The 71,413-nt window shown below is 43.5% G+C and overlaps 3 protein-coding genes and 1 pseudogene across 3 annotated transcripts; all 4 read left to right on the forward strand.

Moving 5' to 3' along the window:
• The first annotated feature begins 2,296 nt into the window (after nucleotides 1-2,296).
• Nucleotides 2,297-4,614, forward strand: LOC139198881 (neoverrucotoxin subunit alpha-like; annotated as a pseudogene).
• Nucleotides 4,615-6,599: 1,985 nt separating this feature from the next.
• Nucleotides 6,600-18,676, forward strand: LOC139225624 (protein NLRC3-like). Its single transcript, XM_070856415.1, has 7 exons — nucleotides 6,600-6,628; nucleotides 9,539-9,859; nucleotides 13,561-15,415; nucleotides 15,839-16,012; nucleotides 16,438-16,611; nucleotides 17,618-17,664; nucleotides 17,961-18,676. The coding sequence occupies exons 2-7, from the start codon at nucleotides 9,586-9,588 to the stop codon at nucleotides 18,518-18,520; spliced, it is 3,084 nt and encodes a 1,027-aa protein (XP_070712516.1). The 5' UTR covers nucleotides 6,600-6,628; nucleotides 9,539-9,585; the 3' UTR covers nucleotides 18,521-18,676.
• Nucleotides 18,677-26,973: 8,297 nt separating this feature from the next.
• On the forward strand, nucleotides 26,974-43,155 carry LOC139198883 (protein NLRC3-like). Its single transcript, XM_070827861.1, has 8 exons — nucleotides 26,974-27,022; nucleotides 28,725-29,016; nucleotides 34,818-34,875; nucleotides 37,992-39,853; nucleotides 40,281-40,454; nucleotides 40,882-41,055; nucleotides 42,243-42,289; nucleotides 42,587-43,155. The coding sequence occupies exons 2-8, from the start codon at nucleotides 28,772-28,774 to the stop codon at nucleotides 43,153-43,155; spliced, it is 3,129 nt and encodes a 1,042-aa protein (XP_070683962.1). The 5' UTR covers nucleotides 26,974-27,022; nucleotides 28,725-28,771.
• Nucleotides 43,156-48,383: 5,228 nt separating this feature from the next.
• On the forward strand, nucleotides 48,384-65,487 carry LOC139225626 (NACHT, LRR and PYD domains-containing protein 3-like). The gene is made up of 9 exons (XM_070856416.1): nucleotides 48,384-48,432; nucleotides 50,203-50,523; nucleotides 52,648-54,511; nucleotides 54,931-55,104; nucleotides 55,857-56,030; nucleotides 56,275-56,448; nucleotides 57,287-57,460; nucleotides 63,897-63,943; nucleotides 64,225-65,487. Exons 2-9 carry the CDS (start codon nucleotides 50,250-50,252, stop codon nucleotides 64,773-64,775), a joined length of 3,432 nt encoding a protein of 1,143 aa, XP_070712517.1. The 5' UTR covers nucleotides 48,384-48,432; nucleotides 50,203-50,249; the 3' UTR covers nucleotides 64,776-65,487.
• Nucleotides 65,488-71,413: the final 5,926 nt, after the last annotated feature.

Genomic DNA, 71,413 nt, shown 5'->3' on the forward strand with positions numbered 1-71,413 from the left:
TCTGGAGCTCTGCACTGACACACTCATCATGAATCAGTCTTCAGTCTTCATAAGCTGCTGATATTTACAGGACCGCACAAGAAAAAGAGAGAAGTTGAACTTCCTCCTCCTCAAACAGACACAACCGGACTGCGTTTCTTCATCTGTCATTTCCTTTAAACTCACAGCAATCGCCAAAAGCATCACAATGATCGTCACCGGCTCAGAGTGAGGAAGGACTCCGGTGTTTTCGGCCTCAGATCAGCATGTGCTCAACTTTGTAGGTACGTTTTTATTGCTGTCACATCGCTGTGAGCTGCTCTCTTTGCTGTCGTTTGGCGTGAGGCTTTATTCAAGAGCCGAAAGCTGGTGGAGCAGAAGCAGGAGAAGTGAAGATGGGGCAGGACTTCAGCTCTTTATGTGTGTGGTGTTTGTACTGAATGAGGGAACACTAAAGAAACACAAGACCCTCACTGTGTCTGCTCATTTTCTACCGTCTGGTACTGTTTTATTTAGTCCAGTCTTGTTTCATCAACTCATCATCTCGTCCATCAATGCTTTAAAATGATGAATTTGGCTGGGTCAATATCACTATAAAGTGCCTTTGGTGTCCTCATCAGTCATCATGAAAATGTAGCAGAATAATTAAACTCTGAGGTCTTATTATAAGTGACCAAAGATCTGCACACATATCAGTACAATAATATGTCTCTTAAAATGTGTTTCCTTCATTTTATACCATTTTTTTTCTTTGGATGTACGTGATTTTGGCATGTCCCACACACTGTTCTGCTAACTTCAGTGTGTGTAATAAGTGGTTAAATGATAATGAATCAAATTTTTTTTGACATGGTTTTATTGTCACAACAAGTTATTTGATAAAACAAGTCATTTTGATGATGTATATTCTATTTTCATAATAGTATTGAACATTTTGCATGTGTCCCTGAAATTGCTGTCCATTCATTTTGGGCTAAATGCCCCTTTAAGAAACCCGCTGATGTTTTCAGTGACATCACAACCAGCATTTCGTCTTTCTTCAGTGGAGACTGAAACAGTGGCTAGTTGCAGAATAAGTATTTACACTTATGTTTGGTCATTTTCATCATATTAGGTGTGTAGTTAGATGTTGTCAAGCTTAACATGTCCACTCTGTCATAGTGAAATATCAATTCATATAAAAACCTTTCATAAATTCTAAATATATGTGTTAAACAGTACACAGTCCACTTGCTAACTGAATCATGTTGCTAAGTGAAGGTCCACCATGTGCTCATTAAATGCTAACATTAGCCAAAAATGTCCACCCTGTCAGCAAGCCTTCCATGACAGGGGCGACATGGTTGCCCTAATTTCATTACTATCCAAATACTTTTCCCATTAAATAAACACAGTGTTGAGAAAGGGACTAAATAGCTTTCTGAAAATATACATTTTATAATCACTATGTAATTACAATGTATTTATTCTACTTTGAACTTGTCCATGACAGGGTTGACATATTTTGCTGTTTGCGTGTACATTGTCTGCTTGCAGTTAATTTATAAAAAGTGTGGGAGCTTGACCAACATGCATTTCTAACAGCATAACATCTACTTAATACAATAAATGTGAAGTTAAATGGAAAATCTCAGCTTTTTGGGGGGGAAATTGGGAAGTCTCAAAGGCACCTTATGGTGATATTGACCCGGCTGCTGAACTCTAAACTCCCGCGGATTGAGGGGTGATGGCGCCAACCCACTGAAGGTCTGCTCACTTCACCAACAGACTTGATCTGAACTCTGATCCTGAAGCATTTTATTAAATGAAATTCTATCTATCTATCTATCTATCTATCTATCTATCTATCTATCTATCTATCTATCTGTCTATCTGTCTATCTATCTATCTATCTATCTGTCTGTCTATCTATCTATCTATCTATCTATCTATCTATCTATCTATCTATCTATCTATCTATCTATCTATCTATAATAGTGTACAAATCCGTGTCAAAATGCCCTTCTCCTGTCAGCAGACGGGCTAAATATCTTCTGGCTAATAGAGCTTGCACACTTCAGAACTGCTGCTGGAAAAAGTCTTAGTGGAAACGCTGCACTAGCGTTGTGCTTTAACATTTTCAGTTTCCATTTAGAGGTGCTTTAACTCAAAGACTGTCCGAATCACTCCAACACAGCTGCTGTGTCGGCCAATCACAGCTCCTGTTTCTGCTCTGATCCATCAGGTTTCCTGCTGCTTGAAAACACCGTCTGATCTCAGCAGGCAGCCACGATGACTCCAGAGGACCTGTTGAACACTCTGGACGGTTTAAAAGACGATGAATTCAGGAGCTTCATTTTCGTCATATTTGACGTGAAGTTGGATGGAATCTGTCTGTTGCATGTTTTATAAAAGCAGCTGTTTTGTCTGGATGGTGGATCTGAGTGAGGAAGCTTCTGAAGGTTCATCCTGACTCTGTTTCTTCCTGCAGGCTGGACCATGGTGGAGAGCAGAGGCTGAAGCCTGGTCTGAGGAAGTGTGAGTGTGTTCACTTTGATTCATGAAAACAAAGCAGCAGCTGTTGAAGTCATTCTAAATGTGTCATCTAATAAGTTAGTAAGGAGTCATAGACTCTTTGGTCAGGATGCCATAACTCCACCATATCTTTACCTGATAATACTTGTTTGTTGTTATATTGATGGTCTTAGTATCATATACAGGACCTTTAAATCAAAGCTTGTGAATCTGCATCCAACTCTCAGTTTGAAAGAAGTTAATAAAGCAACAAATAAACCCATCAGGTGATAAACTGCTGCTGTATTCTGTCGTCTTCAGACTCCTGTGAACTCACAGTGGACACAAACACAGTCAACAGATTCCTCAAACTGTCCGACAACAACAGGAAGGTGACACTGGTGACGAAGGAGCAGCAGCCATATCCTGATCATCCAGAGAGGTTTGACTGGTGTCCTCAGCTGCTGTGTACAGACGGTCTGACTGGTCGCTGCTACTGGGAGGTGGAGTGGAGGGGGAGATATTTATATCTCAGTGAGCTACAGAGGAATCAACAGGAAAGGAGACAGAGCTGACAGCAGGTTTGGAGGAAACAATCAGTCCTGGAGTCTGAAGTGCTTTGATGGTAAAAGGTTTTCATTCAGTCATGATAATAAAAGAACAGACCTTCCCTCCTCCTCCTCCTCCTCCTCCTCCTCCACTAACAGAGTAGCAGTGTACTTGGACTGGCCTGCCGGCTCTCTGTCCTTCTACAGAGTCTCCTCTGACTCCCTGATCCACCTCCACACCTTCAGGACCACCTTCACTGAGCCTCTGTATCCTGGGTTCAGGTTCTGGTTATGGTCAGTTGGTCCCTGGGTGTCTCTGTGTTCACTGTAGGAGGGAGAGAAACTCTCACTGCTGACAAACACACAATGTGTTTGTACGTAAATCAGCTCAGAATGATGAGAAAGCATCTAATTCCTTTATTCTAGTTTTTGGTGAATGTGCAGCTCGTCCGTGGTTTAAAAACCCTTTAAATTTGTTTTGATTCAGGTTTTTGGGACAAACGTTAAGATTTTAGTTTGTCATTTTCAGTTTGAGTTCTTTGAGATCTAATCTCTCCACCTGGTCCTGGGTCTACCCCGTGGTCTCCTCCCAGTTGAACACCTCCCTCCTTACTAGATGCCCAAACCACCTCAACTGGCTCCTTTCCACACAAAGGAGCTCTGAGCTTCTCTCGGATGACTGAGCTTCTCACCCAATCTCTAAGGGAAAACCCATTTCAGCCGTAGATTGAGAGCTTTGCCTTCTGGCTCAGCTCCCTTTTCGTCACAACGGTGCTGTATGCAAAACTGGACTAGACTGGATGGACATACTCCCAAGCCCCCTCAAGGATCCTTGCAAGAGGAAAGATCTGGTCCATTGTTCCACGACCACGACGGAATCTGCATTGTTCCTCTTCAATCCAAGGTTCGACTATCGGCCGAACCCTCCTTTCCAGCACCTTGGAGTTGACTTTACCAGACCTGAGTGATACCCCTATAATTGGCACACACTCCGCCCCAGTTTGCCACTCCCTCGGTACTGCACCCAACTTCCACACAATGTTAAAGAGGCGTGTCAGCCTCAACACCCAAAGCCTTCAGCATTTCTGGGCAGATCTCATCAATCCTCAGGGCTTTGCCACTGCGGAGTTGGTTAACTGCGTCGGTGACCTCCCTCTGGGAAATTGAAGATGATTCTCCATCAGCCTCCAGCTCTGCCTCTGCAATAAAGGGTACATCAGTAGGGTTTAGGAGTTCCTCAAAGTGCTCCTTTCACAGTCCTATTACATCCTCAGTTGAGGCCAGCGGCGTTCCATCCTTACTGCTTCCCCTCCTAAGGTGTCGGACGGTTTTCCAGAAGCACCTTGGTGCCGTCCAAAAGTCCTTCTCCATGTCCTCTCCAAACTTCCCCCACACCCTCTGCTTTGATTCAGCCATGGCAGAGGCTGCAGTCCTTCATGCCTGTCAGTACCTTGCAACCGCCTCCATATCCCAGGATTCCTTCTTTAGTCGGACAGCTTCCCTGACCACCGATGTCCACCACAGTGTTCGAGGGTTGAGGTTGCCCTTCAGTCACCCAGGACCTTGTGACCACAGCTCTCCACCAAAGCTTTAACAATAGAGGCTTTGAACATCACCCACTCAGGCGACAGTCTAGTTCTCAAGTTAAGTCAGACTTCTCAGAATAGTCAGTATTTACAAAACCAGAAATCTGATCTGTCTCCAACAACTAAATCACCTAATCAAGCCCTCTGTGTAGCTGTACATTTATACATGAGTCCAACAGGGCAAAATCACATCAAACACAATTTAGAAGGTTTATCTATCTATGTAACTTCAGTCTCCTGGTTTTGAATGTTCTAACTTCATCACTGTGGAAGGTATTTGTTATTGAGATCCCGCTCATTTAGTGATTTTCCAACATTTCCTCAGAAAACTGTTTTTGTGTATCATCCCTGAAAAAAACCAAACCTTGAACGTTTAGAAGACTAAGTTGTTCCAATCCATACACAAGTTAGAGCAGGTCATGCATTCATGTGTGTGATTGTTTCTGAGCGCTAGGACCCTGTGGGTGTTTTTACCTGACAGTGTGACACCTGAGCCATTAGCTGAGCCGTGCTTCTGTCACAATAATGCTCCTCCTCCGTGTGCAGCACTGTCTGTCTGTCTGCAGGTGAAGGTAGTGTAGTCCAATGAAAAGATATTCAAACACATCTGTTTCATAAAGAGGTTAAGAGTCGCTAAAAATACCAATCTGTTGTTAAAATACAGAGTTCATGTAAAGTTATTGTGTTTAAAAATGTGTAAATGTATATGTAATGTATCTTCTTCATTGGTTGAAACACTCATGGAGATGTTCTTGGAGGAGTTACCTGGACTTTAGGTGAGTTCACTGGATCACGTGATGTGAAAAACACTTTTATGAGATTTTATGAGAGTTGTACACAAAGACTGTGTATTAACTTTAGATTATTTTCAAGATAATCTGCTGAAGAACACGTGTCGTGATTGAGAACTGTAGTTAGATCAGATACTTGTAGAATAAGAGAAGAGGAACATGGACAGACTGCAACTGCTGCTCGTTAATCCAGCTCAGCCGAGCAGTTTCGCCGGGACCGTTTGTGCTTCTTTTGGACTGTTTTTGGCCTGCAAACAAAGAGAAACCAACCAGGTTCTGAAAGCTACTCTGGACGCACAGAGCTTCTCTGGCACTGGATATCCACTGGATTTTCGCTGGATTTCATCTTGGTCGTCTGTTCCTGCTGTAACCATCTCTGTGGAGGTACTGCCCTGATTCTCTCATTCATTTTATTTTGCTCTTTTGAGAGAAATGACCTCTAAGCTTTTGGTCACATCGCACACAAGCTGAGAAACAGACCTGAAACTTTTTTTTTTTTTAAATATATTCAAATATTTACATATTGTATTTGGCTGGCTTAGTGTGTTTGAGTGTTAAAGAAACTGAAGGTATAAAAACAGTATTTGAAGGAACTGAAAGAAATAAGGGAAACTTTCAGCTTCCCTGCTGATCAGCACATAGACTTGATAGCAGAAAGGTTACGGTTCGATTTCAGCCGGTGACCTTTGGTGTGTCAAATGCTACGTTGTCAAGAAACTTTGGCTGTTTGATTGATCTTGTTTCCTCTAAACATATTCAGTCAACCAATTCTGACCTGTTAAATATTATAATGATAATATATATAGTTTATATATATAATATTCACTCTTTTAAAGCTGAAGGATGTTGTGGCTTCTAGTGGTGAGACTGAACTGCAGATTGTGGTGGGTTTCCATTAAGGTGATCATACACTAATGAACACATGATTATGAAGACTTTATTCTGCTAATAGGTCCCCTGACATCTAACACACTGCACCTTTGAAATCAGGTTTCTTCTGACTGACACACCTGCAGCAGCACTGACACCTGCTGCTGAGCGGCAGCACTGCAGCTCACACTGGCCTCCTGCTCTCACATCACGCTGACGTCTCTGGGTGTGGGTTTGAAGGTATGAGGATGTGACTGTCTGTCAGATGAACTCCAGCAGCGTCCGTCGGCGTCCGCAGACGAAGGCACAGAGTCTCTCTGAGGTCACCTGGACGGGACTTTAACAGGTGAGGAGCTGACAGGTAACATTACACAGCTGTGATGAAGAAACTCTGCTGTCCCTCGTTATATCTGAACACACCTGGAGATGAGAGCAGTGATTCGTTGTTTCAGCTCTGGTCTTTACTGTCTGCAGCTCTGAATGTTCATCAGTGAACTCACTAATTATTCTGTTTGGTTCAGTCAGTTTTAATCAGCTCCAGCAGACAAGTCAGAGCTGAATGTGAGCTGACTGCATTAAGAAAAAGAACTGGAGTTATCAGGAACCTGCAGTCAGAGAGACGACAGCCTGTCAGAACTTGTCTGACAGGCTGAAACCTGATCAGCTGTTTAGTCTCTGACTGTACAAACTGCACACCCACCAGCGAATCAAAGAACAGCAGGACACTCGTCCTGAGCAGCAGCAGAGTGAACTTTAAATCATAAATAAAGAAAAACACTTTCTGAGTGGACAGTTTGAAACCTGCAGTTTGGGTTTGGCCCTCGTCACCGTCTGTCGGTTACTGCAGCCAGGAAATCCTAATATGACCGGAGAGGGCGTGGCCTGGTGGAGCTGAGCTGTGATTGGCTGGAACAGATTGTGTCGTACTGGTAGGACAGGATGACCACACCAAGATGAAACACCAGATAAATTCAGCCATGAGCAGTCAGTCTGCTTCAGTCTGATTGGCTGCTGGTTACTGATAACTCCAGTTCTTTTTCTTCATGCTTTCAAATGCTGATTGTTGGATTCTTTCCTCCACACGACATCTCTTCTTCACACTGTCACCATTTTGTGTTGTTCTGTTCTGATGGAGGAAACAAATTCACATTTTGTACCAAATACGCCCACAAGTGATAATAATAATAATATAATAACAATAATGATAATAATGATAATGAGGGAGCCACAGGCAGTAAAATCAAGAACTAAATTACAAAATTAAAGCTGCAAGCAGCGTTGGAGGGCCCTCGCACCTTCCTGCACGTTGGGGTGTGCGGCGGCTTCGTCCTGTTGCTGGACTCCGACTCTTCCACGCGTCTCAGAATTTTCATGTATTTTGGACAGTGCATGAAGCAGTTACATGTCACTTCCTGCGTCCCCTATGTGGCGCTAGAGAACAGTCACTAATCACATCCTGTATTCCAGTATATGAAGTGTTGACTACACTGTGAAAATTTCATGCAAATCAAATGATTATTGGCACGGAGGTCTTACTTCCTGTTTCCACCAGGTGGCACAATGAGTGTAGTTCTACATGTACGTGTTGAGCAGACCCTCTTCTCTCCACTGATCAAATTTGAAATATCTGTGATTAATCTCCTGAGAGAGAGAGACGTTCGAGAAAAAAACATGCACTTCCTCCCGCCACTAGGTGGCGCTATGACTATTATTAAAAATTGGCATGCACATGTCTTCAGAGCTGGACAGTCATCAAACGGTATAAATTTGGTGAAGATAGGATCTTGTACAGTGGAGTTACAGCACTTTTAATGCTCATGGCAAAGGAAAATGCATTATCGAAAATGGCCGCGTCGTCACGGCAACAGCTTTTGACGGAGGCACACAGTTTTCACTACAGACCAACATCAACGTCTTGAGTCTTTCCTGACCAAATTTGAAGTGGATCTGATCAACTGGCTGGTTTTGAGCCACCATCATGTAAAACATAGCATTTCCTGTCGCCACCAGGTGGCGCTGTGACTGTGAATGAATATTGACATGTAGACGTCTTCAGGGCGGGACTCTCATCAGACATGTCAAGTTTGGTGCTGATTGGATCATGTACAGTCAAGTTATTAACAACTTCCTGTTTGATGGCGAGTCATGGCGAGACACTGACCTTTGACAGCTCGCCACGCCCAAACTGTTCCAAATCTGTAGAGACCTTTAATAACTTTTCATCGTTGATGCCTTCTCTACCAGCTGACCAAGTTTGAAGTCGATCGATTGAACCCCCTCGGACTAGTTCGTTCATTTACGTCCACTGTAAATCGCCAAAAATGCGTGAAAATTCCAATATGGCCGACTTCCTGTTTGGTTGAGGTCATCCCTCCAAGAGACTTTTTTGTACGTCTTGAAGAGATACATGAACCCACCAAATTTCGTACACGTACATAAAATGCAGTTCCGGGGCTTGACATTAGGGGGCGCTACAGAGCCATTTTGCCACGCCCATTTACGAAACCTTTAAAATACGTAATTTTTCACCACGACTGATGTGTGTGCAAATTTTCGTGAGTTTTCGTGCATGTTCAGGCCCCCAGAAAAACAAGGAAAAGAAGAATAATTCCTTGCATTTCAACTATGTTTTTGGCCCCCTGGTCGCCTGTTTTTTTCCGTATTTTTTCATCCTCTTCGTGCTCGGGGCCTATGGGGTCCCTACACCTCTTGGTTCTGGGGTACTGGCCCGTTTCCTCCCTTGCATGTTTTTCCCCCATGCAGTTTCAATAGGGTCCTCGGACCGCTTGGTGCTCGGGCCCTAATAAAACCTTCCTGCTTGTCTCTTCAGTCACTGAGCTTTTGTAAATATCTGATAAATTAGATTGATAATGGATTAAAAAATGATGCTGTTGTTATTGATGTAGTTTCCACACGATGAATCAGCAACAGAATTGTGTTGTTTTTGTATTTTCTGATGCTGATGTGAAGTTTGAATGGCTGAAGACAACTGCACAGCCTTCAGTTAAGAGAATTAAAGCTGGTGCAAATGTGACAGAACTTCAGTTCTTTATTCTTATTATTTATCATTATTTATGACAGTTCATTAACATCCTGCTTTAAAATATGCAGTTTCAGTGGTGCTTTAACTCAGAGACAAGTTTCTGTACTTGAAAGAAGCTGAAGCAGCGTGCCACTTAAAAATAACATGAAATCCAGTCACTGGAGCACAAACAGGACAGAAATCACACAAATCACAATCACAGCTCCTGTTTCTGCTCTGATCCATCAGGTTTCCTGCTGCTTGAAAACACCGTCTGATCTCAGCAGGCAGCCACGATGACTCCAGAGGACCTGTTGAACACTCTGGACGGTTTAAAAGATCATGAATTTGAGCGCTTCAAATGGTTTCTGCAGCAGCTCGACAGCCTGGAAGGCTGCGGACCCATCAAAGTGTCCCAGCTGGAGGGGGCAGAGAGGAGGGACACAGTGGATCTGATGGTGAACACCTACAAACCTGATGGAGCTCTGAAGGTGACCAAGAAGGTTTTAAAGAAGATAAACAGGAACGATCTGGTGCAGAAGCTGTCAGACACCAGATCACCACCACAAGGTCAGTCACACTTTCTTAGTTTGTTATAAAAGGAGTGGGATGGCCCACAGTATCTGTAAAGAAAAGAAAATGGAGGTCTGATCTGATCATGAGGAAACATTTAAGCTGTCAATCATTGTTCAGCGGAGACATGACATTACTGTTATTTAGTCTTTTATCGACTTCTTGAAAACATGAGATACACAGTACTGTGCAGAAGTCTTTTCCTATTTTCAGTATCATTAACCTCATAGCATAATTGCCTATGTTATATTTTAAGGTGGGCAGCATGGTGGTGCTGTTGTTAGCACTGTTGCCTCACAGCAAGAAGGTCCCGGGTCTTTCTGTGTGGAGTTTGCATGTTCTCCCCATGCTAGCGTGGGTTCTCTCCGGGTACTCCGGCTTCCTCCCACAATCCAAAGACATGCACATTAGGTTAATTGGTAACTCTAAATTGCCCGTAGGTGTGAGTGTGAGTGTGAAAGGTTGTCTGTCTCTATATGTGGCCCTGCAATTGGCTGGCGACCAGTCCAGGGTGACCCTGCCTCTCGCCCAATGTCAGCTGGGATAGGCTCTAACTCCCCTGCGACCCTGACGGATAAGCAGTATAGAAAACGAGATGAGATAAGATATTTTAAGGTTGTAGTGTAATACACACTGTGTATAATACACACTGTATAATACACACAGTGTAACACACAATAGCTTAAGTGCTGCTGTTTAATATCTTAATATATCAGTGGGAGTTGAAATTAAGTTACATACATAATAACTCATGTGAATGATCTAATTTGGTCTCTCTCTGTCTCAGTGGATGTCGGTGATGATGAGGAGCCTCCAGAGAACAGAGAACCGTCCTCCTCTCAGAGTGAAGTCAAAGCTGCTGCATCCTCTGGTATGTCTGGAAACCCTGAAACATTAAGTGCAGTTTTCAAGTATGAAGGTGAGGAGAAGGATTTTAAACTCTATTCTAGATTTTACTGGAAGCCAGTGAAGAGAAGCCAGTACAGGAGAAATGTGGTCTCTTCTTTTAGTTCTGGTCAGAACAGGAGCAGCAGCGTTCTGGACCAGCTGGAGAGTCTTTAACGACGCAGCCTGATAATAATGAGTTACAATAGTCAATGTACTAATTTTTCTGCATCATCAGTGGATATGATGGACCTGATTTTAGCAATATTATGTAGATGGAAAAAGGCAGTTCTAGAAATCTGTTTAATGTGGGAGTTAAAGGACAAATCCTGATCAATAAGACTCCCAGATTCCTCACAGTGGAGCTGGAGGCCAGAGTGATCCATCCAGAGCAGTTATGGTCGTAGAAAGCTGTCTCTGAAGTGTTTAGAGCAGAATAACTTCAGTTTTATCTGAGTTTAGCAGCAGAAAGTTGCTGCTCATCCAGGACTTTATGTCCTTAAGGCAGATTTGAAGTTTAATCAACTGATAGGGTTCATCTGGCTTTATTGATAAATAGAATTGTGTATCATCTGCATAACAGTGGAAATTAATGGAGTGCTTCCTGATAATATTACCCAGAGGAAGCATATATATGGTAAATAGTAATTGGTCCAAGCACTGAACCTTGTGGAACTCCATGTCTAACCTTAGTGTGTACAGAGGATTCATTGTTAACGTGAACAAACTGAAATCGATCTGATCAATAGGACTTAAACCAGCTTAATGTACTATACTGTACTGTAGATCTGTATTAGGAAGGACAACAAACCAGTTCAATACAACCTTCCTTGTTCTGTAGGTCAAGAAAAGTCCAGTAAATACTGTCTGCTCAATTTAAATCTGAATGCTCATTACTCCATTGTCTCACATTGATACCAAGCTTTATTTGTTCTTTTGCATAATCGGCTCTAAAACAGAATCTCTCTCATACACAGTTCAGGTGTTGATGGAAGGAAGGCGAGTTGTGGTTCCTGGTTCCTGATTATTTTGTCTGTTCTCAATTAGCTGAAACTCAGAGAGCAGCAGGAGGCGCCACAGCCACGGCCCAGTGTGGAAGCGTCGTCAGCGCACCTCAGTTTAGCCATATTCATACTCAAGGGGATGCTCATATAAATGTCACCGTCAACAACACGAATGGTAAATGTTTTCAAATGTATACCTTATTATTTGTAGTCATTTATTTGCCTGAAAGGTAAGAACTGAAATGCCTTTAATGATTCTTCTATGTTGCATGTTTCTGCTTCAGTCCAACCTCCTGCCAGGACAGAAGACACCAACGATGTCTCTCCACAAACTGAAGGTACGGTGCTGTTTAAAGGAAAATCATTTCACTTTTATATCTCCCATCCTCTTGGGTTCGTTAAAGAATTCTAGTTGCACCGACAGATTTCTGTCTGTAGAAAGTAAAAGAGAGTTTGATGAATTAAATAATATCAATGAATCAATCTTTATTTATATAGTCTAAATTCAAACAATCAAATCACATGTGAAGGATCAGTGTCTGTGTAAATAACCACACAGGAGATAGGCTTAAACCAGCTTAATGCAGTTCCTTTTATACCAGTGAACTGTTCCAGTCTCTGTAACAGGATGTGATGGTCAATGGTGTCGAAAGCAGCACTCAGGTCTAACCAGACCAGGACAGAGAGAAGTCCTCTGTCTGATGCCATAAGGAGGTCTGTAACCTTCACCAGTGTCTCTGTGCTGTGGTTCGCTCTAAAACCTGACTGAAAATCCTCAAATAGACTATTAGAGTTTAGAAAGTCACACAACTGATTAGCTACGACTTTCTCCAGGATCTTGGAGAGAAAGAGAAGGTTGGATAAAGGTCTATAGTTGCTAACACACCTGAATCAAGAGTAGGCTTTTTCAGGAGAGGTTTAATTACTGCTACTTTAAAGGACTGCGGTACATAGCCTGTTAGTAAAGACTGAATTGTCATATCCAGTAAGGACGTGTTAATTAGGGGCAGGACCTCCTTAAGTAGTCCAGTAGGAATGGGGTCTAGGAGACATGTTGACAGTCTAGATGAGGAGATTCTTGAGGCCAGTTCAGGAAGATCAATTGGAGAAAAACAGTCCAGATGCACATTAAGTCCAACAGCTGTTTCCATGGTTCCTGAGTCTGAAGTTGGATCAGAGCCTGTTGAGGGCAGGAGGTGATGAATTTAGTCTCTAATAGTCAGAATTTTATCATTAAAGAAGCTCATGAAGTCGTTGCTGCTGAGCTCTAAAGGATCACAAGGATCAGTGGAGTTCAGGCTCTTTGTCAGCCTGGCTAACGTGCTGAACAGAAATCTAGGGCTGTTTTTATTCTCTTCTATCACTGAGGAGTAGTAGGATGCTCTGGCACCACAGAGGGCCTTTCTAGAGGTTTTCAGACTGTCTTGCCAGATCAAGCGGGAGTTATACCAGGGAGCTTGTCTCTTTTCTTTAATTATCTTCTTTTTTAGAGGGGTGATGGAGTCGAGTGTCATTCGCAGGGAGACTGAAGCTCTATCATTATATCATCATCATCATCATCGACGTCCACATGAATATTAAAGTCACCTACTAGAATTACTTTGTCTGCACTAAGGACCAAATCTGATAGAAACTCTGAGAACTCAGTTATGAATTCAGAGTCCGGACCAGCAGGGCAGTACACTGTGACAAAGTGGCCCTGCTGGACTCCAAGACAAAGGTGGAGCAACACAGCTTCCTCCACCTGTAACTGTGAAATTCTGCTTGACTTGAGTTTAGTTGTTTCTTGTCTCTATTCATGTCCCACAGATCAGATTGTTCCAGTACCAGAGCCTCATCCCATCTCGTATTACCAACAGAAGCTTCAGTCAAACCTCCAGGATAAGTTTATGTGTGCACAGGAGGGATGGTCACAGAAGAGGGACGAGCAACCTCTGGATGATATCTACACAGAGCTGTACGTCACAGCTGGGGGTGACGTACACATCAACAAACAGCATGAGGTCAGGCAGATTGAGGCGGTGGTGAAGCCATCAGGAACAGAGACATCAATAAAACCCAGTGACATGTTCAAACCCCCCTCTGGAAGATATAAACCCATAAGAACTGTGCTGACCAATGGAATTGCAGGAATTGGCAAAACTTTTCTTGTACGAAAGTTTGTGCTGGACTGGACTGAAGGAAGAGCCAATCAAGATGTGCATCTGATATTCACCTTCACCTTCCGCCAGCTGAATTTATGGAAGGGAGAAAAGTTTAGTTTGGCAGAACTAATTCATGAATGTATCACAGAGACCAGAGGCATCAAGAAAGAAGCTCTGAATTACATCTTTACATCTCTGCAGTCGTCAGGAAACACCAACTATGACAAGAGTGAATTCAAACTCCTGTTTGTTTTGGATGGACTGGACGAGAGCCGCCTTCAGCTGGACTGTTCAACCAATAAAACTCAGGCATTTAAGTTTGACGTGACAAAGCCGACCTCAGTGGATGAGCTGCTGTCAAACCTCATCAAGAGAAGACTGCTTCCTTCTGCTCGTCTCTGGATAACCACACGACCTGCAGCGGCCAGTCAGATCCATTCTGACTTTGTTGACGTGATGACAGAGGTCAGAGGGTTCACGGGCCCTCAGAAGGAGGAGTACTTCAGGAAGAGATTCACAGATGAGGAGAAAGCCGACAGAATCATCTCCCACATCAAAACATCACGAAGCCTCCACATCATGTGCCACATCCCGGTCTTCTGCTGGATCACTGCTACGGTTCTGGAGGATTTGTTGAAGACCAGAGAGGGAGGAGAGCTGCCCAAGACCCTGACTGAGATGTACGCAGAATTCCTGGTGTTTCAGATTGATCAGACAAAAGATAAGTACGGCCCAGAAAAGTGCTTTCAGTACATTAAGTCATTAGCAAAACTGTCTTTCCACCAGCTGGAAAAGGGCAACCTGATCTTCTATGAGAAAGATCTAAAAGAGAGTGGCATTGATGTCAGTGGAGCCTCAGTGTGCTCAGGAGTCTTCACTGAGATCTTTAAAGAGGAACGTGGGAGGAAGAAAGATGAAGACAAGATGTTCAGCTTTGTCCATCTGAGTGTTCAGGAGTTTCTGGCGGCTCTCTATGTGGAGATGTCACTGACTAACAGAAACAAGAATGTGATGGCTGAACCAGGACAAACCTGTGTGCTAACGCTCTTCAATAAAACATCTGTGACAAAGGTCCACAGGTTTGCTATTGACAAGGCCTTACAGAGTCCAAATGGACACCTGGACTTGTTCCTGCGCTTCCTCATGGGTCTTTCTGTGCAGACCAATCAGGATCACCTTCAAGACCTACTGAAAAAGGAAAGAACCTCAAGAACCAATCAGAAAACTGTCAAATACATCAAGAAGAAGATCAGTGAGGATCTGTCCCCAGAGAGAAGCATCAACCTGCTCCACTGTCTGAATGAACTGAATGATTGTTCTCTGATGGAGGAGATCCAACAGCACCTGACATCAGGAAGTCTCTCCACAGATAAACTGTCTCCTGCTCAGTGGTCAGCTCTGGTCTTCATCTTACTGTCATCAGAAGAAGATCTGGACGAGTTTGACCTGAAGAAATATTCTGCTTCAGAGGAGGCTCTTCTGAGGCTGCTGCCAGTGGTCAGAGCCTCCAGCAAAGCTCTGTAAGTGCACAGATACTAACTGTATGACATTAGATTAGATTAGATTAGATTAGATTAGATATTACAGAGTACAGGTGGTGAGACAACAAAACAACAACAAATATAAATGCAGAATGTACAATGTTGATACATAAATAAATAAGATGTATGCAGATGATGTGTTTGCTTGTTTAGAGTCTGAACTAGTTTAAATTGGAGTAAAGTGATAAGATCTAGTTGTTTCAATATCTCCAAACGTGAATGAAGTCATGCAAGATAAAAAAAAAACTGTTCCTTTAGAGATAAAATTAACTTCTGTAGATTATTGTAACCTCTATAATAAGATCGAGAGCTGTTTAATTGTTCAGTTTATCACCTCAGTAAAGGCAACCATAGACATGTGATTAAACAGTATCAGTGTCTTCATCACTAACTCCTCTTCAGGCTGAGTGGCTGTAATCTGTCAGAGAGAAGCTGTGCAGCTCTGTCCTCAGCTCTCAGCTCCAAGTCCTGTAATCTGAAAGAGCTGGACCTGAGTAACAACGACCTGAACAATTCAGGAGTGAAGCTGCTCTCCTCTGGACTGGAGAGTCCACGCTGCACACTGGAGACTCTCAGGTCAGGATTCAGCTTTTGTTCAACAGATAAACATTTAAATATTGCATAACATGCAAGTTGATGATCATAAGTAAGATACCAAGGACATATATGATCAAACTATGTTGATTATGATTAAAAACAATAAAGTACCAATTTTCTCTGAACTTCAGCGGCAATGGCTCAAATCAATATCTGTAGTATGAAAGCTCTTGTTCATAATGACAAACCCACAGACAATTAGTACATGACTTCTTCAGCTCCATGGACTGTTTGTGTCTTCCACTCATTATTATGTTGTTTTATGATGGCAAGAGGCAGCTGTTTTATTAAACAGACCCTGATAAACCCACTGTACTCTACCTGTCCAGCAGCAGTCAAGTGGATAAAGAAAATGTGTTGTTTTTGATTCCATTGAGGACAGCTGTGTGTGTGTGTGTCTCCAGGCTGTCAGGCTGTCTGGTCACTGAGGAAGGCTGTGCTGCTCTGGCCTCAGCCCTGAGCTCCAACCCCTCCCATCTGAGAGAGCTGGACCTGAGCTACAACCATCCAGGAGCCTCAGGAAAGAGGCTGCTGTCTGCTGGACTGGAGGATCCACGCTGGAGACTGGAGACTCTCAGGTAGGACCAGACAACAAGAGCTCACACACACTCTGTTTCTCTGTCACACTGACAAGCTGAGGACTGTTGGCTCTCAGTCTGCAGCAGCAGCACTGCTGATAACAGTGAGGACAGTAGCTGATGTGCTGAGAGTCCCTGCCCCCCTCAGACTGACCTCTTTCAGTCACACTACAAGATGATCACCAGCAGTTACCAAGAAATTTTAGATGTTCACATTTCTATTTTCTCTGATAACCTTGACAATGTTTTGTTCATGTTGCTGAAACATTGAGTTTCACAGTTCTTTCTTGGCAGTAAGTGAAGCAGATACGCTTCCCTTTGGGGGATTAATTAATTGCTCTAGTCTGGATTGGGGAACCGAAATTTTCAAATCAAATTAAACAATAAACCAATCTAACCAATCTCACAATCAGAAGTAGTAAATTCTCCAGACAGCTGACTTCTCCAACTTAAACTTTACGTTATGTAGATGTAGCAGCCAGTGTCTCCTTTATATTTTCAGGTTTATTGCAGAAACGCAAGAAAAGCAGAAAAAACAGATGTGGCTAATACATCACTAAACACTTCCTTAATGAAAAAATGGCCATATACAGAGACTTACTATTATTATTATTATTACCCCCACCACCACCACCACCATAACCCTCAGTAGCATTTCAGTCCCTGTCAGCACCAGTAACGTTTGCCTGAGGCAGTCAGAGGTCACTGGAGAAAGATCCGTCTGTCCAGAAGGATCCCTCCTCTGTTTCTTCTCCTGAACCTTTTGACTTTGTTTAAAATGGTATTTTTGGGGAGAGTTTTTCCTTATCGAGGGCAGAGGGTGTTGTACAGATTGTAAAGCTCCTTGACGTCACGTCACGTATCATCATTTTCTCCTGAGTATTTGACGTGGAGTCGGATGGAATCTGTCTGTTGCTTGTTTTATAAAAGCAGCTGTTTTGTCTGGATGGTGGATCTGAGTGAGGAAGCTTCTGAAGGTTCATCCTGACTCTGTTTCTTCCTGCAGGCTGGACCATGGTGGAGAGCAGAGGCTGAAGCCTGGTCTGAGGAAGTGTGAGTGTGTTCACTTTGATTCATGAAAACAAAGCAGCAGCTGTTAAAGTCATTCTAAATGTGTCATTTAATAAGTTAGTAATGAGTCATAGACTCTTTGGTCAGGATGCCATAACTCCACCATATCTTTACCTGATAATACTATTTGTTGTTATATTGATGGTCTTAGTATCACATACAGGACCTTTAAATCAAAGCTTGTGTATCTGCATCCAACTCTCAGTTTGAAAGAAGTTAATAAAGCAGCAAATAAACCCATCAGGTGATAAACTGCTGCTGTATTCTGTCGTCTTCAGACTCCTGTGAACTCACAGTGGACACAAAGACAGTCAACAGATTCCTCAAACTGTCCGACAACAACAGGAAGGTGACACTGGTGACGAAGAAGCAGCAGCCATATCCTGATCATCCAGAGAGGTTTGACTGGTGTCCTCAGCTGCTGTGTACAGACGGTCTGACTGGTCGCTGCTACTGGGAGGTGGAGTGGGGGGGAGATATTTATATCTCAGTGAGCTACAGAGGAATCAACAGGAAAGGAGACAGAGCTGACAGCAGGTTTGGAGGAAACAATCAGTCCTGGAGTCTGAAGTGCTCTAATGGTGAAAAGTTTTCAGTCAGTCATGATGATAAAAGAACAGTCCTCCCCTCCTCCTCCTCCTCCTCCTCCTCCTCCTCCACTAAGAGAGTAGCAGTGTACTTGGACTGGCCTGCCGGCTCTCTGTCCTTCTACAGAGTCTCTTCTGACTCACTGATCCACCTCCACACCTTCAGGACCACCTTCACTGAGCCTCTGTATCCTGGGTTCTGGTTTGGGTTCTGGTCACATAGTCCCTGGTTGTCTCTGTGTTCACTGTAGGAGAGAGAGAAACTCTCACTGCTGACAAACTCCACAATCAGAGCCGGCTCTTGGCATAGGCCATATAGGCGGTATAGAGCACCACCTGCTGGAGGGGCGCTGCTGCAAGCCCTCAAAAAAAACAAAAAACAATTAAAACAATAAATAAATTAAGATAAATTACAGTATAATTTGCATCCCTGACTGGCGCCCTTTCCTCGTGCTCTGTCTGTCTGTTCCTCTGTGGAAGAGGGGGCGGGACGCGCATCTCAGGTAGCGGTTCCTTTTGACAGATGTCAACAAGTCATATTTGTCATCATGAAAAGGCCGTCCAAGCCCTCAGGTGCGAAAAAGAGGTCCCATTGTAGTGGTGTGTCTAACATTAAAAAATGCTGTTTGACTTTTCATCTGTACAGCTAACGGCTAGCTAAGTTGAAATAAAGCAAAGGTGTCTAATAATGCTGCTGTAGCTACTGCAGCCCACTGTGGAACTATTTAATTCTAGTGCAACCTTTTTTATTTTAGTCATCACAGCTAAATAATGATTCACGTTATGTTGAACACATCAGTAGTCTGTCTGCTGCAGCTCCATGTTTTACTTGTACTGTACATTCTAGTTTTATGTTGTCTTGTTTTCACATTCTGCTTCTATAAGGCCCGTTGTTACCAAGTATTCACTGACCATAGCACCATCTCCATTTATGCTGGTGAAAACAGATTTGCTGTCACTGGGACTGACTTTGAGTTAAACCTACACTGCAACTTTTGTATTCTGTTTTTATATTATATTGCACTGTTTTGTATTGTTTGAACGTAGCACTTTTTTATTGTTCACATTGTGGGAGCTGTCAGGACTTTCTAAATATTTGCACAAAACCTGAACATGAACTTTGGGTTTATTTCATTATGTTTTATTGTTATTTTAGTGTGTTTGTTTGTGTGTTGGTGTGTTAACAATTAAACCTTTAAGGTCTGTCATACGGCTGTTGTCCATTAATGACTGGGGTGATATGTGCACGCGGAGGGGTGGGGGCGCCAAACCATAATCTTGCCTTGGGCACCAAAATGGCTAGAGCCGGCTCTGGGCACAATGTGTTTGTGCTCAAATCAGCTCAGAATTATGAGAAAGCATCTCATTCCTTTATTCTAGTTTTTTGGTGAATGTGCAGCTCGTCAGTGGTTTAACAACCCTTTAAGGTTGTTTTGATTCAGGTTAAGATTTTAGTTTGTCATTGTTGCCTCACAGCAAGAAGGTCCTGGGTTCAAATCCGGTTTGAACCCGAGGTCTTTCTGTGTGGAGTTTGCATGTTCTCCCCATGCTAGCGTGTGTTCTCTCTGGGTACTCCGGCTTCTTCCCACAATCCAAAGACATGCACATTAGGTTAATTGGTAACTGTAAATTGCCCGTAGGTGTGAGTGTGAGAGTCTGTCTCTATATGTGGCCCTGCGATTGGCTGGCGACCAATTGGCTGGCGAGACCCTGCCTCTCGCCCAAAGTCAGCAGGAATAGGCTCCAGCCCCCCCACGATATATCTGTATAGAAAATGAGATGAGATTTTCAGTTTGATTTCTTTTGTCATACAAATACAGATGAATCTAAAAAAAAATATGTTCCACACAAAGAAATGCACCAAGGGCCTTTCACCATGTGACCTTTCTTGAATTATCCTTTAAACTGTCATCTTGTCATCATGTGTGGATCTAAAAGTGTTTTGTCTCTCACCGCTGACGACCACACACTTGTTTTCTGAAATAAGGTCCCTCGGGGCCCACCGGAGAGGACGGACTTTGTCTCTGAAGTGGAGACAAACACAACTTAAAAGGAGCTTGACACAGTCCAGTTTCCTGTCCCTCCACTGAAGTTCAGCAGGGATTATAAACCTCAGATTAACTCCCGATAACTTCCCTCAGGTAGCAGAATGAGGACTGTGGCTTTTGCTCTTCAGCACCTACAGTGAGAGCATGTTGGGAGATGTCCTCACTTTGATCCAGGCTCCTTTAGGGCTGCTAATGTACAGCATTAGAAGTTAGATTAGCCTGTAAAACTCAGGTTGAACCACTGGATTATTTCACTGGAGCACAATCCTCTCTGCCGCAGGGCAAATGTTTCACTGAGTTTGAATAGAAGCAAAGAGGAGAATAATCTTTTTTATTTTATTTTACTTTTTACTTGTGTATTTTTGGACCTGTTCACTTTATTTAGCTATTTTGCCGCAATAATGTTTTGCCAGTTATATTTGCCAGTTATACTATAATTCTATTCTAGTGCTGCTGGACCTCAAAGCGGCCTTTCACACTGTGGACCATACAGTCCTCCTGTCTCGTCTGAACCAATATGTTGGAATCAGCTGCACCACACTTAGGTGGTTCACCTCCTACCTTACCGATCGGCGCTTTTCAGTGATGATCTCTTGTGGTGTGCCGCAAGGTTCGATTCTTGGCCCTACCCTGTTCTTCATAAGCATAATCTGTCTTTCCAGTGTTATGGGGATGACATTCAGATTTACCTACCAGTGCAACCAACAGAAAGTGAGGCTCTGAGTAGTGTAACCAGTTGTGTTAATCAACTGTCAAAAATCTTGGGGTGACGTTTGACAGAGGCCTGAAATTTGACAAACAAATCAACGTAGTGGTTCGGACAAGCTTCTTTCAGTTGCTTCTCTTGGCCACAGTCAAGCCATTTCTTAATCGTGCCAACCTTGAAAAAGCTATTCATGCTTTTATCAGTTCAAGACTGGACTACTGCAACGCACTTTACGTTGGCGTCTCCACACGTCCGTCACTTCCATCAGCCGCCTGGAACCCGTGTGACATGCTGCAGCAATGTTCAGGCTCCATCATATCTTAAAGAACTCATAGTACCGTACTACCCCACAAGAGCACTGTGTTATTGTGTTTTTACAATAATACCATACTGCTAATTTTTTAGTCACATTCCTATTGTTAGTGCTATAGTCACTGTTAGTATGTTGGTTGCTGTTTCACAATCAATCAATCAATCTTTATTTATAAAGCGCCAATTCATAACAGCGTTATCTCAAGACGCTTTACATAAAGAGCAGGTCAGACCAAACTCTTTAATTAGAGAGAGACCCAACGATTCAGGAATTCAACATGAAGGATTCAAGAATCCCCACATGAGCAGCATCAGATATTATATTGAGCAACAGTGGAGGAAGAACTCCCCTTTAACAGGAAGAAACCTGGAACAGACCCAGACTCAATGTGGGCGGCTTCTGTAGGGGTCCACGTTGGGTGGAGGTTGGACAGAGAGAGAGAGAGACAGAGAGAGAGAGAGAGAGAGAGAGAGAGACAACACAAACAGCAACCAACGTAGTAACAGTGTCTACAGCACTAACAGAATGTGACTAACAGATTAGCAGTATGATATTATTGAAAAACACGATGAGTGGCCAACGATCCGCAGCAGTGATTCATGAACCAGAGAACCACATCAGCAGGACCAGGATCCACAGGATCCACAGGAACCTGAGACATGAGAAAGCACAGAAAGGCTCCGGGGAAGATAACAAGTTAGAGGCAGACATTTGGCTGACATGAGACATAATGATGGAGAGGAAGAGGAGGAGAGAGAATAGAGGAGCTCAGTGCATCATAGGAGTCCCCCGGCAGTCTGAGCCTATAGCAGCATAACTAGGGGCTGGTCTAAGGCCTGAGCCAGCCCTTAAATATATGCCTTGTCAAAAAGGAAGGTTTTTAGTCTACTGTTAAATGTAGAGAGGGTGTCGGCCCCCCGAACCCAGACTGGAAGGTTCCAGGTTCCACAGGAGAGGAGCCTGATAGCTGAAAGCTCTGCCTCCTGAACTACTTTAGAGGACTTTAGGAACCACCAGTAGACCTGCATTCTGGGAGAACAGTGCTCTAGTAGGGTAGTACGGTACTATGAGATCTTTAAGATATGATGGGGCCTGACCCTTAAGAGCCTTGTAGGTGAGGAGAAGGATTTTAAACTCTATTCTAGATTTTACTGGAAGCCAATGAAGAGAAGCCAGTACAGGAGAAAGATGGTCTCTTCTTTTAGTTCAGGTCAGAACAGGAGCAGCAGCGTTCTGGACCAGCTGGAGAGTCTTTAAGGACTTATTGGGGCAGCCTGATAATAATGAGTTACAATAGTCCAACCTAGAAGTGACAAATGCATGGACCAATGTTTCTGCATCATCAGTGGATATGATGGACCTGATTTTAACAACATTAGTAGATGGAAAAAGGCAGTTCTAGAAATCTGTTTAATGTGGGAGTTAAAGGACAAATCCTGATCAAATAAGACTCCAGATTCCTCACAGTGGAGCTGGAGGCCAGAGTGATGCCATCCAGAGCAGTTATGTTAGTAGAAAAGGTGTCTCTAAGGTGTCTGGGGCCGAGCAAAATAACTTCAGTTTAGTCTGAATTTAGCAGCAGAAAGTTGCTGCTCATCCAGGACTTTATGTCCTTAAGGCAGATTTGATGCAGATCAGATGCTTCCTGATAATATTATGTAGAGGAAGCATATATAAGATAAAGAGTATTGGTTCAAGCACTGAACCTTGTGGAACTCCATGTCTAACCTTAGTGTGGACAGAGGATTTGTTGTTAACGTGAACAAACTGAAATCGATCTAATAAATAGGACTTAAACCAGCTTAATGTGGTTCCTTTTATACCAATGAACTGTTCCAGTCTCTGTAACAGGATGTGATGGTCAATGGTGTCAATGGTGCTAAAGATGATGAATTACATTAGTTGGATCAAGTTTCTTAAGATAATTTGTCTGTATTCCCATCATATGTTCACTTTAGTGTTCTCTCGCAAAAGTAAGCTTATTTCTGACACAGGAGGTGAGTTGTGTTTATAGGGCCTGCTGCTGCAGGTGTGTCAGTGCTGCTGCAGGTGTGTCAGTCAGAAGAAACCTGATTTTAAAGGTGCAGTGTGTTAGATGTCAGGGGACCTATTAGCAGAATAAAGTCTTCATAATCATGTGTTCATTAGTGTATGATCACCTTAATGGAAACCCACCACAATCTGCAGTTCAGTCTCACCACTAGAAGCCACAACATCCTTCAGCTTTAAAAGAGTGAATATTATATGTATAAACTATATATATTATCACTATAATATTTAACAGGTCAGAATTGGTTGACTGAATATGTTTAAAGGAAACAAGATCAATCAAACAGCCAAAGTTTCTTGACAACGTAGCATTTGACACACCAAAGGTCACCGGCTGAAATCGAACCGTAACCTTTCTGCTATCAAGTCTATGTGCTGATCAGCAGAGAAGCTGAAAGTTTCCCTTATTTCTTTCAGTTCCTTCAAATACTGTTTTTATACCTTCAGTTTCTTTAACACTCAAACACACTAAGCCAGCCAAATACAATATGTAAATATTTGAATATATTTAAAAAAATAAAAAAGTTTCAGGTCTGTTTCTCAGCTTGTGTGCGATGTGACCAAAAGCTTAGTGGTCATTTCTCTCAAAAGAGCAAAATAAAATGGATGAGAGAATCAGGGCAGTACCTCTTTAACAACTTGTGTTCTCTCTCTCTCTCATTGATCCTGGGTCTGTTCCAGGTTTCTTCCTGTTAAAGGGGAGTTCTTCCTCCACTGTTGCTCAATATAATATCTGATGCTGCTCATGTGGGGATTCTTGAATCCTTCATGTTGAATTCCTGAATCGTTGGGTCTCTCTCTAATTAAAGAGTTTGGTCTGACCTGCTCTTTATGGAAAGAGTCTGGAGATAACACTGTTGTGAATTGGCAGTTTATAAATAAAGATTGATTTATTGATTTACCATGTTGTAAGAACAACAAAGTACAGCTAAGTACAACAACACTGGCGATGGAGGGTTTTCCACTGTGCTGTTGCTATGGTTACTGTAGTGAGGGACTTGATTGGCTGCTGTGATGAGGTCACGCTGAGCCTCAGTTTATACAGTGGACACGTGGAAACGGCCCCACCTGGTGGCCGACGGCAGCACTGCAGCCTTCTGGGTATTAACAGCAAGCAAGTGAATAAAGGAGTAGTGTCAGTAGTAGAAGTACTGCAGTATTCTCAGCTTCATTAAAGTATCAGTAGTAGAAGTACTGCAGTATTCTCAGCTTCATTATCAGTATCAGTAGTAGAAGTACTGCAGTATTCTCAGCTTCATTAAAGTATCAGTAGTAGAAGTACTGCAGTATTCTCAGCTTCATTAAAGTATCAGTAGTAGAAGTACTGCAGTATTCTCAGCTTCATTAAAGTATCAGTAGTAGAAGTACACAGGGATAATAAAACACCTCCCTCTGTTCTCTGGGATCAAACCTCAGAAACACTGAACCCTGTTCATCAGACGGGACACTCTGAAGCTGAGGTCACTAACTGGACCATTAGCAATAAATCATGAGGGGACTTTAAATGTGACGAGACGCTTCTATTTCAACCAGCTTTTCTAGTGTTTCCTGGTTGATCACGTGGGTTTGACACTACGTGGTGTCAGATCTGGGTCTAAAACCGCCGTACGTCCGTTATAAGCCTCAGTGCACTAACGGGGTGGCCTGTTTAGTGATTCACCTATTGGCTGTTTAAGCTGTAGATGCGTCTAGCTTATCTAACTACCTTCTTCCAAACACCTGCCCTACTTCCACTGATGAAGCACCCGGTAGAATAGTCTGTACCAGATACTAGCACCAGTCACGCCCGTTAACGGTAGCTCTCCTCTAAATGATCCGGGCTCTTGATGTATTAGCTAGGATAAAATTTATTGACCTTGTTAGGTCCCAAGGGCCTGTTGCTTTGCTGGGACTAGGGAAACCTGTTATGAGTCTTGATGTTAAACAATCTAACCTTTACTTCATATCCTAAGAAGATTTAGAATATTCAATGTCCACAATTGATCTTTAAATGCAGGTATTCTAACATTATTGCATAATATGGTAAACAGCGTACAATTTATTGTCAAAACTCTCATAAATTGATTTCTAATTGATTAACTAAACCTGATCTTGACTGATGCCTCCTTATGGGTTGCAGTCCAAATTGTAGAAGGAGAACAGGGAGAATCCACCCGGTACTTCCCTGCAGAGTTCAGGGAATCTGGATGAAAATGTCCAACTTTGTACAAAGTCTGGTGATTCACTCGTCGATCCTCAGCTGCAGGTTGACCAGGGGGCTCCCCGGCCAAAGCGGAAGTGGTCAGTCCCTTGTCCGCTGTCGATTCCTGTCTCAGCTTGGCGTTTTTAAAGCTGCTCAATTCTCACTTCTTGAAATTTTGTTTTTCTGAGTCTGCCGAAGTCCAACGAAGGTCTCAGCGTCAGGAATCTGTGTAGAACTGACCAAGGGATTCCTCTTTTCTTGACCTTTGTATACCTTCAATTCAACTTCCTACGTGCAGTTTGTCCCGTTCGCTAAGGCTGATGTTGGTTTGGCGTTCTAGTTCTATCAAAAAAAAGGAACTAAGTTATGGAGTTCCCATCAGTCTATTACACGTATAAAACATCGGTTGCTGATTACGCTTAATCATCGTTAAATGTCACGTTCACACCTCGTGATTTACCATTATAACACTTGGTCCTCATCTAACCTCTTTGACCTGACAAATCATGTTATAACCTTGATTCATTGTCATTATAAATCATCATTACATTTCTAAATCATTCAACATCATTCTTAAATCATATCATTTGTACAATACTCTTTCATTAATACATCTTTATGAATTACTCATTAATCAATACCACTGTAAAATAATAATCACTCACGCATACTTCATGTATTCTTCTTTTACTCATTTCAACACTGATTCAGCCTTCACACATTGCTGTTGTTCACACTCAGTCCACAGGGCTAAAAGGCCTCAAGAACAGTTTAAGGCAGTGAGGGGATTCAACCTTACTTGACAGTGCGTTTGAGATGGTTCAGACCAGATGTGACAGTTAAAGAAAAAGGGAAAAGCTGCTGCTGAACTTTATTTCTCTCAAGTTATGAACTTTGTTTTAAGACACAGTTATTCAGGAACTCTTTTATTGATTTTCTCTTCTTTTACTGAATGGGACTAGAGCGTTGTGCCTCTCTACAGTATTATGTGTCTGTTTACTGAAACGTTAAGTGACAATAGATGTTTTTGAATCACACTGAATTGATTTGACTTGACAGTCAGTTATTGATCACACGCAGACGCTGATACAACTACGAGGCTCCATCAACATAAATCACACTAACTCCAGTTAGACATGATGATGTTCCTTTGCTTTAATACATTTTCTAAATACTTCATCACGTACATGTTGACATGTACCAGAACATCTGGAGCTCTGCACTGACACACTCATCATGAATCAGTCTTCAGTCTTCATAAGCTGCTGATATTTACAGGACCGCACAAGAAAAAGAGAGAAGTTGAACTTCCTCCTCCTCAAACAGACACAACCGGACTGTGTTTCTTCATCTGTCATTTCCTTTAAACTCACAGCAATCGCCAAAAGCATCACAATGATCGTCACCGGCTCAGAGTGAGGAAGGACTCCGGTGTTTTCGGCCTCAGATCAGCATGTGCTCAACTTTGTAGGTACGTTTTTATTGCTGTCACATCGCTGTGAGCTGCTCTCTTTGCTGTCGTTTGGCGTGAGGCTTTATTCAAGAGCCGAAAGCTGGTGGAGCAGAAGCAAGAGAAGTGAAGATGGGGCAGGACTTCAGCTCTTTATGTGTGTGGTGTTTGTACTGAATGAGGGAACACTAAAGAAACACAAGACCCTCACTGTGTCTGCTCATTTTCTACCGTCTGGTACTGTTTTATTTAGTCCAGTCTTGTCTCCTGACTTCCTGTTTTAGCTTTGTGGTTTTTTTCTCTCTTGGTTGTTGGCTTCACTTCCCTGTTTACTTTAGTTTAGTTTAGTTCATGTGTATTTGAACCTTTATTTTCCCTTGTACTTTGTGTTTTGGATTCTTGTCTTTTTTGTGTGTTTTCTCTCAGTTAGAGCGACTTTCGGTTGTATTTTCCCAAAGAGAACTTTCATCAAAGACCATTTCAGCCAAGAATTAAACATTAAACATTAAACAGTCTCAGTTCTAAATGTGTAAGTTCTCAGTGGCATTGATCCTCTTAGACCTTGTTATGAAGAAATATCCAGGCAGCGAAGTGGCGTTAATACACCTTTTTATTATATACACTAATGACTATAAAGGCGGATGAGACAGAAATGACACTAGACAGACAACAATCAGGACAGAAGACTAACATTGCTGATAAACCCTTGGATTAGTGATAGTGAAATGAAAGTGAATACAGATTGTACCGGAGGACGAGGGGAACCCGTCTGACTTTAAGAACGTTGTAGTTAGAACCACAGAGGATCCACTGACTACTCTCCCTGTAGATTTAGATAGATCTCAGAGCTACACTGACACCAACTTGTGAACTAGCACCAGCTGTTATACTTCACGTGGGCCCTTGGTCCAGCAGCGACGCATCCAGCGGTGGTCCGCAGCCACACAGGCAGGGTCAGCTGTCAGCGTCCCTGGCAGGTTTCCAGGGGAGGAGGAGAGAGAGGAGCTCTCTCTCTAAGTCAGTTCAGGGTTAATTCACAGCCAGTTCACTGTTAAAGCATGGGTTTTCCTCTGTCACAGGACAGTCCAGGAGGTCATAGGGCAAGTGAGGCAGCCACACTACTGGTTCGACGGGCTACATCACTGACGATTGATTATTTTAAATATTATCAACTCATCATCTCGTCCATAAATGCTTTAAAATTATGAATTTGGCTGCTGAACTCTAAACTCCCGCGGATTGAGGGGTGATGGCGCCAACGCACAGAAGGTCTGCTCACTTCACCAACAGACTTGATCTGAACTCTGATCCTGAAGCATTTTATTAAATGAAATTCTATCTATCTATCTATCTATCTATCTATCTATCTATCTATCTATCTATCTATCTGTCTATCTATCTATCTGTCTATCTATCTATCTATCTATCTATCTATCTATCTATCTATCTATCTATAACAGTGTACAAATCCGTGTCAAAATGCCCTTCTCCTGTCAGCAGACGGGCTAAATATCTTCTGGCTAATAGAGCTTGCACACTTCAGAACTGCTGCTGGAAAAAGTCTTAGTGGAAACGCTGCACTAGCGTTGTGCTTTAACATTTTCAGTTTCCATTTAGAGGTGCTTTAACTCAAAGACTGTCCGAATCACACCAACACAGCTGCTGTGTCGGCCAATCACAGCTCCTGTTTCTGTTCTGATCCATCAGGTTTCCTGCTGCTTGAAAACACCGTCTGATCTCAGCAGGCAGCCACGATGACTCCAGAGGACCTGTTGAACACTCTGGACGGTTTAAAAGACGATGAATTCAGGAGCTTCAAATGGTTTCTGCAGCAGCTCGACAGCCTGGAAGGCTGCGGACCCATCAAAGTGTCCCAGCTAGAGGGGGCAGAGAGGAGGGACACAGTGGATCTGATGGTGAACACCTACAAACCTGATGGAGCTCTGAAGGTGACCAAGAAGGTTTTAGAGAAGATAAACAGGAACGATCTGGTGCAGAAGCTGTCAGACACCAGATCACCACCACAAGGTCAGTCACACTTTCTTCTGTTGGTATTTTCAGGCAAAAATACATTAAATCACGTCAAGAATCAGGAAATAACCACACAGGTGTGTGTATACTGTAGATCTGTATTAGGAAGGACAACAAACCACTACAATACAACCTTCCTTGTTCTGTAGGTCAAGAAAAGTCCAGTAAATACTGTCTGCTCAATTTAAATCTAAGTGCTCATTACTCCATTGTCTCACATTGATACCAAGCTTTATTTGTTCTTTTGCATAATCGGCTCTAAAACAGAATCTCTCTCATACACAGTTCAGGTGTTGATGGAAGGAAGGCGAGTTGTGGTTCCTGGTTCCTGATTATTTTTTCTGTTCTCAAGTAGCTGAAACTCAGAGAGCAGCAGGAGGCGCCACAGCCACGGCCCAGTGTGGAAGCGTCGTCAGCGCACCTCAGTTTAGCCATATTCATACTCAAGGGGATGCTCATATAAATGTCACCGTCAACAACACGAATGGTAAATGTTTTCAAATGTATACCTTATTATTTGTAGTCATTTATTTGCCTGAAAGGTAAGAACTGAAATGCCTTTAATGATTCTTCTATGTTGCATGTTTCTGCTTCAGTCCAACCTCCTGCCAGGACAGAAGACACCAACGATGTCTCTCCACAAACTGAAGGTACGGTGCTGTTTAAAGGAAAATCATTTCACTTTTATATCTCCCATCCTCTTGGGTTCGTTAAAGAATTCTAGTTGCACCGACAGATTTCTGTCTGTAGAAAGTAAAAGAGAGTTTGATGAATTAAATAATATCAATGAATCAATCTTTATTTATATAGTCTAAATTCAAACAATCAAATCACATGTGAAGGATCAGTGTCTGTGTAAATAACCACACAGGAGATAGGCTTAAACCAGTGTCGTATCTTCTCTGATGATGATGATGTGCAGCTGATGAAAGGAAACTTCCGCTGACAACGACTTAATGAATAAAAATAGGTTTATTGCAAAAAGGTCAGTTGTCTAACAGGCACCATGGAAGCCTGAGAAGACGTTCAGCCAATTGTAGGAACAGACAGCATAACCCCTAGCCAAATCTACTGCCTTTGTCCTCGTCTCCTCCTGAGCCCACTCTGTGGCCACATTATATACTCTTCTTGACCACCTAGCTCAGCATCTGGTGTCTTTGTTAAAATGCAAAGGAATGTAACATAAACATCTGCTTTTCTCTGTGTCCAGATAAGGAGGTAAAGGTCAGGTCACTCCTGCCTAGGTCATGCTTTCCCAGGTCTGATTCCTTTAGATAAACAAACACAGATCCCAATACTGACACAATCGTAAACAACACTCCTTTGATGCACCCACCAGATACTACATATCCCCCCTTCGGGACTTATCTAGAGTCCCGAAAAAGAACGGAAGGGCAACACAGTCATAATCACAAATTATTGTTTACGAGTCACCTGATGTCACTCACTGATCACTTAAACATTCCCTTCCATGTGCACTCATTAGAGCATAACCTTAGCAATACAGTAATTTATTGGAGTGTGAGAGCGAAAAACCCGTCAGGCAGCCATCTTACTGATAACATCCTTCAAACACTTTAGACAGGAAAACTCTCTCTACAGTCCCTCTGCCCTAGGCGACTACATAAGGTACTCCAAGCCAATTGAAAAAAGAAAGAAGAAGGGTTTTGACGATGGTGGTGTAGGAACCAATGAAAGCAAATACACATGGGAAACTCAGAAATAAAAAATAAAAAGTGTCCAAAGTCCGGCTGGTCGACCCATCGCACCATTCAATGGACCTTTCCCTACCTAACCAATACTATCCCTGGACGTCAAAACAAAATAAACACCTGAGGTCCCACTGTATTCACATCATAACAGAACATCCTACACAAAGAGTATTGAGTATTACCCATAGTTAGACAAAACTCCAGACATTATATACGATCATTCAGACGTCATTTCTAATCTCATAATAACATACAAAGTAGCTATTGACATCACAGATCATAATACAATAAAACAAAATCCAATTTTGTACATTGTATAAGAACCATATTTCAAACTATTAAACATCCTCTGCGTGATATGCTAATCCAAATTTATTACAATGTTCTTGTTCAGGGTCCCCATCCATGGTCACTGTCCATTTGTGATTGTTTGAGTCCATTTTATGCAGTAGGGATCCCTGGACAAGCAGTCACCCTCATAGTGTTCTCTCAGCTATTGTCCTGAGAAGAAAGAAAACAACAACCAGTATCTCTTGCACATACGTCAAATACAACAATATGTTGTCACTTCATTCTCATGATTTCACCATATTCCAATTTATGTTTCCATTTTCCAATTTTATGTTTCCAATTTATTCCCTTTCCAGTTTAAGCCTATATGTTGACAGATCTGAAGATCTTAATACGATTTTTCAACAGTCCCTTCATTTTATCACAAAAACCTTCGTTGCAGATGATACACAACTGCTAAACACTATTTAATTTCCAAATTTTGAAAAATTATTCACACCATTTTATCCAAATTATCCTTACAATTGTATTCACAAACTCTTTACCCTTGTCTGATAATACCTACTTATGACCTCATCTATCTGCTCAAGCAACTACAGTGTCCAAAATCCATACTCTTTTGTAATCCTTCTCTTAACTACCCCCCTTGCAACATGAGTTAGCTCATTTGCTTCCTGGATCATCAAACTTAGCAGACCTGTTGATGCTACCATCAGCCTTCATGCTTTCACCACAGACCAGTAGAATCTTGAATAGCACCTCATCCAGTCCATCTGCTCCTGTAACTGCTTTTGCAGCTTCATCAGCCACTTTATTGCCCTGTGTGACCTTTGACATGTCCTTTTTGTGAGCTACACCTAACTATAGCTGTTTCCTTCAGTTCCATCATTACATGCAACACTTTCATTATCTGAGCATAATACTACATAGAAGAACCCTCTGTTTTCTGAAATGCTCAATTTTTTTTTCAATTTTTTCACAACATATGCAACTCCTGTATATACTATCACTCTCTTTCCTTCTGCCAACATACATACTTCCATCTTACTTACTTATTCTTTCCTTCCACTTTTTCAACACAAACTTACTTCCCTGGACTTCCACTACTGAAGCTAAATCTATCCCTGCTGCAGTTTTAATAATCTTTAATCTAGTTGAGACTGCTCCTTCTTTTTGTCATCCTCCAGTTGCAGTTGACTAAGTTTCCTAAGAGTTTCCTGGTCCTGTTTTTTCTGATCATCTTCCTTTTTCCTACATAGCTCAACTTGATGTGCTATATGATCTGTGTAGACGCCTTTCGTCATACTCCCAAGACCAACCACTTCAGCAAGCTTACTCCTCACAGGCAGAGGCAGCCCTTGTTGCAACTTCACTCGCAAAATTGACTGCTCCATTTGGTTTGCATCTGGATCTCGCCCTGTGACATTCCTCCACACCTGATGAGCTCTGGACACATAGGCCCTCGGGTTCTCCTGTGGCCCCAGTGGCTCAATAAGAATATTATCAGGGTGTACATTTGTCGGAAATGTATCTTTCAATGCTCTCCACACTCGGCCTCTGCTTGCAGCAAACAACTCTGGATCGCTCACAGCAGTCCTCACATAACGATTAAGTCCTGCCCTCTGCAAGATCTCTTCCATAGCTGAAACTCCAAGAAGATTAGCTAGAAGTCTCTTGATGTCTCCCATAGCAGGCTGAGTTCCTATCAAAACTTCCTCCAACTTCGAAATCCAAGGATGTGCTCCATCTTGAAGAATAGGCAATTTTTCAAGAATGTCTGACATATCTGTATTCTTCCAAGGCCTATACTCCAGATTCTGACCTTGAACAATCACTGGACACATCTTATCGGATTCCTGTCCCTTTCTTGGACGTAAGGCATACCCCAAAACACCTGATTTTGGAGACTTTTTCTTCCTTAATTTTTTCTCTATTGTCTGCAGCTCCTGTAATTGATTCTCCAGGGCTCTTTGACTTTCCATACAGGTAGATTCTTCCAGGTCCAAAAGACATCTATCCATAGTAACCTTAACCTCTCTTAGAGCCTGCTGTCTTTCATAATCTCTCCCAGTACTAGATGCTGCTGGAAAGAAATACGAAGTGCCCTCGATATCCAGGTCCTCATTACTATCTCCTTTATCGCTCTCATCAGTGTCATTCCTTCCTGCAGTCATCCTCCTCTGTGATCTACAACCTCTTCTTTCTGCTGTAACCAACAACCGCTTAATTGCTGGGACGTATCCACCAACAGCTCCATCTGAATCTTCCCTACTTTCTTCTCCCATTTCCATCCTTCTGAATCTCACTCCACTCAAACCTTCTAAATATGCCTTCTTTTGTTTGCTTTTAGAGCTTGGGTACGTTTTTATAGTTGTCTTAGCTTTTCCCATCTCTATCACTTGCTCATCCTCATTTTCAATGTAATAATTACCCTCCTGGCTAATCACTGGAAGCTGAGGATAAACATTAGCAAACTTCACCTTCTCCTCATAAGGTGGAGGCCTCTTTACTGGGGCTGTATGTGAGAAGGGTGCATTAACCTTTGCCACTAACTTTTCTGTTTCCCTTGTATTCTTCTCTATTTCTTCTACACCTCTTTCCCTTCTTTCCTTTATAGCTTGCAACCATTTCTGTCCCTCATTGTAAAACAATTGCAGAATGCCAAGCTCTCTCTTTCTCTTCTCCTTGCGTTTCTGTCCCTTCCTACCTTTCTTTTGCCCTGCCTTGTATGTAGATACAAGAACTTGCATTGTTTTAATGACATCCGGGTTAAGAGTCCCTTCCACTGGCCAAGGTTGATCAATATCAGGCCAACGCTTACTCCATTTCTCTGACATCTTGGTGATACCTTTAATGAGTGGATTATTCTTCTGCACTACTTCAATTGGGGTTATTACTTTAGAACTTTTACCATCCATAGTTGATTAAACTATTTTTACCTAACTCTTCTTAAATCAAATTAGATCATGCTCAGACAATGAAACCCACATCAACATCTCTCAGCTATTTGAGCACACTCAACCCAAACGCCAGCAATCTGATCAAAATATGCAGGTGGATACTTGCAATTACTTTAAAAGAGTTCGTGGATAAATTGCACCAAATCAATTCAGTATCATCTGCAACCCTTGATATCTGTGAATCACCGTCAGAAGTGTTCTCCCCTGTTGTACACACATTATCTGTCAACGTTTAGGTTATTGTATGCTAATGTAACATATCTTCTCATGAAAGTTTCTGTTTGGACAGCAACTACTTTGGACACCATTCTATTAATGTATCATTAACATAACACTTTAGAGAGTGTATACTTATTCTACTCTGAAATATGTAATCACTCTTTAATGTGATATGGCCTTAAGTCTCTTCTCCTATTTCTTCATCTCTCTATCTTCCACAGAGAGAAAAGAACAAACAAAGGGGAAGGGCTCTCTTGCCACTCCTCCTTCTAAAAGAAGCAAACTAAATGGCCTTCAAAAATTAAGCAACTTCCTTTGCTCCGCCTCTTAAACTTAACCACAACTTCCAGTCTACTCTGACCATCAGAGAGTGAACATCTAGCTCAAACTTGCTTGAGGACCAGACAGACCCAGTTTAATGAGAAAAATTTGAGCAAACCTCCAAACAACCAAAATACAAACTTTGTCCTCTGACAACTAAACACCTTTCAGAAGTTATCCCTTTCCTTTATTTTACTTCTTAAACTCATGTCTCTCCATGCTTGTGTACCTAAAATGTCCTCACTGGTCTCTCCACTCCTCCACAGACTCAGTAAAGGCTCATATGCTTTATCAGATGTAAAAACGTCCTCTTATGAGGCTCATGTCTTCTCTTGTATGTACTAAGTCCTCTTGTTCATAAGGCTCACGTGTTTTACAAACGTCCTCTTATGAGGCTCATAGAATTTACAAATATCCTTTTATGGGACTCATACTCATTTATCAATTATATAAAATGTCCCTTTATGAGAGGGCTCATACTTTTTTACCATTAATGAAACTAAAATATCTCCTCCTTATATCTTCTTAACCTTTCCTATAGTTAATCACACCATATCTATATCTATTTACTAACAATCCATTACAGCCAAACACATTGGTAACTTTTACACACCGCCTTCTACACACAACTGCAGTATCACTCATCAACCTCACACACACACACTCACTCACAGGATATCCAACAGACAAAAACTCCTTAACTGACAAACATCAATCCCCACAAAACATCAAAAGCGCTTGTTCCAAAACTTCTAAATCAACTAATTGTCCTCTATTTCCCTAAAAATGTCTTACTTTGGCCAAACTTCTTCAAAACAATTTGTCACCTTAACAAATGACTTCACATGCTCAGTGTACACTATTCTCTTCTGGGCTCTTTTCACCCTTTTTCACTTTTCTCAACTTTATTTTCTGTCTCTTCTGTTAGGCCTATATCTTCTCTTTATTTCATCTCTTTATTTCATCTCTTTTCCTTTATTTCTCTCTTCTCTTTATTTCTCTTGTCTTCCCTTTTTACCTCTTCTTATCTCTCTTTATATTTTGCCAATTCCTCTGGGCCCAGAGCTATTTATTTCCTCTTTTCCTTATACCAATTCGACTATCTCTCAAAGCCAACTTTCACTTCAGTATCTAATTTACACATGTCTTACCGTTAAGAAGATGTGGGCCCTGTCTTCATTAATCTTGCATGGTTATTTAGCCTACTTTATCGTTACTAGTTCTGCTATTCTACACTTTTACTTCAACTTTTACTTCTCTTTTCTCTTTAACTCTTTTCTCTTTAACTCTTTAACTTCTTCAACTCTTATTTCTCCTTTACTTCTTTAACTTCAACTTTTAACTTCTTTACTTCTTTATCTCTATCTTCTTAATCCTTGCTTCTTTATCTCTATCTTCTTTACTTCTGTAGCTTCAACTTCTATTTCTCTAACTCTATCTTAATTCCCCTTTTTACCCCAATTTAGACGGAATATCACTCTCAACATCAACACATCATCGTCCACACAGTTAAGTATACAGTGCAGCCACCAGCAGCATAACAGCCTCAAAGAACCAACCAGTACCCCACTTAGTGAGAAAACACTCACCCGACGTCGTATGGAGCAGGAGTTGGTCAACTGAATTCTGTCAGCAGTCAGAGCCACATCTGCAATCCTGTTCGTGACGCCAAATTTGTCGTATCTTCTCTGATGATGATGATGTGCAGCTGATGAAAGGAAACTTCCGCTGACAACGACTTAATGAATAAAAATAGGTTTATTGCAAAAAGGTCAGTTGTCTAACAGGCACCATGGAAGCCTGAGAAGACGTTCAGCCAATTGTAGGAACAGACAGCATAACCCCTAGCCAAATCTACTGCCTTTGTCCTCGTCTCCTCCTGAGCCCACTCTGTGGCCACATTATATACTCTTCTTGACCACCTAGCTCAGCATCTGGTGTCTTTGTTAAAATGCAAAGGAATGTAACATAAACATCTGCTTTTCTCTGTGTCCAGATAAGGAGGTAAAGGTCAGGTCACTCCTGCCTAGGTCATGCTTTCCCAGGTCTGATTCCTTTAGATAAACAAACACAGATCCCAATACTGACACAATCGTAAACAACACTCCTTTGATGCACCCACCAGATACTACACCAGCTTAATGCAGTTCCTTTTATACCAGTGAACTGTTCCAGTCTCTGTAACAGGATGTGATGGTCAATGGTGTCGAAAGCAGCACTCAGGTCTAACAAGACCAGGACAGAGAGGAGTCCTCTGTCTGATGCACTCAGGTCTAACCAGACCAGGACAGAGAGAAGTCCTCTGTCTGATGCCATAAGGAGGTCTGTAACCTTCACCAGTGTCTCTGTGCTGTGGTTCGCTCTAAAACCTGACTGAAAATCCTCAAATAGACTATTAGAGTTTAGAAAGTCACACAACTGATTAGCTACGACTTTCTCCAGGATCTTGGAGAGAAAGGGAAGGTTGGATAAAGGTCTATAGTTGCTAACACACCTGAATCAAGAGTAGGCTTTTTCAGGAGAGGTTTAATTACTGCTACTTTAAAGGACTGCGGTACATAGCCTGTTAGTAAAGACTGAATTGTCATATCCAGTAAGGACGTGTTAATTAGGGGCAGGACCTCCTTAAGTAGTCCAGTAGGAATGGGGTCTAGGAGACATGTTGACAGTCTAGATGAGGAGATTCTTGAGGCCAGTTCAGGAAGATCAATTGGAGAAAAACAGTCCAGATGCACATTAAGTCCAACAGCTGTTTCCATGGTTCCTGAGTCTGAAGTTGGATCAGAGCCTGTTGAGGGCAGGAGGTGATGAATTTAGTCTCTAATAGTCAGAATTTTATCATTAAAGAAGCTCATGAAGTCGTTGCTGCTGAGCTCTAAAGGATCACAAGGATCAGTGGAGTTCAGGCTCTTTGTCAGCTTGGCTAACGTGCTGAACAGAAATCTAGGGCTGTTTTTATTCTCTTCTATCACTGAGGAGTAGTAGGATGCTCTGGCACCACAGAGGGCCTTTCTAGAGGTTTTCAGACTGTCTTGCCAGATCAAGCGGGAGTTATACCAGGGAGCTTGTCTCTTTTCTTTAATTATCTTCTTTTTTAGAGGGGTGATGGAGTCGAGTGTCATTCGCAGGGAGACTGAAGCTCTATCATTATATCATCATCATCATCATCGACGTCCACATGAATATTAAAGTCACCTACTAGAATTACTTTGTCTGCACTAAGGACCAAATCTGATAGAAACTCTGAGAACTCAGTTATGAATTCAGAGTCCGGACCAGCAGGGCAGTACACTGTGACAAAGTGGCCCTGCTGGACTCCAAGACAAAGGTGGAGCAACACAGCTTCCTCCACCTGTAACTGTGAAATTCTGCTTGACTTGAGTTTAGTTGTTTCTTGTCTCTATTCATGTCCCACAGATCAGATTGTTCCAGTACCAGAGCCTCATCCCATCTCGTATTACCAACAGAAGCTTCAGTCAAACCTCCAGGATAAGTTTATGTGTGTACAGCAGGGGTGGTTACAGAAGAGGGACGAGCAACCTCTGGATGATATCTACACAGAGCTGTACGTCACAGCTGGGGGTGACGTACACATCAACAAACAGCATGAGGTCAGGCAGATTGAGGCGGTGGTGAAGCCATCAGGAACAGAGACATCAATAAAACCCAGTGACATGTTCAAACCCCCCTCTGGAAGATATAAACCCATAAGAACTGTGCTGACCAATGGAATTGCAGGAATTGGCAAAACTTTTCTTGTACGAAAGTTTGTGCTGGACTGGACTGAAGGAAGAGCCAATCAAGATGTGCATCTGATATTCACCTTCACCTTCCGCCAGCTGAATTTATGGAAGGGACAAAAGTTTAGTTTGGCAGAACTAATTCATGAATGTATCACAGAGACCAGAGGCATCAAGAAAGAAGCTCTGAATTACATCTTTACATCTCTGCAGTCATCAGGAAACACCAACTATGACAAGAGTGAATTCAAACTCCTGTTTGTTTTGGATGGACTGGACGAGAGCCGCCTTCAGCTGGACTGTTCAACCAATAAAACTCAGGCATGCTCAACCAATGAAAACCAGGACTCAGAGTTTAACGTGACAGAGTCCACCTCAGTGGATGTGCTGCTGTCAAACCTCATCAAGAGAAGACTGCTTCCTTCTGCTCGTCTCTGGATAACCACACGACCTGCAGCGGCCAGTCAGATCCATTCTGACTTTGTTGACGTGATGACAGAGGTCAGAGGGTTCACGGGCCCTCAGAAGGAGGAGTACTTCAGGAAGAGATTCACAGATGAGGAGAAAGCCGACAGAATCATCTCCCACATCAAAACATCACGAAGCCTCCACATCATGTGCCACATCCCGGTCTTCTGCTGGATCACTGCTACGGTTCTGGAGGATTTGTTGACCAGAGCAGGAGGAGAGCTGCCCAAGACCCTGACTGAGATGTACGCAGAATTCCTGGTGTTTCAGATTGATCAGACAAAAGATAAGTACGGCCCAGAAAAGTGCTTTCAGTACATTAAGTCATTAGCAAAACTGTGTTTCCACCAGCTGGAAGAGGGCAAACTGATCTTCTATGAGAAAGATCTAAAAGAGAGTGGCATTGATGTCAGTGGAGCCTCAGTGTGCTCAGGAGTCTTCACTGAGATCTTTAAAGAGGAACGTGGGAGGAAGAATGATGAAGACAAGATGTTCAGCTTTGTCCATCTGAGTGTTCAGGAGTTTCTGGCGGCTCTCTATGTGGAGATGTCACTGACTAACAGAAACAAGAATGTGATGGCTGAACCAGGACAAACCTGTGTGGAACGTGTGCTAACGCTCTTCAATAAAACATCTGTGACAAAGGTCCACAGGTTTGCTGTGGACAAGGCCTTACAGAGTCCAAATGGACACCTGGACTTGTTCCTGCGCTTCCTCATGGGTCTTTCTGTGCAGACCAATCAGGATCACCTTCAAGGCCTACTGAAAAAGGAAAGAACCTCAAGAACCAATCAGAAAACTGTCAAATACATCAAGAAGAAGATCAGTGAGGATCTGTCCCCAGAGAGAAGCATCAACCTGCTCCACTGTCTGAATGAACTGAATGATTGTTCTCTGATGGAGGAGATCCAACAGCACCTGACATCAGGAAGTCTCTCCACAGATAAACTGTCTCCTGCTCAGTGGTCAGCTCTGGCCTTCATCTTACTGTCATCAGAAGAAGATCTGGACGAGTTTGACCTGAAGAAATATTCTGCTTCAGAGGAGGCTCTTCTGAGGCTGCTGCCAGTGGTCAGAGCCTCCAGCAAAGCTCTGTAAGTGCACAGATACTAACTGTATGACATTAGATTAGATTAGATTAGATTAGATTAGATATTACAGAGTACAGGTGGTGAGACAACAAAACAACAACAAATATAAATGCAGAATGTACAATGTTGATACATAAATAAATAAGATGTATGCAGATGATGTGTTTGCTTGTTTAGAGTCTGAACTAGTTTAAATTGGAGTAAAGTGATAAGATCTAGTTGTTTCAATATCTCCAAACGTGAATGAAGTCATGCAAGATAAAAAAAAAACTGTTCCTTTAGAGATAAAATTAACTTCTGTAGATTATTGTAACCTCTATAATAAGATCGAGAGCTGTTTAATTGTTCAGTTTATCACCTCAGTAAAGGCAACTACAGACATGTGATTAAACAGTATCAGTGTTTGTCTTTATCACTAACTCCTCTTCAGGCTGAGTGGCTGTAATCTGTCAGAGAGAAGCTGTGCAGCTCTGTCCTCAGCTCTCAGCTCCAAGTCCTGTAATCTGAAAGAGCTGGACCTGAGTAACAACGACCTGAACAATTCAGGAGTGAAGCTGCTCTCTGCAGGACTGGAGAGTCCACGCTGCACACTGGAGACTCTCAGGTCAGGATTCAGCTTTTGTTCAACAGATAAACATTTAAATATTGCATAACATGCAAGTTGATGATCATAAGTAAGATACCAAGGACATATATGATCAAACTATGTTGATTATGATTAAAAACAATGAAGTACCAATTTTCTCTGAACTTCAGCGGCAATGGCTCAAATCAATATCTGTAGTATGAAAGCTCTTGTTCATAATGACAAACCCACAGACAATTAGCACATGACTTCTTCAGCTCCATGGACTGTTTGTGTCTTCCACTCATTATTATGTTGTTTTATGATGGCAAGAGGCAGCTGTTTTATTAAACAGACCCTGATAAACCCACTGTACTCTACCTGTCCAGCAGCAGTCAAGTGGATAAAGAAAATGTGTTGTTTTTGATTCCATTGAGGACAGCTGTGTGTGTGTGTGTGTCTCCAGGCTGTCAGGCTGTCTGGTCACTGAGGAAGGCTGTGCTGCTCTGGCCTCAGCCCTGAGCTCCAACCCCTCCCATCTGAGAGAGCTGGACCTGAGCTACAACCATCCAGGAGCCTCAGGAAAGAGGCTGCTGTCTGCTGGACTGGAGGATCCACGCTGGAGACTGGAGACTCTCAGGTAGGACCAGACAACAAGAGCTCACACTCTGTTTCTCTGTCACACTGACAAGCTGAGGACTGTTGGCTCTCAGTCTGCAGCAGCAGCACTGCTGATAACAGTGAGGACAGTAGCTGATGTGCTGAGAGTCCCTGCCCCCCTCAGACTGACCTCTTTCAGTCACACTACAAGATGATCACCAGTAGATACCATATAATAATAATAATAATAATAATAATAATTCTCTATTTTCTCTGAGAACCTTGACAATGTTTTGTTCATGTTGCTGAAACATTGAGTGTCATAGTTCGTTCTTGGAGGTAAGTGAAGCAGATACGCTTCACTTTGGGGGATTAATTAATTGCTCTAGTCTGGATTGGGGAACCACCTCCAAATTCTGAAGACAAAGGAAAATTTCAACTCAAATTAAACAATAAACCAATCTAATCAATCTCACAATCAGAAGTAGTAAATTCTCCAGACATCTGACTGAAAATAAAGGCAGATCATTTATCAATAGCTAAATGTCTGTTGAAAATAGATTAAATGACTGTTAATAAACAACATTAAATGGAGCAAAGTCCTAAGTGGGTGGCAGTGAATGCAGTGAAACTTTCACACCAGAGGACGCTGAGAAATGATCACTTCTCCAATTTAAACTTTACGTTGTGTAGATGCAGCAGCCAGTGTCTCCTTTATAATTTCAGGTTTATTGCAGAAACGCAAGAAAAGCAGAAAAAACAGATGTGGCTAATACATCACTAAACACTTCCTTCATGAAAAAATGGCCATATACAGAGACTTACTATTATTATTATTATTACCCCCACCACCACCACCACCATAACCCTCAGTAGCATTTCAGTCCCTGTCAGCACCAGTAACGTTTGCCTGAGGCAGTCAGAGGTCACTGGAGAAAGATCCGTCTGTCCAGAAGGATCCCTCCTCTGTTTCTTCTCCTGAACCTTCTAACTTTGTTTAAAATGGTATTTCAGGGAGTTTTTCCTTATCGAGGGCAGAGGGTGCTGTACAGATTGTAAAGCTCCTTCACATCACGTCACATATCATCATTTTCTCCTGAGTATTTGACGTGAAGTCGGATGGAATCTGTCTGTTGCTTGTTTTATAAAAGCAGCTGTTTTGTCTGGATGGTGGATCTGAGTGAGGAAGCTTCTGAAGGTTCATCCTGACTCTGTTTCTTCCTGCAGGCTGGACCATGGTGGAGAACAGAGGCTGAAGCCTGGTCTGAGGAAGTGTGAGTGTGTTCACTTTGATTCATGAAAACAAAGCAGCAGCTGTTAAAGTCATTCTAAATGTGTCATTTAATAAGTTAGTAAGGAGTCATAGACTCTTTGGTCAGGATGCCATTACTCCACCATATCTTTACCTGATAATACTTGTTTGCTGTTATATTGATGGTCTTAGTATCATATACAGGACCTTTAAATCAAAGCTTGTGAATCTGCATCCAACTCTCAGTTTGAAAGAAGTTAATAAAGCAACAAATAAACCCATCAGGTGATAAACTGCTGCTGTATTCTGTCGTCTTCAGACTCCTGTGAACTCACAGTGGACACAAACACAGTGCACAGAAACCTCAAACTGTCCGACAACAACAGGACGGTGACAGTGGTGGAGGACCAGCAGCCATATCCTGATCATCCAGAGAGGTTTGAGGACTGGCCTCAGCTGCTGTGTACAGACGGTCTGACTGGTCGCTCCTACTGGGAAGTGGAGTGGAGGGGGGGTATTTATATCTCAGTGAGCTACAGAGGAATCAACAGGAAAGGAAACATTGGTGACTGCTGGTTTGGAGGAAACAATCAGTCCTGGAGTCTGAGGTGCTTTAATGATGAAAGTTATTCAGTCAGTCATGATAATAAACAAACAGACCTTCCCTCCTCCTCCTCCTCCTCCTCCTCCTCCTCCTCCTCCTCCTCCTCTAACAGAGTAGCAGTGTACCTGGACTGGCCTGCCGGCTCTCTGTCCTTCTACAGAGTCTCCTCTGACTCACTGATCCACCTCCACACCTTCAGCACCACCTTCACTGAGCCTCTGTATCCTGGGTTTGGGTTCTGGTTATGGACACATGGTTCCTGGGTGTCTCTGTGTTCACTGTAGGAGGGAGAGAAACTCTCACTGCTGACAAACACACAATGTGTTTGTACGTAAATCAGCTCAGAATGATGAGAAAGCATCTCATTCCTTTATTCTAGTTTTCTGGTGAATGTGCAGCTCGTCCGTGGTTTAAAAACCCTTTAAGTTTGTTTTGATTCAGGATTTTGGGACAAACGTTAAGATTTTAGTTTGTCATTTTCAGTTTGAGTTCTTTCGTCATACAAATACACATGAAGCTAGAAAAAAACATGTTCCACACAAAGAAATGCACCAAGGGCCTTTCACCATGTGACCTTTCTTGAATTATCCTTTAAACTGTCACCTTGTCATCATGTGTGGATCTAAAAGTGTTTTGTCTCTCACCACACTGAAATAAGGTCCCTCGGGGCCCACCGGAGAGGACGGACTTTGTCTCTGAAGTGGAGACAAACACAACTTAAATGGAGCTTGACACACTCCAGTTTCCTGTCCCTCCACTGAAGCTCAGCAGGGATTATAAACCTCAGATTAACTCCCGATAACTTCCCTCAGGTAGCAGAATGAGGACTGTGGCTTTTGCTCTTCAGCACCTACAGTGAGAGCATGTTGGGAGATGTCCTCACTTTGGTCCAGGCTCCTTTAGGGCTGCTAATGTACAGCATTAGAAGTTAGATTAGCCTGTAAAACTCAGGTTGAACCACTGGATTATTTCACTGGAGCACAATCCTCTCTGCCGCAGGGCAAATGTTTCACTGAGTTTGAATAGAAGCAAAGAGGAGAATAATCTTTTTTATTTTATTTTACTTTTTACTTGTGTATTTTTGGACCTGTTCACTTTATTTAGCTATTTTGCCGCAATAATGTTTTGCCAGTTATATTTGCCAGTTATACTATAATTCTATTCTAGTGCTGCTGGACCTCAAAGCGGCCTTTCACACTGTGGACCATACAGTCCTCCTGTCTCGTCTGAACCAATATGTTGGAATCAGCTGCACCACACTTAGGTGGTTCACCTCCTACCTTACCAATCGGCGCTTTTCAGTGATGATCTCTTGTGGTGTGCCGCAAGGTTCGATTCTTGGCCCTACCCTGTTCTTCATAAGCATAATCTGTCTTTCCAGTGTTATGGGGATGACATTCAGATTTACCTACCAGTGCAACCAACAGAAAGTGAGGCTCTGAGTAGTGTAACCAGTTGTGTTAATCAACTGTCAAAAATCTTGGGGTGATGTTTGACATAGGCCTGAAATTTGACAAACAAATCAACGTAGTGGTTCGGACAAGCTTCTTTCAGTTGCTTCTCTTGGCCACAGTCAAGCCATTTCTTAATCGTGCCAACCTTGAAAAAGCCATTCATGCTTTTATCAGTTCAAGACTGGACTACTGCAACGCACTTTACGTTGGCGTCTCCACACATCCGTCACTTCCATCAGCCGCCTGCAACCCGTGCGACATGCTGCAGCAATGTTCAGGCTCCATCATATCTTAAAGAACTCATAGTACCGTACTACCCCACAAGAGCACTGTGTTATTGTGTTTTTACAATAATACCATACTGCTAATTTTTTAGTCACATTCCTATTGTTAGTGCTATAGTCACTGTTAGTATGTTGGTTGCTGTTTCACAATCAATCAATCAATCTTTATTTATAAAGCGCCAATTCATAACAGCGTTATCTCAAGATGCTTTACATAAAGAGCAGGTCTAGACCAAACTCTTTAATTAGAGAGAGACCCAACGATTCAGGAATTCAACATGAAGGATTCAAGAATCCCCACATGAGCAGCATCAGATATTATATTGAGCAACAGTGGAGGAAGAACTCCCCTTTAACAGGAAGAAACCTGGAACAGACCCAGACTCAATGTGGGCGGCTTCTGTAGGGGTCCATGTTGGGTGGAGGTTGGACAGAGAGAGAGAGAGACAGAGAGAGAGAGAGAGAGACAGAGAGAGAGAGAGACAACACAAACAGCAACCAACGTAGTAACAGTGTCTACAGCACTAACAGAATGTGACTAACAGATTAGCAGTATGATATTATTGAAAAACACGATGAGTGGCCAACGATCCGCAGCAGTGATTCATGAACCAGAGAACCACATCAGCAGGACCAGGATCCACAGGATCCACAGGAACCTGAGACATGAGAAAGCACAGAAAGGCTCTGGGGAAGATAACAAGTTAGAGGCAGACATTTGGCTGACATGAGACATAATGATGGAGAGGAAGAGGAGGAGAGAGAATAGAGGAGCTCAGTGCACCATAGGAGTCCCCCGGCAGTCTGAGCCTATAGCAGCATAACTAGGGGCTGGTCTAAGGCCTGAGCCAGCCCTTAAATATATGCCTTGTCAAAAAGGAAGGTTTTTAGTCTACTCTTAAATGTAGAGAGGGTGTCTGCCCCCCGAACCCAAACTGGAAGGTTCCAGGTTCCACAGGAGAGGAGCCTGATAGCTGAAGGCTCTGCCTCCTGAACTACTTTAGAGGACTTTAGGAACCACCAGTAGACCTGCAGTCTGGGAGCACAGTGCTCTAGTGGGGTAGTACGGTACTATGAGATCTTTAAGATATGATGGGGCCTGAACATTAAGAGCTTTGGAGGTGAGGAGAAGGATTTTAAACTCTATTCTAGATTTTACTGGAAGCCAGTGAAGTGAAGCCAGTACAGGAGAAAGATGGTCTCTTCTCTTAGTTCTGGTCAGAACAGGAGCAGCAGCGTCTTATTGGGGCAGCCTAATAATAAGGAACAGAAATAATCCAACCTAGAAGTGACAAATGCATGGACCAATTTTTCTGCATCATCAGTGGATATGATGGACCTGATTTTAGCAATATTACATAGATGGAAAAAGGCAGTTCTAGAAATCTGTTTAATGTGGGAGTTAAAGGACAAATCCTGATCAAATAAGACTCCCAGATTCCTCACAGTGGAGCTGGAGGCCAGAGTGATGCCATCCAGAGCAGTTATGGTCGTAGAAAAGGTGTCTCTAAGGTGTCTGGGGCCGAGCAAAATAACTTCAGTTTAGTCTGAATTTAGCAGCAGAAAGTTGCTGCTCATCCAGGACTTTATGTCCTTAAGGCAGATTTGATGCAGATCAGATGCTTCCTGATAATATTACCCAGAGGAAGCATATATAAGATAAAGAGTATTGGTTCAAGCACTGAACCTTGTGGAACTCCATGTCTAACCTTTGTGTGGACAGAGGATTTGTTGTTAACGTGTACAAACTGAAATCGATCTAATAAATAGGACTTAAACCAGCTTAATGTGGTTCCTTTTATACCAATGAACTGTTCCAGTCTCTGTAACAGGATGTGATGGTCAATGGTGTCAATGGTGTCAATGGTGTCAATGGTGCTAAAGATGATGAATTACATTAGTTGGATCAAGTTTCTTAAGATAATTTGTCTGTATTCCCATCATATGTTCACTTTAGTGTTCTCTCGCAAAAGTAAGCTTATTTCTGACACAGGAGGTGAGTTGTGTTTATAGGGCCTGCTGCTGCAGGTGTGTCAGTGCTGCTGCAGGTGTGTCAGTGCTGCTGCAGGTGTGTCAGTGCTGCTGCAGGTGTGTCAGTGCTGCTGCAGGTGTGTCAGTGCTGCTGCAGGTGTGTCAGTGCTGCTGCAGGTGTGTCAGTGCTGCTGCAGGTGTGTCAGTCAGAAGAAACCTGATTTTAAAGGTGCAGTGTGTTAGATGTCAGGGGACCTATTAGCAGAATAAAGTCTTCATAATCATGTGTTCATTAGTGTATGATCACCTTAATGGAAACCCACCACAATCTGCAGTTCAGTCTCACCACTAGAAGCCACAACATCCTTCAGCTTTAAAAGAGTGAATATTATATATATAAACTATATATATTATCATTATAATATTTAACAGGTCAGAATTGGTTGACTGAATATGTTTAGAGGAAACAAGATCAATCAAACAGCCAAAGTTTCTTGACGACGTAGCATTTGACACACCAAAGGTCACCGGCTGAAATCGAACCGTAACCTTTCTGCTATCAAGTCTATGTGCTGATCAGCAGGGAAGCTGAAAGTTTCCCTTATTTCTTTCAGTTCCTTCAAATACTGTTTTTATACCTTCAGTTTCTTTAACACTCAAACACACTAAGCCAGCCAAATACAATATGTAAATATTTGAATATATTTTAAAAAATAAAAAAGTTTCAGGTCTGTTTCTCAGCTTGTGTGCGATGTGACCAAAAGCTTAGTGGTCATTTCTCTCAAAAGAGCAAAATAAAATGGATGAGAGAATCAGGGCAGTACCTCTTTAACAACTTGTGTTCTCTCTCTCTCATTGATCCTGGGTCTGTTCCAGGTTTCTTCCTGTTAAAGGGGAGTTCTTCCTCCACTGTTGCTCAATATAATATCTGATGCTGCTCATGTGGGGATTCTTGAATCCTTCATGTTGAATTCCTGAATCGTTGGGTCTCTCTCTAATTAAAGAGTTTGGTCTGACCTGCTCTTTATGTAAAGAGTCTTGAGATAACACTGTTGTGAATTGGCAGTTTATAAATAAAGACTGATTTATTGATTTACCATGTTGTAAGTACAACAAAGTACAGCTAAGTACAACAACACTTGTGATGGAGGGTTTTCCACTGTGCTGTTGCTATGGTTACTGTAGTGAGGGACTTGATTGGCTGCTGTGATGAGGTCACGCTGAGCCTCAGTTTATACAGTGGACACGTGGAAACGGCCCCACCTGGTGGCCGACGGCAGCACTGCAGCCTTCTGGGTATTAACAGCAAGCAAGTGAATAAAGGAGTAGTGTCAGTAGTAGAAGTACTGCAGTATTCTCAGCTTCATTAAAGTATCAGTAGTAGAAGTACTGCAGTATTCTCAGCTTCGTGTAGTTAAAGTATCAGTAGTAGAAGTACTGCAGTATTCTCAGCTTCGTGTAGTTAAAGTATCAGTAGTAGAAGTACTGCAGTATTCTCAGCTTCGTGTAGTTAAAGTATCAGTAGTAGAAGTACTGCAGTATTCTCAGCTTCATGTAGTTAAAGTATCAGTAGTAGTCACGTACATGTTGACATGTACCAGAACATCTGGAGCTCTGCACTGACACACTCATCATGAATCAGTCTTCAGTCTTCATAAGCTGCTGATATTTACAGGACCGCACAAGAAAAAGAGAGAAGTTGAACTTCCTCCTCCTCAAACAGACACAACCGGACTGTGTTTCTTCATCTGTCATTTCCTTTAAACTCACAGCAATCGCCAAAAGCATCACAATGATCGTCACCGGCTCAGAGTGAGGAAGGACTCCGGTGTTTTCGGCCTCAGATCAGCATGTGCTCAACTTTGTAGGTACGTTTTTATTGCTGTCACATCGCTGTGAGCTGCTCTCTTTGCTGTCGTTTGGCGTGAGGCTTTATTCAAGAGCCGAAAGCTGGTGGAGCAGAAGCAGGAGAAGTGAAGATGGGGCAGGACTTCAGCTCTTTATGTGTGTGGTGTTTGTACTGAATGAGGGAACACTAAAGAAACACAAGACCCTCACTGTGTCTGCTCATTTTCTACCGTCTGGTACTGTTTTATTTAGTCCAGTCTTGTCTCCTGACTTCCTGTTTTAGCTTTGTGGTTTTTTTCTCTCTTGGTTGTTGGCTTCACTTCCTTGTTTACTTTAGTTTAGTTTAGTTCATGTGTATTTGAACCTTTATTTTCCCTTGTACTTTGTGTTTTGGATTCTTGTCTTTTTTGTGTGTTTTCTCTCAGTTAGAGCGACTTTCGGTTGTATTTTCCCAAAGAGAACTTTCATCAAAGACCATTTCAGCTAAGAATTAAACATTAAACATTAAACAGTCTCAGTTCTAAATGTGTAAGTTCTCAGTGGCATTGATCCTCTTAGACCTTGTTATGAAGAAATATCCAGGCAGCGAAGTGGCGTTAATACACCTTTTTATTATATACACTAATGACTATAAAGGCGGATGAGACAGAAATGACACTAGACAGACAACAATCAGGACAGAAGACTAACATTGCTGATAAACCTTTGGATTAGTGATAGTGAAATGAAAGTGAATACGGATTGTACCGGAGGACGAGGGGAACCCGTCTGACTTTAAGAACGTTGTAGTTAGAACCACAGAGGATCCACTGACTACTCTCCCTGTAGATTTAGATAGATCTCAGAGCTACACTGACACCAACTTGTGAACTAACACCAGCTGTTATACTTCACGTGGGCCTTTGGTCCAGCAGCGACGCATCCAGCGGTGGTCCGCAGCCACACAGGCAGGGTCAGCTGTCAGCGTCCCTGGCAGGTTTCCAGGGGAGGAGGAGAGAGAGGAGCTCTCTCTCTAAGTCAGTTCAGGGTTAATTCACAGCCAGTTCACTGTTAAAGCATGGGTTTTCCTCTGTCACAGGACAGTCCAGGAGGTCATAGGGCAAGTGAGGCAGCCACACTACTGGTTCGACGGGCTACATCACTGACGATTGATTATTTTAAATATTATCAACTCATCATCTCGTCCATAAATGCTTTAAAATTATGAATTTGGCTGCTGAACTCTAAACTCCCGCGGATTGAGGGGTGATGGCGCCAACGCACTGAAGGTCTGCTCACTTCACCAACAGACTTGATCTGAACTCTGATCCTGAAGCATTTTATTAAATGAAATTCTATCTATCTATCTATCTATCTATCTATCTATCTATCTATCTATCTATCTATCTATCTATCTATCTATCTGTCTATCTATCTATCTATCTATCTATCTATCTATCTATCTATCTATCTATCTATCTATCTACCTATCTACCTATCTGTCTATCTATCTATCTATCTATCTATCTATCTATCTATCTATAACAGTGTACAAATCCGTGTCAAAATGCCCTTCTCCTGTCAGCAGACGGGCTAAATATCTTCTGGCTAATAGAGCTTGCACACTTCAGAACTGCTGCTGGAAAAAGTCTTAGTGGAAACGCTGCACTAGCGTTGTGCTTTAACATTTTCAGTTTCCATTTAGAGGTGCTTTAACTCAAAGACTGTCCGAATCACTCCAACACAGCTGCTGTGTCGGCCAATCACAGCTCCTGTTTCTGCTCTGATCCATCAGGTTTCCTGCTGCTTGAAAACACCGTCTGATCTCAGCAGGCAGCCACGATGACTCCAGAGGACCTTTTGAACACTCTGGACGGTTTAAAAGACGATGAATTCAGGAGCTTCAAATGGTTTCTGCAGCAGCTCGACAGCCTGGAAGGCTGCGGACCCATCAAAGTGTCCCAGCTGGAGGGGGCAGAGAGGAGGGACACAGTGGATCTGATGGTGAACACCTACAAACCTGATGGAGCTCTGAAGGTGACCAAGAAGGTTTTAGAGAAGATAAACAGGAACGATCTGGTGCAGAAGCTGTCAGACACCAAATCACCACCACAAGGTCAGTCACACTTTCTTCTGTTGGTATTTTCAGGCAAAAATACATTAAATCACGTCAAGAATCAGGAAATAACCACACAGGTGTGTGTATACTGTAGATCTGTATTAGGAAGGACAACAAACCACTACAATACAACCTTCCTTGTTCTGTAGGTCAAGAAAAGTCCAGTAAATACTGTCTGCTCAATTTAAATCTAAGTGCTCATTACTCCATTGTCTCACATTGATACCAAGCTTTATTTGTTCTTTTGCATAATCGGCTCTAAAACAGAATCTCTCTCATACACAGTTCTGGTGTTGATGGAAGGAAGGCGAGTTGTGGTTCCTGGTTCCTGATTATTTTGTCTGTTCTCAATTAGCTGAAACTCAGAGAGCAGCAGGAGGCGCCACAGCCACGGCCCAGTGTGGAAGCGTCGTCAGCGCACCTCAGTTTAGCCATATTCATACTCAAGGGGATGCTCATATAAATGTCACCGTCAACAACACGAATGGTAAATGTTTTCAAATGTATACCTCATTATTTGTAGTCATTTATTTGCCTGAAAGGTAAGAACTGAAATGCCTTTAATGATTCTTCTATGTTGCATGTTTCTGCTTCAGTCCAACCTCCTGCCAGGACAGAAGACACCAACGATGTCTCTCCACAAACTGAAGGTACGGTGCTGTTTAAAGGAAAATCATTTCACTTTTATATCTCCCATCCTCTTGGGTTCGTTAAAGAATTCTAGTTGCACCGACAGATTTCTGTCTGTAGAAAGTAAAAGAGAGTTTGATGAATTAAATAATATCAATGAATCAATCTTTATTTATATAGTCTAAATTCAAACAATCAAATCACATGTGAAGGATCAGTGTCTGTGTAAATAACCACACAGGAGATAGGCTTAAACCAGCTTAATGCAGTTCCTTTTATACCAGTGAACTGTTCCAGTCTCTGTAACAGGATGTGATGGTCAATGGTGTCGAAAGCAGCACTCAGGTCTAACAAGACCAGGACAGAGAGAAGTCCTCTGTCTGATGCCATAAGGAGGTCTGTAACCTTCACCAGTGTCTCTGTGCTGTGGTTCGCTCTAAAACCTGACTGAAAATCCTCAAATAGACTATTAGAGTTTAGAAAGTCACACAACTGATTAGCTACGACTTTCTCCAGGATCTTGGAGAGAAAGGGAAGGTTGGATAAAGGTCTATAGTTGCTAACACACCTGAATCAAGAGTAGGCTTTTTCAGGAGAGGTTTAATTACTGCTACTTTAAAGGACTGCGGTACATAGCCTGTTAGTAAAGACTGAATTGTCATATCCAGTAAGGACGTGTTAATTAGGGGCAGGACCTCTTTAAGTAGTCCAGTAGGAATGGGGTCTAGGAGACATGTTGACAGTCTAGATGAGGAGATTCTTGAGGCCAGTTCAGGAAGATCAATTGGAGAAAAACAGTCCAGATGCACATTAAGTCCAACAGCTGTTTCCATGGTTCCTGAGTCTGAAGTTGGATCAGAGCCTGTTGAGGGCAGGAGGTGATGAATTTAGTCTCTAATAGTCAGAATTTTATCATTAAAGAAGCTCATGAAGTCGTTGCTGCTGAGCTCTAAAGGATCACAAGGATCAGTGGAGTTCAGGCTCTTTGTCAGCTTGGCTAACGTGCTGAACAGAAATCTAGGGCTGTTTTTATTCTCTTCTATCACTGAGGAGTAGTAGGATGCTCTGGCACCACAGAGGGCCTTTCTAGAGGTTTTCAGACTGTCTTGCCAGATCAAGCGGGAGTTATACCAGGGAGCTTGTCTCTTTTCTTTAATTATCTTCTTTTTTAGAGGGGTGATGGAGTCGAGTGTCATTCGCAGGGAGACTGAAGCTCTATCATTATATCATCATCATCATCATCGACGTCCACATGAATATTAAAGTCACCTACTAGAATTACTTTGTCTGCACTAAGGACCAAATCTGATAGAAACTCTGAGAACTCAGTTATGAATTCAGAGTCCGGACCAGCAGGGCAGTACACTGTGACAAAGTGGCCCTGCTGGACTCCAAGACAAAGGTGGAGCAACACAGCTTCCTCCACCTGTAACTGTGAAATTCTGCTTGACTTGAGTTTAGTTGTTTCTTGTCTCTATTCATGTCCCACAGATCAGATTGTTCCAGTACCAGAGCCTCATCCCATCTCATATCACCAACAGAAGCTTCAGTCAAACCTCCAGGATAAGTTTATGTGTGCACAGGAGGGATGGTCACAGAAGAGGGACGAGCAACCTCTGGATGATATCTACACAGAGCTGTACGTCACAGCTGGGGGTGACGTACACATCAACAAACAGCATGAGGTCAGGCAGATTGAGGCGGTGGTGAAGCCATCAGGAACAGAGACATCAATAAAACCCAGTGACATGTTCAAACCCCCCTCTGGAAGATATAAACCCATAAGAACTGTGCTGACCAATGGAATTGCAGGAATTGGCAAAACGTTTCTTGTACAGAAGTTTGTGCTGGACTGGACTGAAGGAAGAGCCAATCAAGATGTGCATCTGATATTCACCTTCACCTTCCGCCAGCTGAATTTATGGAAGGGAGAAAAGTTTAGTTTGGCAGAACTAATTCATGAATGTATCACAGAGACCAGAGGCATCAAGGAAGAAGCTCTGAATTACATCTTTACATCTCTGCAGTCGTCAGGAAACACCAACTATGACAAGAGTGAATTCAAACTCCTGTTTGTTTTGGATGGACTGGACGAGAGCCGCCTTCAGCTGGACTGTTCAACCAATAAAACTCAGGCAGTTAAGTTTGACGTGACAAAGCCGACCTCAGTGGATGTGCTGCTGTCAAACCTCATCAAGAGAAGACTGCTTCCTTCTGCTCGTCTCTGGATAACCACACGACCTGCAGCGGCCAATCAGATCCATTCTGACTTTGTTGACGTGATGACAGAGGTCAGAGGGTTCACGGACCCTCAGAAGGAGGAGTACTTCAGGAAGAGATTCACAGATGAGGAGAAAGCCGACAGAATCATCTCCCACATCAAGACATCACGAAGCCTCCACATCATGTGCCACATCCCGGTCTTCTGCTGGATCACTGCTACGGTTCTGGAGGATTTGTTGAAGACCAGAGCAGGAGGAGAGCTGCCCAAGACCCTGACTGAGATGTACGCAGAATTCCTGGTGTTTCAGATTGATCAGACAAAAGATAAGTACGGCCCAGAAAAGTGCTCTCAGTACGTTAAGTCATTAGCAAAACTGTCTTTCCACCAGCTGGAAGAGGGCAAACTGATCTTCTATGAGAAAGATCTAAAAGAGAGTGGCATTGATGTCAGTGGAGCCTCAGTGTGCTCAGGAGTCTTCACAGAGATCTTTAAAGAGGAACGTGGGAGGAAGAAAGATGAAGACAAGATGTTCAGCTTTGTCCATCTGAGTGTTCAGGAGTTTCTGGCGGCTCTCTATGTGGAGATGTCACTGACTAACAGAAACAAGAATGTGATGGCTGAACCAGGACAAACCTTTGGGGAACGTGTGCGAACGCTCTTCAGTAAAACATCTGTGACAGAGGTCCACAGGTTTGCTATTGACAAGGCCTTACAGAGTCCAAATGGACACCTGGACTTGTTCCTGCGCTTCCTCATGGGTCTTTCTCTGCAGAACAATCAGGATCACCTTCAAGACCTACTGAAAAAGAAAAGAAGCTCACAGACCAGTCAGGAAACTGTCAAATACATCAAGAAGAAGATCAGTGAGGATCTGTCTCCAGAGAGAAGCATCAACCTGCTCCACTGTCTGAATGAACTGAACGATCGTTCTCTGGTGGAGGAGGTCCAACAGTCCCTGACATCAGGAAGTCTCTCCACAGATAAACTGTCTCCTGCTCAGTGGTCAGCTCTGGTCTTCATCTTACTGTCATCAGAAGAAGATCTGGACGAGTTTGACCTGAAGAAATATTCTGCTTCAGAGGAGGTTCTTCTGAGGCTGCTGCCAGTGGTCAGAGCCTCCAGAAAAGCTCTGTAAGATACTAACTGTATGACATTAGATTAGATTAGATTAGATTAGATTAGATTAGATTATACTTTGACATTATACAGAGTACAGGTGGTGAGACAACAAAACAACAACAAACATAAATGCAGAATTTACAATGTTGATCCATGAATAAATAAGATGTTTGCAGATGATGTATGTGTTTGCTTGTTTAGAGTCTGAACTAGTTTAAATTGGAGTAAAGTGATAAGATCTAGTTGTTTCAGTATCAGTATCTATATGTGAATGAAGTCATGCAAGATAAAAACCTGTTCATCTGTAGATTATTGTAACCTCTGTAATAAGATCGAGAGCTGTTTAATTGTTCAGTTTATCACCTCAGTAAATGCAACCATAGACATGTGATGAAACAGTATCAGTGTCTTTATCACTAACTCTCCTTCAGGTTGAGTGGCTGTAATCTGTCAGAGAGAAGCTGTGAAGCTCTGTCCTCAGATCTCAGCTCCAAGTCCTGTAATCTGAGAGAGCTGGACCTGAGCAACAACGATCTACATGATTCAGGAGTGAAGCTGCTCTCAGCTGGACTGGAGAGTCCACACTGCACACTGGAGACTCTCAGGTCAGATCGCACTGAAATGCTTTTGTGTAACACTGTATTTCCCTTTTGATATAACAAACATCCTTTGGTTTCTACTGTGTTGATGATCATGTCTCCACTTTGAATTATAAGAATATTCCACAAATTCACCTGATAATCTTACTGAACTCTGTCTGTTTATCAGGTGTTCAAATGTACAGGGTTCACTAAAAGTTAGGGATATTCGACTTTCAGGTGAAATTTATGGAAAATGTAAAAAGTGAATGCTACAGTGATATTATATCATGAAAGTAGGACATTTAAGTATCAGCATGCACTGGTAGTTTCTTCATCTTAAACAATTTATTGAAAGAAAATCTAACAACAGTGGAGGGTAAACGAGGGTAAATGTAAAATTGGGATGTGGCCAAAGGACGTCCACTCCTCTCCTTTCTGTGACTCTTCCAGTCTCTGTATCTCTGTTGCAACCTCCTGATGACACTCTGTGACCCTCTAAGCTCAGTGAACACCTCTGTCTGAGGACCTGTTTGAAGCCTCAAGTGTTGAGGTGCTGCTGATCAATAGTTAGGTGTCGTCTTGGTCTCATGATGTCAGAATGTGAACAGCATGATGAGGAGGACTGTTTAAATACCAATTCTAACTGAACCAGGAAATGTATTGGTGGTGGTTCATCCTGAAATTTCACCTGAAAGCCGAATATCCCTAACTTTTTGTGAGTAGTGTATTTTGTGTGTAAAAGTGAAGGCAAAAATTTATTTCATTTTCTAACTCAGATTAAATCAGACCAGGCTCATGGAGAACTGTTGTCAGGAGTTCTCATCAGTTCTCAGATCTCAGTCCTCTGGTCTGAAAGAGCTGGACCTGAGTAACAACGAGCTGCAGGATTCAGGAGTGAAGATGCTTTCTGGTGGACTAGAAAGTCCACACTGCACACTGGAGACTCTCAGGTCAGATCAAACTGAAATGCTTTTCTGTAACACTGTATTTCCCTTTTGATATAACAAACATCCTTTGGTTTCTACTGTGTTGTTGATGATCATGTCTCCACTTTGAATTATAAGAATATTCCACAAATTCACCTAATAAACTTACTGAACTCTGTCTGTTTATCAGGTGAATTTGTGTATTCAGATATAGTTTATATGTAAAAGTAAAACAAAGACAAAAAATGTGTTTCATTTTCTAACTCAGATTAAATCAGACCAGGCTCACAGAGAGATGCTGTCAGGAGTTCTCATCAGTTCTCAGCTCCAAGTCCTCTGGTCTGAAAGAGCTGGACCTGAGTAACAACGACCTGCAGGATTCAGGAGTGAAGCTGCTCTCTGCTGGACTGAAGAGTCCACACTGCACACTGGAGACTCTCAGGTCAGATCAAACTGAAATGCTTTTGTGTAACACTGTATTTCCCTTTTGATATAACAAACATCCTTTGGTTTCTACTGTGTTGTTGATGATCATGTCTCCACTTTGAATTATAAGAATATTCCACAAATTCACCTGATAAACATACTGATCTCTGTATGTTTAGCATTTGAATTTGTGTATTCAAATGTATTTTGTCTGTAAAAGTAAAAGAAAGATGAAAATGTGTTTCATTTTCTAAATCAGATTAAATCAGACCAGGCTCACAGAGAACTGCTGTCAAGATTTCTCATCAGTTCTCAGCTCTCAGTCCTCTGGTCTGAAAGAGCTGGACATGAGTAACAACGACCTGAACGATTCAGGAGTAAAGCTGCTCTCTGCTGGACTGGAGAGTCCACACTGCACACTGGAGATTCTCGGGTCAGGATTCAGCTTTTGTTCAACAGATAAACATTTAAATATTGCATAACATGCAAGTTGATGATCATAAGTAAGATACCAAGGACATATATGATCAAACTATGTAGATTATGATTAATAACACTGAAGTACCAATTTCCTCTGAACTTCTTCAGCAATGGCTCAAATCAATATCTGTAGTATGAAAGCTCTTGTTCATAATGACAAACCCACAGACAATTAGCACATGACTTCATCAGCTCTATGGACTGTTATAATGTCTTCCAGTTATTATTGTGTTATTTTATGATGGCAAGAGGCTCTGATAAACCCACTGTACTCTACCTGTCCAGCACCAGTCAAGCAGATTAAGAAAATGGGTTGTTTGTGATTCCATTGAGGACGACTTCAGGGTAAGAGGCGTGTGTGTGTGTGTCTCCAGGCTGTCAGGCTGTATGGTCACTGAGGAAGGCTGTGCTGCTCTGGCCTCAGCCCTGAGCTCCAACCCCTCCCATCTGAGAGAGCTGGACCTGAGCTACAACCATCCAGGAGCTTCAGGAGAGAGGCTGCTGTCTGCTGGACTGGAGGATCCACGATGGAGACTGGAGACTCTCAGGTAGGACCAGACAACAAGAGCTCACACTCTGTTTCTCTGTCACACTGACAAGCGGGGGACCTATTGAAAATAGATTAAATGACTGTTAATAAAGAACATTAAATTAAATGGAGCAAAGTCCTAAGTGGGTGACAGTGAATGCAGTGAAACTTTCAGACCAGAGGACGCTGAGAAATGATCACTTCTCCAACTTAAACTTCACATTATGTAGATGCAGCAGCCAGTGTCTCCTTTATAATTTCAGGTTTATTGCAGAAACGCAAGAAAAGCAGAACAAACAGATATGGCTAATACATCTTTAGATGAAGCCATCACTGAACACTAAACACTTCCTTCATGAAAACATGGCCATATACAGAGACTTACTATTATTATTATTATTATTATTATCATTATTATTATTATTACCCCCCCCACACACACCACCATAACCCTCAGTTGTAACGGGTATATGCAGGACCCAATAGCAGCACAGTTAATGGAAGAGCAGACGACTACCTGCTGGCTGGGTTGATGGGAGGCAGCTGGACCAGAGAGGGACAGGCTAGACTCGTAGTTAAATCCAGAATCAGGGTCAGCAACAGGCAGGCAGACAGCGAAGCAAACAAACCCAAATGGGGCAATCAGGCGGAGAATCGATGACAGGCGGGAGGTCAGGTAGTCAGCAGGCAGACAGAAGACAGGAAGGACACAGGCGTAGCTCGTGGTCAGGAACAGAAGGCTTAGGTAATTACCAGGGCAGAGACGAGGAGCAGTAGTCAGGGGCAAACAGGGTCGAAACCAGGAAATCAGTCCGAACAGGAGTGCTGGAAGGTCAGGCATGGAGCGAAGACAATCTGGCACTGAATGAGTCTACTGCTGAGCCTAAATAGGCAGGTGAGTGTAATTGAATGCAGCTGGGGAACCAGGTGAGGGTGATTGCCACTGATAGGGAGGCGTAGCCAGGTAAGTAGGTCAGAGAGTGTGGAAAAATACCAGGAGCAGCAGATCAGCACAGCAGATTGTGACAGAACCCCCCCTTCAAGGGACGGCTCCTGACGTCCCCAAAACAGGCAAAAATAGGTTGGACAAGTCGATGGGGTCGGAGGTGGAGTTAATACTCCTGGGAGGTCACAGTGTCCTCATCCGGGTGGGTGGGAATCCTCACCATCAGGCAAGCCCTCCAAGGGAAGACCAGACCCCTCCTGTTCCTGTGAGGGGGCAGACTCAGATTCCCTTGGTTTGTCAGCTGTAGTGCCGGGCTGATCAGGATGGCAGCGGTGAAAAATCAGCAATGAGGTCCGGATCCAGGATATGACGAGCTGCAACCCAGGACCTCTCCTCTGGACCATAGCCCTCCCAGTCCACCAAATACTGGATACCCCTCCCCCTGCGACGAGACCGGACCAGGCGATGGACGGTGAAGGCAGGACCACCATCGATGAGGCGAGGCGGAGGAGGAGGAGGAGTAGCTGGTGCTAAAGGGCTCTCATGGACAGGTTTGACTCTGGAGACATGGAATGTAGGATGAATTCTCATTGAGCGAGGAAGTCTCAACCTCACCGCTGTAGGACTGATTACCCGCTCGATGGTGAATGGACCAACAAACTTGGGGGCCAACTTCTTGGACTCCAGCCGGAGGGGAAGGTCCCGGGTAGAGAGCCACACCTTCTGGCCAACCAGGGATACTGGAGCTGGGGAACGACGCTGGTTGGCGGATGTAGTGTAGCGATCTACAGAATGTTGAATGTTAGAGCGAGCCCTAGTCCAAGTCCGTTGGCAACGCCGGATAAAGGCCTCCACGGATGGGCAGGAGGCCTCCTTTTCCAGGGCAGGGAACAGAGGAGGCTGGTAACCATAGGCACACTGGAATGGAGAGAGGCTAGTGGCAGAACTGGTTAGGGTGTTGTGGGCGTACTCCACCCAGAGGAGTTGCTGGGACCAGGAGGAGGGATTCTGGGAGACCATACAGCCCAGGGCAGTCTCCATCTCCTGGTTCTTGCGTTCCATTAGACCATTAGACTGGGGATGGAACCCAGAAGAAAGGCTGGCAGTGGCTCCCAGCAGACTGCAGAACTCCCTCCAAAATACAGAAGAGAACTGTGGTCCTCGGTCAGAGACCACATCCACTGGAAGGCCGTGGAGGCGGAAGACGTGGACCAGGACCAGTTGCGCTGTCTCCTTAGCTGAGGGCAGCTTGGGCAGAGGAACAAAGTGGGCCATCTTGCTGAAGTGGTCCACGATGGTTAGGATGGCTGTGTGACCATCAGAGGGGGGAAGACCAGTAACAAAGTCCAATGAAATGTGGGACCAGGGGCGATGTGGGATGGGAAGAGGCTGTAGGAGACCAGCTGGAGCTTGACGGGGGGTTTTTATGTTGGTTACAGACAAGACAGGCTTTAACAAAGTCCCAAGTGTCCTCTTCCACGGATGGCCACCAAAACCGTTGGAGAAGAGCATTCAGCGTACGCTGGGCTCCCGGATGGCAAGAAAACCGGGATGTGTGGACCCATTGAAGCACCTCTGACCTCAGACCAGGAGGAACAAACAGGCAATTAGGGGGACAGGCGCTGGGGCCAGGTTGGCCCTCGTTGGCGGCTCTCACCCTCTCCTCGACACCCCAGGTAAGTGTGGAAATGACAAAGGGAGACGGAAGAATGGTCGAGGACCCATCAGCTGAGTCCTCTGCTTTCTGGAACTGTCGGGAGAGGGCATCAGGCTTAACATTGCGGGTTCCTGGTCGGTACGAGAGAGTGAAATTGAAACGGGTGAAAAATAAAGCCCACCGGGCCTGCCGGGAGTTCAGTCTCTTGGCTGTGCGGATATACTCTAAGTTTTTGTGATCAGTCCAGACAAGAAATGATTCCTTAGCTCCCTCCAGCCAGTGGCGCCATTCCTCCAATGCCAATTTCACCGCCAACAGTTCTCGGTTCCCAATGTCATAGTTGTTCTCCGCAGGGGACAGACGTCGGGAGAAGAAGGCACAGGGGTGGAGCTTCTGGTCAGAGGCTGAACGCTGGGACAGGACGGCCCCTACCCCTGAATCAGAAGCGTCTACCTCCACCACAAACTGACACTCTGGATCAGGCATTTGCAGAATGGGGGCTGAGGTAAACCTTGACTTCAGAGTTTCAAAAGCCTTGTGGGCGTCAGCTGACCACAGAAAAGGAACCTTGGGGGAGGTGAGGGCAGTGAGAGGGGCAGCCACTGAGCTGTAATTGCGGACAAAGCGACGGTAAAAATTGGCAAATCCCAGGAAGCGCTGTAGCTGCTTACGGTTCACAGGAACAGGCCAGGAGGAGACGGCAGAGACCTTTGAAGGATCCATCTGCATGTGGCCCTGCCCCACGATGTAGCCCAGGAAAGGGACAGATTCAGCATGAAACTCGCACTTCTCTGCCTTGGCAAACAGTGACTGGACATGGTGGATGTGCTCCTCTCGAGTCTTTGAAAAGATGAGTATGTCATCAAGGTACACGAAGACAAAGTGGTTCAGCATGTCACGGAGTATGTCATTCACCAGGGCCTGGAACACAGCAGGAGCATTGGTGAGCCCAAAGGGCATGACCAGATATTCATAATGTCCAGTAGGGGTGTTGAACGCCGTCTTCCACTCATCCCCTTCTCTGATGCGAACAAGGTGGTAGGCGTTGCGGAGGTCAAGTTTGGTGAAGATTGTTGCCCCCTGTAGCAGTTCAAAGACAGGAGTGGCAGGGGGTAACGGTTTTTTACAGTTATGTCATTTAAGCCCCTGTAGTCTATGCACGGCCTCAGAGTCTTATCCTTCTTATCCACAAAAAAGAATCCAGCTCCGGCAGGGGACGAGGAAGGGCGGATGATTCCCGCCGCCAAAGAGTCATTAATGTAGGTGTCCATGGCTTTTCTTTCAGGGGCGGACAAAGAGTAGAGGCGCCCCCTCGGAGGAGATGTGCCTGGCAGAAGGTCGATGGCACAGTCATACGGCCGGTGTGGAGGCAGAGAGGTCGCTTTAGCTTTGCTGAAAACCTGGCGGAAGTCATGGTATTCAGGAGGCACCCTGGAGATGTCAGGTGGGGCGCTGGAGCAGGGAGAGTGGACTGGAGAACAAGCCTGTTTCAGATGGTTTGGTGACAGGAGGTTCCCCACTCCAAAATGTCTCCAGTGGACCAGTCTATGTGGGGATTATGTAGACAGAGCCAAGGGTAACCCAGGATGACGGGTTGGTTGGGAGAGTTCAAAATGTGGAACTGAATAGTTTCATGGTGGTTACCTGACAGAAACATGGGAACTGGAGCGGTCTGGTGAGTTACAGTCCCCAGCTTGTGGCCATCCAAAGCTCTGGCAGGCACCGGATGGGGAAGTGGCACCCGTTTGAGCCCCAGCTGTCGCACAAGTTCCCCGTCCATACAGCTGGCGTCAGCTCCAGAGTCTATAAGGGTGGCCAATGTGTGTGGGCCGTCAGTCAGGAGAAGCTGGGCTTGGACTAGCAGTCTCTGGCGGGAAGGCTGGGTTGAGGTTGGGCTCACCAGTATCTCCCCGACTACTGGTGAGCCTTGGCTTTTACTGGGCAGCTTGAGACAAAATGGCCGGCCTGACCACAGTACATACAAAGACCAGCTCGGCGCCGACGATCCCGTTCCTCTTGGGTGAGGGAGGTACGGCCCAGCTGCATAGGCTCGGAATCCCCCCTTGGCGACCCCGACGTGGAAAAGGTGCTGGACAGGGCCCCGCGGGAGTGGACAGATGGAGCAGGATGGACGGGGATCGATTGCCTCTCCCGGCGGCGGGCCTGGACTCGGAGATCGATTCGCGTCGCAAGTTCAATCACCTCATCAAGCGTGACTGGGATGTCATGTGAAACCAACTCATCCTTCACGTAGTCGGCCAGTCCATGAAGAAAAGCATCACAGAGGGCAGCAGAATTCCAACTACTCTGGCTGGCCTTGGTGCGGAAATCAATAGAGTAGTCAGCCACTGTGCTGTTCCCCTGTCGCATGTTCATCAGTCCCCGTGCCGTCTCTGCGCCGCATGCTCCTAGCCCAAACACTTTTCGCAGCTCCTCAGCAAAAGACTGGAATGACACACAGGCAGGAGACTCTCTCTCCCACTCGGCAGTTCCCCACAACCGTGCTCTGCCCGTCAGGTGGTTGATAACAAATGCCACCTTAGCTGCCTCCGTGGCGAAAGTGCGAGGTTGCAGGGAAAACAACAGGGAACAGTTTGTGATAAATGGCCCACAAGTCTCTGGATCTCCATTGTAGCGCTCAGGGACTCCCACCTGCGGCTCCGGCGCGTCCCTAGCAAACAAAGAAGCAGGAGCCGGCTGGACAGGTGGAGCTGGAGGAGAAGGTGGGGGAGCAGCCTGCTGGGAAAGGAGTGTGGTCAGCTGCTGGAGCTGCGAGGCTAGTGTGGCTAACGCCTGCCCATTAGCCGCAGCCACCTGCCTGGTTTCAGCAACAGCTGCTGCCAACAGCGCCTCATGCTTCTGGAGGGCGCCTTCCAACGCCTCCAGGCGATCCAATGCAGTCCATTTCTGGCCAGATTGTACTGTAACGGGTATATGCAGGACCCAATAGCGGCACAGTTAATGGAAGAGCAGACGACTACCTGCTGGCTGGGTTGATGGGAGGCAGCTGGACCAGAGAGGGACAGGCTAGACTAGTTAAATCCAGAATCAGGGTCAGCAACAGGCAGGCAGACAGCGAAGCAAACAAACCCAAATGGGGCAATCAGGCGAAGAATCGATGACAGGCGGGAGGTCAGGTAGTCAGCAGGCAGACAGAAGACAGGAAGGACACAGGCGTAGCTCGTGGTCAGGAACAGAAGGCTTAGGTAATTACCAGGGCAGAGACGAGGAACTGTAGTCAGGGGCAAACAGGGTCGAAACCAGGAAATCAGTCCGAACAGGAGTGCTGGAAGGTCAGGCATGGAGCGAAGACAATCTGGCACTGAATGAGTCTACTGCTGAGCCTAAATAGGCAGGTGAGTGTAATTGAATGCAGCTGGGGAACCAGGTGAGGGTGATTGCCATTGATAGGGAGGCGTGGCCAGGTAAGTAGGTCAGAGAGTGTGGAAAAATACCAGGAGCAGCAGACCAGCACAGCAGATTGTGACATCAGTAGCATTTCAGTCCCTGTCAGCACCAGTAACGTTTGCCTGAGGCAGTCAGAGGTCACTGGAGAAAGATCCGTCTGTCCAGAAGGATCCCTCCTCTGTTTCTTCTCCTGAACCTTCTAACTTTGTTTAAAATGGTATTTCAGGGAGTTTTTCCTTATCGAGGGCAGAGGGTGCTGTACAGATTGTAAAGCTCCGTCACGTCACGTCACGTCACGTATCATTATTTTCTTCTGAGTATTTGACGTGAAGTTGGATGGAATCTGTCTGTTGCATGTTTTATAAAAGCAGCTGTTTTGTCTGGATGGTGGATCTGAGTGAGGAAGCTTCTGAAGGTTCATCCTGACTCTGTTTCTTCCTGCAGGCTGGACCATGGTGGAGAGCAGAGGCTGAAGCCTGGTCTGAGGAAGTGTGAGTGTGTTCACTTTGATTCATGAAAACAAAGCAGCAGCTGTTAAAGTCATTCTAAATGTGTCATTTAATAAGTTAGTAAGGAGTCATAAACTCTTTGGTCAGGATGCCATAACTCCACCATATCTTTACCTGATAATACTTGTTTGCTGTTATATTGATGGTCTTAGTATCATATACAGGACATTTTAAATCAAAGCTTGTGAATCTGAAAAGAAGTTAATAAAGCAACAAATAAACCCATCAGGTGATAAACTGCTGCTGTATTCTGTCGTCTTCAGACTCCTGTGAACTCACAGTGGACACAAACACAGTCAACAGATTCCTCAAACTGTCCGACAACAACAGGAAGGTGATAGTGGTGACGAAGAAACAGTCATACCCTGATCATCCAGAGAGGTTTGACAGGTGGCCTCAGCTGCTGTGTAGAAACGGTCTGACTGGTCGCTGCTACTGTGAGGTGGAGTGGAGGGGGAGGGGTGTTTCTATCTCAGTGAGCAACAGAGGAATCAGCAGGAAAGGAAACAGTGCTGACTGCAGGTTTGGAGGAAGCAATCAGTCCTGGAGTCTGAAGTGCTTTGATGGTAAAAGGTTTTCAGTCAGTCATGATAATAAAAGAACAGACCTCCCCTCCTCCTCCTCCTCCTCCTCCACTAACAGAGTAGCAGTGTACCTGGACTGTCCTGCCGGCTCTCTGTCCTTCTACAGAGTCTCCTCTGACTCCCTGATCCACCTCCACACCTTCAACACCACCTTCACTGAACCTCTGTATGTTGGGTTCTGGTTCTGGTTAATGTCAGTTGGTTCCTGGGTGTCTCTGTGTTCACTGTAGGAGGGACAGAAACTCTCACTGCTGACAAACAAACAGGTTTTTTTCATAATTAAATCAAATTTCAAGTTAAGAGTGCACACGCAGGACATTCATTAACATTTGATCCTGACCGTCCTGTTTGAATAATCAAAGTTACACTGCTGGTCCTTGTGCGTAAATGGACTCATGTGGTGCTGTTGTGTATTGTGTGTGTCACATGTTGTCAGGTCTCTCTTGTAAAATAGATGTTAATCTCAATGAGACTGCCTGATTAGATGTAACCAGTGGCACCTGTTGGTCCTCTGCTGTCTGCTAGTAATAAGAAAGTGAGTCAGGTGAGCAGGCAGGTGTGGATGATTGCGTCATTGTGTTTCTATTGTCTGTGTTTTTACAGTGACTGTTTGTCTCCTGCTGTCCTCTTTAGTTTCATTGGTAGGATTTGTTTCTATTAGTCCGCTCAGTAGTGATGGTGAGATGAAGCCTCATGAGGCATTGAACCACTGGAGCCTATTGGTTCGAGAAAGGGTTCATTTCTCGAAGCTTCATGTGCACACGAACCCACCTACCGGCCAAGTGTAGAATCACAGGCAGCTGAACCACATGATGTGTGATGCATTGAATTTTTGTGTCTGTTATGTCTGTTGGGAATGACTGTGAATTACAAAAAATGTATGACCAAATAATTTCTGTACATAAATTATCACATATGTGTATAATAAAGTTTTTGAATGTATTCTGTGTGTGTAAATTTTCCCAAAATGCTAATATCATAATATGGCAGGTGTCATGGGCGTAATCAGGCAGAGGACGGTGAAAGAGCTTGTGGAACTAGGAAAAGGGCACAGATTATGCTTGTGTAACTTGGACAATGATGGACAGGACAGGGGAAATGTTATTCAGTTCTATTCAGAAACAAGAGTTTCTCAACAGTTTTTGGTTTTAAACGATTTCTCTTTTGAATGGAGCCTGAGGGCTCTATATAGCTGTAAAACGACGCGGCAAAATCTGAACCACTTCCCGAAGCAATCACGTGGTACAGCCGGGCAGCGAGGCTTCAGACGTCATCATTTTTGGCTCCTCCCCTAAACGAAGCAAGCCTCGACACGCGCTTTGAAGCCTCGGCACATCTCGGAACATCTCGGCACATCTCGGAACATCACTACCGCTCGGGGCTCGGGGATGTAAAGACCTGGTCATTGTTTTTTGTTTATTGATCCGCGGTGGGTAATTATCACCTGTAATCCCCAGAAGTACTGAGACCCGACCTAGGTGTGCTGGTTAGTCACATGTCAACTGATTGCTGTTGTTTTGATATGAATTGATTGCTGTTGTTTTGATATGAATTGATTGCTGTTGTTTTGATGTGAATTGATTGCTGTTGTTTTGATGTGAATTGATTGCTGTTGTTTTGATGTGAATTGATTGCTGTTGTTTTGATGTGAATTGATTGCTGTTGTTTTGATGTGAATTGATGTGCAGTGGCATCTTAAGCATGCAGTGACTTCCACCCCTGGTCTATCAGGCTCATGTGCAACAGGTGTTGACAGTATACATCATTTTACCCCGTTTGGAGGAATAGATTGTGATTTTATGATCTGCACCGTGGATAATAAATATTAACATTCATATACCTTCATTACTTGCGCTCTGTTTCATTTAATGATTGACCTGTGGAGTCAGGTGCAACATGAATACAGATTTTTATTTTTATTTCTCTGTTTAACTGTATTTGTTTCTGTCTTTGTGTTCCCTGCTCTCTGGGAGATCAATAAAGGCTCAATTGATCTAAATAGAAAACATTTCACCGGCAGCCTTGAAGACAAGAGTTCAATCGGGCAGCAAAGTCACGTGATCAATAGGCTCACACATCGCTGCCTGACTGCAAAACGTTATAAAACCAACGACACATTTTAAGCTTTGTTTGCTTTATATATATTTTTAAATTTTATACTTTATATATATATATATATATGTCAGTATAATGTATGAATAATTAATATTACATAACATTTATATTCATATTATACAACGTATGACCGCTGCTGATATATTTGTTCAGGCAGCTGGTCGGGCGCCTCAGTCCAGGACCTGAACAGGACATCATGGTCGGCGCAGGAGAAACAGCTGATTCCTGAAGGTGAGAGTTTAATTCACAGGTTTATTAACGGGTTTATTCACAGGTTTATTAACGGGTTTATTCACAGGTTTTAATGTTTGCTGGAGTTTGAGTTCTGTTGGAAACAGGCGGTTAGCAGTTAGCAGTTAGCTCCGGCTAGCTGTGTTAGCATCAGGTCAGATGAGCTAGCTGGTGGGTTGGTTATCAAACACTGACTGATTATTTTTATTTTCTGTATGTTATTGTTGTTCTCTAACTTTACACTCACTGTCAGGTATTAAGAGAAGCTGAGACAGTCCGACACAACAGTCCTCCATCAAGGTTATAATGGTTTAAATGAGTATTAGTTATTAATCTTTAACATAATATAAATATTTAATATAAATATAAAAATCTCTTTAACATCAGCATCACTGGCTGATTTTCATCTCCATACTGTCCAGTTATGTTCATATTGTAAATATTTATTTATTCTCATCACAATTTATATTTATTTACTGTTATTTTTCTACTGTTTGTTGTATTTTTATTTCTTTTCCTCTATTACTCCCTGTCTGCTGCTGCTGTAATATGCAAATGTCCCCCTATGGAGGATCAATAAAGTGTAATATCTAATCTAAAGTGTCAGAGGAGCGACTGACACAAACCCTGCACACAGTGAACTCACACTGTCCTCATGGAGCTCAGTGCCGTCAAAGCTCTTTTCTAACTAATAAGGGAACAGAAGGAAATATTTGATCGTATTCGCTCTTTTCCAACATTCTTGAGCCTTTTTCATGTCCTGTCCACCAGTTTAGTGACGAACAGAAGGTTTGTTCTTTCACAGCATCATATCTATAGTGTGTGTGTGTGGGGGGGCTGACCTTTGACCTCTGCCCTTGTTGGTGTGTCCCCGCTCAGCAGTCATGGGCCTGCGGGAGATCTGGCACAGCTACAAGGTGTTGATTGTGATGGGCACGAGTCTGGGGCTCATCCACTGGGGCTGGTACCGCCTGAAGGAATACCCTCTGCACAAGACCGGGACCCACTACATCCCCGAGCCCGGCATCGTCGCTTACGTGTCCCCCCCTGCTGCTCCTCCTCCTCCTGCTGCTGCTGCCGCCGCCAAGACCGAGTAACCAGACTGAGGTGTGACGCTCTGCCCCCCCCCACAGCAGCTGAGGCTGGTCACCTGCACCCCGTTTGGGTCGACTGAGCTCCTTCTCCCTTGTCACTGTGTCACGTACGGTCAGCACAGCCCCAGTGTGGGGAGGCAGGCAGGAGTCCCACCAGACACTAAGCAATGTACTGCTGTGGAGGGGGGGGGGGGCAGGTTAATTAATTTTAGACTCCTTAAAAAAAAAAAAGGGGCCACCTAAAAAAGAATCCATATGACTTTTATTATGAGCTACATTGAAGGTCTTTTCACTGCTTTCCATTTCTGTTATCTGAAGATGTTACATTGATCTCTCTGCCCTTTTCAAAGCAACCAGACTCCATTGACAAAAACAGTCATTTTACCTCACTGAACACGAGAGTTGTCAGACTACCGCTGCCTCGTTTAACAAACCAGCACATTAGTTCAGATTCCAACTAACCATTTCAAACGGCCAAGCCACACAACGGCACAAACAAACTAACCGATGGAGGCGGCAGCAGAGCAGCAGCTCCAGAGTCCTGTGAGCTTAAATCCCTGTTTTTGTCAGTGGAGTCTGGTGGCTTTGGAGAGAGCATAGACGGATATAACAGCTTCAGGTCTGACACCACGGTGAAGTGATGACAATAAAATATGTTCTTCTAAATACAGCAGTGCATCGCTTAGTGTCTGTGCTGGGACTCCTGCCTGCCTCTCCAAACTGGGGGGGGGGGTGCTGACCACCATCTACTGTACCGACTATGGAGGAGGAGCTCCGATAACCCGAACTGTCCCTTTTTGAAACAAGCACATGCAGTTCCTCCGGTGTCCACTAGATGTTGCTCTAAGAAAAGTAAAGCAACTGTGAAAAAAATCAGTGCAGTTTAACATCATAAAGAAAAGAAAACAACCCAGAGCCTTGAAAAGAGATGAATTAGGAAAAATACAGAATCAGCAGAACATTTTAAATGTGAGAGTTCAAACAGAACCACAACTGAAGAACATAACGTCTGACAGCGACACATTTCTGTGTCTGTTTTCTACACAGACACACAGAATAATCCATCTCTCTGTCCGTCCACTTGGGTTATTATGAAATAGTGAATTACTAACAAAATAGAATCTAAAACTACAAAGTAAATCCACGTTGTTAAAGAGTCAATAGCTGCAGTTTAAAAAGCAGCAGTACCAACAGTATTCCAGCGTGTTGGATCAGTTCAGCTGTAAAGTGTGAAGAAGCGTTTATTGAGCATAAAAACCTCTGATGTTTTAACCTTCTTGTTAACTGTGCTGCTTGTTCTTGGAGGAAAAAAAGACACTTGTTGCTGTTTTTTCTTTAGTTTGTCACTGAGAACTAATAAGAAATGATCTGAAATAACAAAGTGAATGTTTTAATGTCTCGCCCCCTGCAGAGGAGTCGCGATGAAGCCTCAGAGCTGGCTCAGGAGGAACTGGCTGTGGGCGGCCGGCGGGGCCTTCATCACCGTCCACGTGGCCACCTGGCTGATGCAGAGGGCCATGAGGAGCGCTGCACGCTCGGAGGCGGCGCTCAGACAGAAGACGGACGAGGACAGACTGGACTGACCAATCAGAGTCAGTGTGTACTGGTGGAGGGACTGCAGACACTCCCAGACACTCCTGAAACACCATGAACATGTAAATGATGCAGTGGAAACGCTGCTTCTTCTGTTTCCGCCTCTTTCACTTGAGCGGCTGCTTGGTGGCCGAGTTGTGATTCACAGTAAATCAATCAAGAAACCAATAAAAGCGTCATCATCACTCAAACAGTGAGTCAGTGCAGCCAGCAGGAAGTAGCAAGCAGCTCTTTCCAGTGTCATCAGGTGATGTTAAACACCAGCTCCGACAAACGGCATAATAAGAAGCCGTAAAAGCAGTTTGAGGCGCTCTAATGATTGTATAGTGATCATAGAGCTGCAGTTCTTCACACTTGGTGTCATAAAACCACTTTAAGACGGAAAAAGAGCTGCTGAACATCACACACTGTAAGAAGTGCCACTCATACTGTCAGAATGAGATTTTTATCAAATAGATTTATAAATTTAAAGCAGCCACAGGAACCAGGAAGAATAAAACCGTGTAGATAAAGTTGGACCAAAGCTGTTCGCAGGAGCAGGAGGCTGATAAATGATGCTCATGAATGTATTTCTTTAAAGCAGAAACCTCGTGATGAAGCTGGTAAACAAAGCTGCTCGCTCTCTCGGCCTTTAACAGTCTCCCATTTCAAAGGAGGTCGTACAGAAGCATTAGTACACTTTCTGTTCGGAGGCTCTGTCATGAGAGGTGAGCCACAAAATCCTTCTTTAGATCTTCTGGAAGATGCCGGTAGACTCGGCTTATAGAAATATCTGAAACAACTGTGCTGTAACTCATGAGGGAGGAAAGGAAAACAGTTTTCCATCATTAAATCCCCACAAATCCAGCGTGTAACTTTGTTTTCCACTGATCAGGTTACAGCCTCTGATCTGAGTTGACACTTTAAACAACATGTACTAATGTGGAAAACCTTGTTTTTGTACCTGCTGAAGTTTCCTCTGACCGTTCAGGGTCTGGATCCTCTGAAGGACCTGAGGCCTCTCTGCACACACACCAGACTCCATTCACAAAAACTGTCGTTTTACATCTAGCAGTAGCTGCTCCTCTCTGGATGAGCTTGTCTGCTGTGTGACTCTGGTGTTTTAAGATGGTAGATTAGATCCAACTCATGATAGTATAGGAAATAAAAGAAACATAAAACTTTTGTCTATCTTCTGTTTTTTCATTCAACAAAAGGCAAAATAAAGCAGCCGTGCAGGTTTTAGTGAATGTAGTCTGGTGTGTGTGCTGTTTGTGGTTAAACCAAAAGGATCTTCCAGGTCTCTCTCTGTAGGGATCCTTTCCATGATGCTGTCACACACTTAGAATAACACTCTGAGCCTGTCAGTGGATCAAACAAGCTCTTTTAGTGGACCTACTGTGATCAGGTGCAGTTGTCCCAAAGGATCACGTTGCAGCCATTGCAGCCCGTTTGGTGGCTGCTGGCTGAGGTGATCTACTGGACCAGTTCTAGCTGAGGTGATCTACTGGACTAGTTCTGGCTGAGGTGATCTACTGGACCAGTTCTAGCTGAGGTGATCTACTGGACCAGTTCCAACACTTTTACTACCGGTAGGTAGTCAGTTTGAAAGTGAGTGAAGTTTTAAAAATGTCAGACTTGTCCTTTAAAGACCATGAATGTTTTCATCAGTTTGCACAATAGTCCATTAAAGGTTCAGTCAACCTCATGGTGCACTTTCACGAAAGTTATTTCGATTCATCCACTGAGGACCATGAATGTTTGTACAGTCCACGACGGAGATGTTTAGACTGAGATATCTTCAGCATAGTTCTGAAAACCATTATGACCATTAATTATGTAAACTTTGTGACCAT

The sequence above is a fragment of the Pempheris klunzingeri genome, chromosome 3, assembly GCF_042242105.1.
Source record: "Pempheris klunzingeri isolate RE-2024b chromosome 3, fPemKlu1.hap1, whole genome shotgun sequence".
NCBI lineage: Eukaryota > Metazoa > Chordata > Actinopteri > Acropomatiformes > Pempheridae > Pempheris > Pempheris klunzingeri.

Bases quoted from the DNA above. Each gene is read 5' to 3' on its own strand.
- LOC139198883 (XM_070827861.1), top strand. From the start codon at position 28,772: ATGACTCCAGAGGACCTGTTGAACACTCTGGACGGTTTAAAAGACGAT. The intron at 41,056-42,242 runs GTAGGACCAGAC...TTCTTCCTGCAG, and splicing joins TGGAGACTGGAGACTCTCAG to GCTGGACCATGGTGGAGAAC. The intron at 42,290-42,586 runs GTGAGTGTGTTC...TGTCGTCTTCAG, and splicing joins GAAGCCTGGTCTGAGGAAGT to ACTCCTGTGAACTCACAGTG.
- LOC139225626 (XM_070856416.1), top strand. From the start codon at position 50,250: ATGACTCCAGAGGACCTTTTGAACACTCTGGACGGTTTAAAAGACGAT. The intron at 56,449-57,286 runs GTCAGATCAAAC...GTGTGTCTCCAG, and splicing joins TGCACACTGGAGACTCTCAG to GCTGTCAGGCTGTATGGTCA. The intron at 63,944-64,224 runs GTGAGTGTGTTC...TGTCGTCTTCAG, and splicing joins GAAGCCTGGTCTGAGGAAGT to ACTCCTGTGAACTCACAGTG.
- LOC139225624 (XM_070856415.1), top strand. From the start codon at position 9,586: ATGACTCCAGAGGACCTGTTGAACACTCTGGACGGTTTAAAAGATCAT. The intron at 16,013-16,437 runs GTCAGGATTCAG...GTGTGTCTCCAG, and splicing joins TGCACACTGGAGACTCTCAG to GCTGTCAGGCTGTCTGGTCA. The intron at 16,612-17,617 runs GTAGGACCAGAC...TTCTTCCTGCAG, and splicing joins TGGAGACTGGAGACTCTCAG to GCTGGACCATGGTGGAGAGC.